The following is a 72,089-nucleotide window of genomic DNA, read 5'->3' as shown; positions in this document are numbered from 1 at the left end:
TATACCTAACCCCCTACGAGGTCCCGGTGGAGAACTCTCTCAATATCAACACCTCACACCATATATGGCTGCTTAGAGCTTAGGGAGTACGGAGATAGAATACACCAGTCGGAGAGGAAAGAGGACACTCCACTATCTCATGACTCACCCTCTCAACCCTATTCAATCTTGAGGTTCTAACCCTAATGGAGACCTCTCTTTCACCAAAGTGAACAAATCATGCAAACCAAACAACCATAAGATCAATAAGGCAAGCAAGCATTAGGCAAACAAGATTGAAACTCAACCAAACTCAAATTATATATAAACACAAAGAAAATCCACACAAGATTAGAATCCTAGGGTTCACAAGCCCAAATACCCTCTAGTGTTTAGCTCTCCATGGAGCAATATAAAAAATAAACCATTAATGAATGAAAGTATGTAAAAGCTATAGAAATAAACCACCCTATATCTGAACTGATGGCCTTCATGGAGAGCTTCTACGTCATGATGGAATCCAATCCGAAGCTAAGGCCGTCAGTGGCTTCCTTGATGCTTTGATGGAGGAGGAATCGATCAAAGTTGGTGAAGAAACATCTCCTAAGTCGCAAAGATCTCCTCTCTAAGTCCTAACCGCCTCACATCTCAAGAGTCGCACAAAAGATGCCAAAGAATAGGGCAAAACGGCTATTTGTAATAACCAGCTCGTGCCTCTCACGTGCCTTGACCCGCCCGGGTGGGCTGTACATTTCTCCACCCACCCGGGTGGAATTCTGACCCGGTTGGATGAACAGTGTTTTGTTACAATACTACTACAGTGATTTCCTACAGTACTTTGCTACAATCTCCTCATAAAGAAGGCTCTAAAACCCTTCTCTTGAGGCTACATGGATGGGCACACATCCGCGTGGTAGGCTATAAGGCTTCTCATCATCTAATCATCATTGGAAGGTTCTTGAAGTCTTCAAACAAATAGAGACATGGGAACGTGGCTGCATTTGTGCCCTTCCAACTCAGAATTTAACTTGAATTCTCTTGGAAGTTGGCACACACCCCTATGTATATGAGCTCCATTTGTGTCTTAATCCTTATGTTGCACAAAAACTCCCAAAATGTGCCTTCATAACCTATTTGTGCTTCCTTTTCTTCTCTCAAGGCCTTCACAACTCTATTTGCACAAAGAAACACCAAATACAATTTATGAGACATAAAACATGATAAAAGTGATGCTTAATGCATATAAAGCATACGAAGAAATATGTTCACTCAAACGCTTATCATTTTTTCAAATATATTCCAATTAAAGTCCATTCATGGAGCCATTGAATATCTATTGTGATCAAATGAAACAATTCTAAGTTGATGAGATGATTAGTTGATAACAACATCAACTGATGGTAGAATTAGTTGACAAACATCATTCTTTTGTTAATGCAAATGAGGTTCATCTTCACCCAGGTGAAGAGAACCACACCTACGATGTCTTGGTGGTGGAGGACTAGATGGTGGAATATCAACATCGACTGTAGGAAAGACTCAATGTGGAGCTAGAAAAGCATCACCCCTTTTGTGAGGATCTAATAGGTCATGATCTGATGATAAAAAAGTATTGGTGATATACCAGTCATAATATGACCGAGACATTGTGTTTTCCAAGCTAGAATGTTAAAATTAAGACAACGTGATACTCTCTCTCTCTCTCTCTCTCTCTCTCTCTCTCTCTCTCAATATCCAATCCATCTAGCATGAGTTACTTCTGAATCTATGTCTGCTCTACCACGAAGGTCATGATCATGAGTTGGCACAATGTCCACTGGAGCTTACGGAATACCTTGGGTGAATCCAAATTGTCTTGTTACCCTATTTGTTTGATGCCACTCAACAACTTCAAAATAAATCAGTGATGTAAATGAGGCCTACCTTGGGTGAATCCAAATTGTCTTGTTACCTTATTTGTTTGATGCCACTCAACAACTTCAAAATAAATCAGTGATGTAAATGAGGCCCACAATAGCCTGCCCCCATACATTTCAAGTGGGACCTCTCCAATTATCTCGTCCATATCATACAACCTCCATATAAATTGTTTAATTTTTTTTTAAATGTAAGGAGTGATCATCAATGCACAAAGCTATATATATGGATATACATTTATTATAATTTAATTGTTGTGTTTTCAATCGGTTGAATAGCTGTTTGTACACCCAAACGTTATGGTTATTACTACATCTGTCATCGTCCACTCGAATATGCGTCCACCTAATAAGAAGAATAAATTATAATACAATTTAGGTACTTGACTTAAAATTGAGTAATCAATAAAAATTGTTCTTACCTATGGACTAGAGGAAATGACATGTTGGATTGAGTTTTTGGAGATATATTAGAAATTCTATACCATGCACATTAATGAATTAGTATCATGAATCCGATAATGTTCTTCATATCCTTATCACATACACAACATAGAGACTTGTATAGGGTTGCCAAGCATGTTGATTCCCAACTATATCTTTCGGCTTTTATAACGTCCCACAAAAGTAGTAACCACTTCAAATGAACTGTATTTTGTGACATGTCAGGCATTGTAACATAGCCAATGAGCCTTGGTATATTAGCACGTGCAAGTTGTTGGATTGCATTATATGGCAACACACAAAATGTTTCTTGGAGCAAAGGGTTATTATTTGGCCTCTCCTTTCATCCGGGGATGGGACAACACTGAGCACCTCCACATCAATAGCAATTCCTAAGCCAAATGATTTTCTGATGACTTCATTACCATTAATGGGTAAGCCCAATAACAATGTCACATCCTCGAGTGTAATTGTTGCTTTGCCCAAAGGCAAGTGAAATGTGTGTTTCTGACTGTCATCTCTCCACAAATGCACCGATAAGGCCAGAATCAATTAAAAAATGATGAACTTGAGCCGCATACAAGAACCCAGATTCTCTTAAAATGCTCATAATTTGAGTCGGTGATTCAAGAAGAGCAACATGCTTGCACTATAGAACTCGATCAGGTTGTAAAAACTATCAAATAATTAATTTAAAAATATAAAATAAAATATAAAATATAAAATATAATGACATGAAAATTTGACATAAAATTTAATAGTCTTTAAAAATTGGAGGATAAAATAAGATGTATGAATATGCATAAGATTTGATGATATTTGTTTAAAATGAAATAATATTAGCAATGAAAATTAAGAAAGTTCATCGGCCAAACATTTTGTTGGCAACAAATTAAGAATTGAATTTACCATGTTTAGATATTTCAAAATAAAATAAGAGGCATGAAGATGTAGAAGATATAAGGTATGAAACTACCATTCCATCAAATACATTATTGGCATTCTATCAAAAAGTTTGTGGCATTATATCAAAGACTTTATTAGTATTCTATTTAACATTTTTTTAAGTCATTCCATCTAACACTTTCTCTTACGCATTCTATCAAACACTTCATTCGTATTCTATGAATAAATTTGTCTTGGGCATTCTATCATAATCTACTTTCTAATAATACACCATAATATAACAAATACTAATTTATAAATTATCAAACTAATAAACCAACATGTTCACAAGCAAGAATAATTATTCACCACCTCATCAATTTAACATAATAACATTGTATACAATATAAATTTATCTAAGATAATTACATGAAATGTTTCTTAAAAAAATTACATTCTCCAATAAAATTGAAGAGATATGATCATTTTGATTTGGTAGTAATGACATTCATAAAAGAATGATAAAATAGGAGGAAGAAAGGAAAAGAGGAAGAGATGAAGATGTTGAAAGGTTAAGTATGATGAGGGGTAAGTGTGATGAGTAGTGACATATATATATATATATATATTGTTTATATAGATTTTTCAAATCCTAATTTTAACCAAAATATGATTTTATTATGATTATGATATGAATAAAAAAAAGATAATTATGAGAAAAAGGGGATAATCTTGGAAAAAAAAATAATAAAGGATAATTCCTTAAAATAATCTACTAATATCCATTTTTTTAAATTCGCATAAATAAAAAAAATGAAACAAACCATCTTTATCCAAGGTAGAGAACTGTTCAAAAAGGAAAGATAGGATTTTTAAATTGAAAAAATGATAAATCAGAAAACAACGAGAGATTATTCCTTAAAGAAAAAATAATCTCCCCATAAAAAATCGGATTAAAAAAAACAAAAAAAGATACCCAAATCTCTTCGTTGAGGATTTGGTTGAACAAAAAAACAGAAAAAGATTGTGAAGGGAGAAGAGAAAAAGAAGAAGAAAACAGGAAAAAAGGGGGAGAGTTTAGAGGAAAAAAAATTGAGAGAGCAAACAAGAGAGACTGGAGAAGGAAAAAAAGGAGGAGGAACGAGAGAGAGAGAGGCAGAGGAAAGGGGGTAGACATAGAGGTTTGTCAGAAAAAAAAAATTGACTGGCGAGGAAAGGAGACAAAAGAGAAGACTTTGGAGAAAATATGGATTCTCTCAATCGAGAAAATTAGGATGTGCTCTCATCTCAAAATATTGGATGAATTAAATATCTTTTTATAGCATAAATCAAATCAATTAAGGCCTAAATACTCATTATGCATGAATGTTATCAGAGGGATCTCATCTTTTTTTTTATGCCATAGCTATTATCTTTAGTGGGTCCCATCTCCTTATTGATGGCTTTTTATTTCACTCCCTAAAAAGCAAAGATCGTGTGCCGCTTTTGTTTATGCATGGAGTTGTATTTGCTCTCTGCACATGCATGCACAGTCATTTTCAGAGTCTGATATCCTGATGCCCTTTGAGTTTTTGACACCTATTTTCTCCTGTTCTCATTCTCCGTTTCTCTCTCTTTTGATGTGATGCTGATGAGTTTCTCATCATCAAAAAACAGGAAAAAAATTTAACAAACATGTTTAAGTGGGGTGTTAGACTGATTTAAAAGCTATAGTTGATGGTTTAGTCTTTCCTTTCCATCTTTGTATGTGCATAGTTTCTTCTCCAATTCCAAGTACCAATAAGTGCCTGAATAGAATAGTATTGAATCTTTATCTGGTCAAAATTCTATATGATGCTTGTGATGCTTTCTCATTAGAGTTAGAATATCAAATTTCACAGTAGCTTGGGATTTGAACCAATTGTTTATGATGGAATTAGAAGAATGATGATGATGGGTTTATGCTGTATGCCATGAATTTTTAGTGTATTTGATGAACTTTAGTGTAAAATGAAATAGACTTATATATGAAATTAGACTTTAGTGTAAAATGAAATAGACTTATATATGAAATTAGTGGGGAAATATGCAAAGGAGAATTATCTAAAAAAAACATGTTGGAAAATACAAGAATGTCGGAAATTTGGGTGCAAAAATAGAGAGATGTAAAAATTTATTAGTTTGATGGATGGTTTGCAAGGATTGCAAGAAAATATAGAAATGTGAAAAATATGGATTCATTTACAAAAATATGAAAAATAAGTAAAAAAAAATATAGAGGTTTTGCTTTTTATTGTAAATTTTAAGCAAAATGTGAAAAGTGAGAATTTTAGAGCTTTTTTAGCATATATTACAAAAAAAGTAACAAAACTGAAGAAACCAGGGTGTGATGTGAAAAAATGACTTTAGAAAGGTTAAAATGCAAAAAATGATAATGAGGATTTTAGTAAAGTTGAGGGGCATTCTTGTAAATTTGTAGGCCCGCTACCATAAACTCATGTTGAGTCGAATGTAGTGGCAAAGAGCTCTCCTTTTGAGAGTTTCCTCATTACCTCTTGAGACTCTTTTGAGCAAGTGAATAACATTTTGAAGACCACCAACTCTTGTTGAGTCCAATGTCGTGGTAGAAAGGGTCTCCTTGTGAGAGTTTCCTCATTACCTCTTGAGACTCTACTAAGTTGAGTGGAAAGTATTTTGAAAACTTCCATGATCTCTTGTTGTGTCCAATGTAGTGGTAGAGAGCTCTCCTTGTGAGAGTTTCCTCATAATCTCTTGAGACTCTCTTGAGTTGAGTGGAAAGTCTCTTGAAGACCACACACTCATGTTGAAGTCCAATGTAGTGGTAGAGAACTCTCCTAGTGAGATTTTCCTTATTACCTCTTGAGACTCTCTTGAGTTGAGTCAAAAGTCTCTTCGAGACCACCCACTCATGTTGAAGTCCAATGTAATGGTAGAGAGCTCTCCTTGTAAGAGTTTCCTCATTAACTCTTGGGACTCTCTTAAGTTGACTAGAAAGTCTCTTGAAGACCACCTACTCATGTTGAAGTCCAATGTAGTAGTAGAGAGCTCTCCTTGTGAGGGTATCCTCATTACCTCTTGAGATTCTCTTGAGTTAAGTGAACAATATATTGAAGACCACTCACTCATGTTGAGGTCCAATGTAGTGGTAGAGAGCTCTTTTTGTGAGAGTTTTCTAATTACCTCTTTAGACTCTCTTGAGTTGAGTGAAAAATATATTAAAGACCACTCACTCATGCTGAGGTCCAATGTTGTGGTAGAGAGCTCTCTTTGTGATATTTTCCTCATTACCTCTTGAGACTCTCTTGAGTTGAGTGGAAAATGCCATGAAAACCACTCAGTCATGTTGAAGTCCAATGTAGTGATAGAGACCTCTCCTTGTGAGAGTTTCCTCATTAACTCTTGAGACTCTCTTCAATTAAGTGAAAAATATGTTAAAGACCACCAACTCATGTTGAGGTCCAATGTAGTGGTAGAGAATCCTCCTAGTGAGAGTTTCCTCATTACCTCTAGAGATTCTATTGAGTTGGGTAAAAACCATGCTAAAGACCATCAACTCATGTTGAGGTCCAATGTAGTGGTAGAGAACTCTCATTGTGGGAGTTTCTCCATTATCTCCTGAGTCCCTCTTGATAAAATGGAAAATAACTTATGTAAGTGGCAAACACCTTGAGATTATCTTAAGTAAATGATCTCTTAAAGACCAGTAACTCTTGTGGAGTTTAGAGCAGTGATGAACAACTCCCCTCTTGAGATCCAGATGGGTTAATAATGGTCTTTCTTGAGCGAAAAAATTATTGAATGATGTTCACATGTCACATGTCAAAAAAAAATTGAAGAAGAGAAAAAGAACAAAGTTATCTCAAATTTAAAAAAAAAAGTTCGACTAATGAAGTAAAAGAAAGTTCTTTAAATGACAACTAAAAAATTTCTCGGAGCGAAAAAAAAAAACTTTTGAGAAAAAGAACAAAAAATATTTCAAGTGAATTGATATAAAAAATACATTTTTTTGATGATGACGAAGAAAGAGGCTTCACAAGTGTGACACAGAGCCTTCAAACTCCAAAACCAAAAAAATCAAGTCTATAATTCACAATCAAATGGGGATGACTGCCAAAGTCCAAGAGGTATTCTAAAACCAAATAAGTCAAACTAGTCGAGTTAGTGGCACAACCATATGAGCGGTCATGACTCAAAGATGCACAAGCTAAGGCTCAAAAGCATAGGAGAGTAGAGGCTTGAAGAGTTCAAATGATAGGACAAATGAGTTTAGGAATCTTTATACATCAAAAGTCAAAGAGTCAAAGAGCATCACAAGTCTAAGACTGAAAGTTTCACAAGCATAAAATGTCAGTGTTTTTTAAAAAATCTAAATTAAATCAAATGGAGTTCATGATTTATAAACATAGAGAAATCACAACTTGAAATCTAATTGATATTCAACATACAAACAAAAAAAACTGAGACCAAAGTCAACAAAGTCAAATAAGATGTCCTCAACATGGTTACTAGTGAAAAAGGTGTGATAGAATGAAGTCAAAGTTGACACAAATTACCTGAGGCCAGAGGAAGATTAAGAAAATAGGATTAGGAGAACTAGAATTTCAAGTCCTTGTATTTCTTGATCAAATTTATGTATTGTTAAATTTTTTTTTGGACATTAATAAAATTAATTTCTTATATCCAATATTTCTCACTCACACTTGTTGTTAATTGGAGGTTCCCTTGCATTAGTCCAGGGTAATTAACTTTAGGGGTATGCCTCTAATGGAAGTCATGAACCCATGATCCCTTGAATTATAAAAATTAAAATTATTTGTGATCCGTTATTTATAACCGGTCGATCCTAATTAAAGGTCAGGTAAGAATAAAGGACCGAATAAAATCTAGCATGCTAGGTGGGATCTAACTTCTCCTCCCATCTTTGAAACAAAATGTGAATGAAAAAAAGTAAAAAAAAACAAATCAAATCAATTTGTGTTGTTAATGTGATATTTTTATTTTTAAGGTTTTCGTAATGGCACTAACAAACAACACCAACAATGCTGCTGCATCATGCACCATTTTCTTTAAAGAAGGTACCCAAGTGAAGCTTCCCTATGCATCTATTTGTATGGGCCCACTAGAGTAGAGATTAAATTTGGAATGGTGTCAGACTATGTCAACTTTGTACTGATTTCACCACCATCACTATTTACCGTTCATGTCTCACACTTACCGTCGAAGGGACATCGTCCGAATGTGATAATGCTTGCTAAGGACAAGAAGCCTGTTCTTGCTGTTAGAACATCCATTTTTTATAGACTTACTTTCCCAAAGAGAGTCATGAACATTAACAAAGAAGAGGATGAAGAGGAGCCTCCATTTACCATTATGGCAGAAGGAGAAAAGAGTTACATCTTCAAGAAGCCTAAGTTAACCTCAACAAAACCCTGCATAATGGGGCACCTATGGTTGACCAAGATGAAGATACCCTTGCCTCAAGAGAAAGCAAGCTTCTTTTCATTTCAAGACTTAAGGAACAATTCATCAAACTCATTCACCAACTCCTTTGAGGCATTAAAAATGGTGAAGGAGAACTCCATAACTGGCAAGCTTTGGTCCCAACCAAATAACAAGGTAAAGGGGCTAGGTCACCAAAGTCTCACTATTCCAAAGAGACTTTTACGAAGAGGATCTACAATAACTATACCTCTTACAACAAATTGAAAATAGAGAAGATGATACCGAAGGAGTTCTACTTAAGAAAGAAGAAGTTAATCTCAGAGTCATGGGCATCCGTATTTGACAGACTTGCCTTACCAAAAAAGCAAGTATAGAAGAAGCTAAAGGGGGCACAAGTAACCACACCTTCAATTTCCCGCTCAAAGTTCCAATGAAGGAGGAAAGAAGATGAAGAGATGGAAAACCCCGAGGTACATACCATGCAGGTTATAACTAAAGGGTTAGAGCATCCAATTGAGACAGAACGTCCTCTTACTAGGCTGAGAAAGAAAATGACAACTGACACAAGTAGCCTTCCAAAAGATGATCTCAATCAAATAATGCAAGAAAGAGGAAAGGTCATGTCCTAAGCAGGGTTCCAAACTATTCCGAAGAGGGACAATGACTCAAGTAATGAAGAAGATGGCAATGTTGTCTTCATGTCCAATAAAGGTCCAGTGTTTGCAAAAATTAAGAAGCAATTAGATCAACATGAGAAAGAGCACATATCCATAATGCAAACTGTTGTGTTTTTGACTAATGTAATTCTCCACCTGAGTGATCAAGTTTAAAACCTATTTCAAGAGAATTCAAGAAATTTGCATAAGCAAGCCCCATCTCCCCAAGTTGTCGAAGAAGAAGAGGGTGATAAGGATGAAGTGTTGGGACTACATGAGCAAGGTTGTCGAGTTAAAACAATCTAAAGGGGCACATTGAAGAGTGATGGTTGTAAACCATATCAGAGCTTTCATGATCAAATTGCTTACCCTAAGGGCCATAGTGTTCCTAATTTCAAGCAATTCAATGGCTTAGGGTATCCAAATCAACACTTGGCTTATCTCATAATAGTTTCTGGAGATACAAGTAACAATCCATCTCTTCTATTATGCCAATTTGCCGTTAGCCTAACCGGAGTAGCATTTGAATGGTATGTAAATATGCCATTTGAGTCCATTCAAACATGGCAAAAAATGAAAGATGTCTTCAAGGTTAGATTTGGTGGAGTGACTGATAAAATTACCATAGCAGATTTGTCCGACACAAGGCAAAATAAAGATGAGAAGGTTATTGATTAAGGATGAGATGGCGCAACTTGAGTATCAAATGTGAGCAATCGCTTGATCAATTGCAAGGGTGGGATTGTTAGTAGGAACATTGACAATTGGATGGTGCAATTTCTTAGCTCATCTGATATCCACACCTTCCAAGAGTTCATCTCTCAGGTACAGAAGCTGGAAAGAACTAGTCCAAAGGTGGTGTCTATGATGCAGCTCACCAAGGTGGATAAGGAAAAGTCAAAGGAGCCAAAAAGGTGTCAAACATGTGGCCTTTGCAACTGATAAAGTGAAAGAGCAAACATCGCCACAAAACTATAACAAACCAAAGCCACTTGGACCTGGGGGGTGGAAATGAACCAACAAAGCCTTTAAGCTCTCTTCAGGATAGGATGAGCAAAAAGTATTCTTTCATAAGGGATAAAGTGTAAAGATATTTAAAGATGCATTGAAGGTGTAGGGACTGCAGCTACCAGAGAGCAATCAGTCGGAAGAAGCAGATAAGAAAGATCACTTAAATTTCTATCCATACCATAAAATATTGAGTCATTCAATCGAGAACTGATATGTCTTCAAAGATTGGATTGAGCGGCTGTGTCATGAAGGAAAGATCACTTTATCCAAAAGTGTATTGCTCAATCAACCAGCAGAGCATACCAACTATGTGTCAGTTGCATTATTTTTATATATAGTCATGTAAGTTTAAGATATGAGGGCAAACATAAAAATAAATATTAATATTAATATTTTAAGTAATAAAACTACTAAAGATCTCTTTGGTTTACAAATGAGAATAAGAATGGGAATAAAAATAAAAATGATATTTAGTGCAAAGGATATAAACGAGAATAAAAAAAATGGGAAGAAGAAATATAGTTGGATTTACCTTTATAATCTTAACACAAATAATTAATATTAATGATGTCTGATATCTTGAGTTATGTTCAATGATAAATAAATTTCTTCAATTAGATAATATTTTGAATATCATTATTCAATTTAATTATTATATTTAAATATTTATATTAATGAGTTTTAAATTAAACAAATAACGACAAGAATGGGAAAATTTTAAATATTATTATTCATTTTAATTATTATAATCAATTGTTTAAATTATTAATTTTCAATTAAAATAAATAATAACTAAAATGTTATTATTAGGAAGAATGGAGCCCAAATGTATTAATTTATATCCAAACAAGAGTGATTCTCATTCCCATGAAATCACTCCTATAATCTAATCGCTTGCAAGTTGCAAGTAACAATCAAACAAGTTGCAAGTAACAATCAAACTTATCCTTAATTATAATTAATGTGTTAAATATTTATTTAAACATTCTAATTATGGTTACTATTTATTATACTAAAAATTTTATTTAAGTAAAAAATCAAAATTATATAAATAGGAGTTCGAGCCCTGTTGAATGTTATGATAATAATGGATCTCTAGTTGTGATACGGACTTACAGTCTAGACTTTGCATCTTGTATCGTCCGGTAAAAATGCACGGACTGGATGAACAATTACTTGCCCATGAATGCTCGTCCTATTTATTAATATATATAGATATTAATTTAATCTCAACTAATTATAGCCTTCATTCCTAAGTTTAATAAGACTTTTTCTTTCTTAGCCTATCGCTTTCTAAGTCCGTTCTTTTCAAACGCCTTTGCTTTGCTTTATATTTTCTATTATTTGGCACAAGCTTTGCACGTGCTTTACCATTTATTCTAGTTTGAATGAGTTAAAAATAAAAATTTGTTATTTACATGGTTAATGAAATTATCATATATTGATTTTTATAATTTAAAATAAGATTATAATAGTTTCGGTGGGTAGTGTACTAAAATAAGTCACTCAATAACTCACTCAAAGATTGGACACACACACACACACAATCAAGCAAGAGAAAATAGATACATAAGTTGGTAACCCAGTTCGGCACAACCTTGCCTAAATCTGGGGGGCCAAGCCTGGAGAAATAATCCACTAAAAGAGGTTATAGAATAAAGAGTAAAACACTCCCTTACTCTCTCAAGACAAAAAATACCCTCTTAAGATTGACCGATGCCCACTCTCCTCAGCCCTCACCAAGAGGTCTCTCACTCCGTGGCTTATCCTAAATCTTAAAGCATGATATCTTATATAGACACACTGACGTCCAAATAAACTTTCCTCATTTAGAATTCTCCGTGGCTTCCTAACTTGGACACCTTCCGAAGTTAGATGTTGCAATATACAGTTGAAACATTGCCCACCTTACTGAACATGACTGAGTTCTAGCCAGATGCACCCGAATCTGCAACCTTCAACCTTCCCGGTTCCTTTAGTTCGCCTCATAGTAGTTGACTTTACCTGAGCTCCTCCTGGCTGCAACTGCTTCCTTAATTACATCACTTCAGCAAGTCTCCTCTCCCGAGGAATGCGTCTACCAAGGCACACGCAACCATCTTACCAAAGATGGTCACCGAAGGTCTCCCGATCTTCTTTCCAAACTTGGTCCAAGTTTGGTCTTTCTAAATGATCTTCGTTTGACTCATGGAAATATTGTTACTAAATTTGATCTCATCTCATCCAAGTTTAGACTTCAATGTCTTCAAGCATGATCTCCAATTATCCATGCTTGGATCTTCAAATCTTCCATCATATCTCAAGTAATCTTCAATCAATCTCCATACATGATTATGCTCCTTGAATAGCTCCGCCCATAATTAGCTCTTAGATCTTCCTTTAAATTGTGTTGCTAAATATGGTTTTGATAATCTCATTGGCTTGTCCTTGCCTAACTTATTTTGTGTCTTCAAATGGCTTCACACCAAACTAAGCTTGTCCTATCTTAGATTGTGTCTTCTAATAGCTTCACACCAAATTAAGTTCCATGCAATCTTCATGATCTTGATTTCTTGCCAATGATAGAATATTCCTCTCCCTCTTTAAAATAAATTTTTCTAAAAAGGAGTTATATCAAAGATATGATTTATCATCCCAGATCTTACCAACGATAGATAAACATACTTTAAATAAAACTTACCCTTCTTGAAGAGATCCTTTGGACTTGATGCACTTTCCAAAAATAGTTGATCATCACATGATTCCATTGAGAGGAATATCTTCTAAACATAATCTTCATCTTGATCTTCTTCTAATCCTTGTATCTTCACATATCATGACATCAACATTTTGCCACATCATCATCCTAGTCATTACATCCTTTGCTGAGTCATCATTGCCGCATCACCTTCCTCTTGCCATATAATGCAATCCATGTCAATAGACCTAACAGATTAGAAAAGTTACTAATATAAATTCAAAAGATACAAAAAAACTTGCAAACAGAATTTTATAAAAATAAAATTAAATAAAAGATGGCAAATGCGTAACTAATGCACAATAGTCCTGAGCAAACATATTAAAAATTTAGAGGGGTTTTAAAAAAATGTGGTCTTTCAAAGATTTAAAAAATTGTGAATATAAGTTAAATATATAGCAAACCTATATTATTGTTAAATAGATTGAAAACTCAATATTTAAAATTATAATAAATTTAGCAATTTGTAAAAAAAATTTTGGAAATTAAAAAAAATAAATGATTAGAATAAAAAATTATCCCAAATGCCCCCAGGATGGTTTTTTTTAAAAAAAATTGCTTATATATAATTATAAACCATTCTAAATTTCTTATATCCATATTGTTTGTGATATTTATTTCACGATAGTGACTTTGGCACATTGCCTTCTTGCATAGAACCCTATTCAAAATATAAAATACTAACAAAATGATCTTTGATGACAACACTATCAATTCAAAAATAAAATTACTACTATCTTCAAGATTAGATGAGAAATAAGATTGGTAATTATATTAGCAACAAGAACATCGGCCATAGCTAATATTTGTGAAGTTATTGTGTTGAAGTGAATGCTCGGAATATCCCTATGAAGTCCATGTTGGGTGAATTATGGCTAGAGCACGCCAGGCACGTTAACAGTGCATGGAGTTATCTAATCTAGGCATAGTTATTTATCATATTTACTTGTATTTTATGAGCATTTGTGTAAGTTTGTCCTGTAATTGCTATTTATGGATCTCATATTGTATGATTTTATTTATCTAGTAAACTGAAGTAATGAAAGGGCAGTAAGCTTTTTGAGTATCAAGTTCAAGTTATTGCTGATCTTCTTCTCTGTGTGAGTGTATTGCATACATCTTTCACTCTTTCTCGATTGCTTAAGCTCTCAATCTACACGACAATGGCATCAGAGATGGCAAACCAAGGCTCCAGCTCAGGTAGCTCATCCCAAACTAATGTACTATACTTCAGTGGGGAAGATACAATTTGTGGAGTCTCAAGACAGAGACTCTTCTCCTCTCTTGGGATCTATGGAAACTTGTAGAGAAGGGCTATGATGAGGATGAACCGGATGAGCACAAGTTGAATGAGAGCATCAAAAAGAATGCCAAGGCTTTGTTCCTTATACAACAAAGCTTGGATGAGAAAATTCTTATTAGGATTTCTCAGATGAGAAATGCTGAAATGGCATGAGATATATTGAAGAAAGAATATCTAGGGTGCACAAAAAGCTCGTCTGCAAAGTTGTATGCATATCAATAGGAGTTTGAGACCATCCGAATGAAGAATGGTGAGCACATTCAAGACTATGTTAGCAGAGTGTTAACAATTGTTTGTCATATTAGAGCTCTTGGAGAGGAACTTCCGGAGCAGTCGGTGATCGGCAAGATACTTCAAAGTCGGCCTCATACCCAAGTTCAGACATGTGATCTCATCCATCATAGAAGCCAAGGATCTTGCTACACTCACAGCGGATGACTTAAGTTGCTCACTCAAGGGTCATGAGGGTAGACTTGACATGGAAACAAATCAGGTTGAAGTGAAAGCATTTCACATCAGGGGAGAAGCTTCTATAAGTAGTCCTACTGCCAATACAGGTAGAGGAAGGGGAAGTGGAGGCTTCAAGGGTTGCTCAAGGGACAGAGGAAAAGGTTGTGTCTCTAAGCAGAAGGAAGCTCAAACTGAAGGCCGACAAAACAAAGCTCACATCCAATGCTACAATTGTAAGAAGTATAGGCGCTACAAGTCCTAGTGTTGGCAAAAGGATAGTGCAGAAGAAGACACAAAAGTTACTCATTTGTTCATGGCGGGTGACTTCTCAGAAGATTAGCTGAAGACATGTAGTTGCTGGATAGTGGATGAAGCAAACACATGACAGGTATGAAATATTTTTTTTTTCACAGTTTGGATACATCCTGTCGGCAGGTTATTCGATTAGGAAACAACCGAGTTATGAAAGTAGAAGGAATGGGAACTATAAGGTGCAAGACAAGAGGAGGACAAGAAAAAGAACTTGAAAGAGTTCAGTATGTGCCTAATCTTGTCCATAATCTTCTCAGTGTTGAGCATTTACTTGGAGGAGTCTATACCCTTATCTTTGATGATTAGGAGTGTGTCATTCAACACAAGCAAACTGCAATGGAGTTGGCTCGAGTTAAGAAGTCAGAGCACATTTTGTTCCCTCTTACTGTCATTGAAGTTGGAGCAGCTCATGTAGCATCAAGCAAGCCAGATACTTCCTTTCTATGGCATGAAAGATTTGGACACACTACCTTTAACAGCTTGCAGCAGCTAGCAAGAAAGAAGCTTGTCCATGGGCTTCTAGATAACATTACAACACATCCTTGTGAGGATTGTGCCTATGGGAAGCAAATCAAGCTTCCATTTCCTGAAGAAAGTATGAGAAGAGCAACCAAGCCACTGGAATTAATCCATGGAGACCTCAGTGGCCCCATGCAAACTAAGTCTAGGGGAGGCAACTCATACTTCATGCTATTGGGTGATGATTACACCAAGTTTGCATGGGTGTATTACTTATAGGTTATGTCCCAAGCTCTAGAATAGTTCAAGGTGTTCGGAAACAACGTAGAGAAGCAATACGATCACCCTGTGAAGACCTTGAGGACTGATCATGGAGGCGAGTCCATTTCCAATGAATTCTAGACCTACTGCAAAGCTCACCTCATCAAGAGGCAGCTGATAACCCCTCACTCACCTTAGCAGAATGGGGTTATCGAATGCCAGAATAGAACCATCGTAGAGATGAGCCGCTGCATGTTAAAGGGGCTCAACCTTCCCAAGAATATATGGGGTGAAGCAATGGCAGCAGTAATCTACACTCTCAACCATTCTCCTACTAGAGCACTAAAGAACACACCTTAGGAAGTACTAATCGGAGTGAAGTCGTTTATCTAGCATCTCAGGACTTTTTGTTGCTTGGTATTTGTTCTTAGCCCTACTCAACAGCAAGACAAGTTTGAAAGTAAATCAGAGAAGCAAGTGTTTATCGGGTATAGTGGAGAGTCAAACGGATATAAAGTTTTCAATCCATTGACAAGAATAGTCCAAGTGAGTAGAGAAATGCTTTTTAATGAAGAGAAGAGTTGGAATTGGGATGCTCCGATTGGCTTGCTTCAAATCTCATCCACTTTGGATAATTAGCTAGACCAGTGTGATGAAGACACATCAACGGGAGAAATTCCAATCTCTCTTCAAGACCAACCGGTGCATCAGAACTCTCCCTCTTCACCCATTAAAGATTCACCGATAATCCAACTCCAAGGTATATAACATTGCATGAATTATATAATTCTTGTTCTTTTGCTCTTGTAGCCGGATACCCTTGCTCGTTTAAAGAAGCAAGTCAGCATGATGATTGAAAATTCATCATGGATGAAGAAATGGCCAGCATTGAGAAGAATTACACATGGACATTAACTACTTTACTGGAAGGAAGAAAGCCCATCGGCCTGAAATGGATCTTCAAATTGAAGTTCCTATCTGATGGCACTCTGCACAAGAGAAAAGCATGCCTTGTCTCAAAAGGTTATTCTCGGGAGAGTGGAGTAGACTTCGACAAGGTGTTCTACTCTGTTGCAAGGCTTGAAACCATTAGAATGTTCCTCGCTATTGCAGTTCAGAACTGTTGGCAGGTATTCTAGTTGGACGTGAAGTCCACATTCCTCAATGGTGAGCTTCACGAGGAGGTGTATGTAATGCAACCCTAGCGATACACTCAACCTGCCATTGAAGGTCTCGTGTATGAACTCAACAAAGCTCTCTACATGCTTCAATAAGCTCCACGAGCTTGGTACACGAAGATCAAGCTTCATTTTGGCAAGCTTAGATTTATGAGAAGCTAGAATGAGCCCACTGTGTATAAATAAGTTGATGAAGACTTTAACATTCTCCTTCTCTATCTGTACATTGATGATATTCTAGTCATGGGTTCATCACAGTTAATGGTGATCAACTTCAAGGAGAATATGATTCATAAGTTTGAGATGATTAATCTTGGACTCTTGCATTATTTTCTCAGCCTTGAAGTGAACCAACGACCAGGCTCAATTCTCATCTCCCAAAAAAGATATGCAAAAGCTCTGTTGAAGAATTTTGGGATGATGAACAACAAATCTCAACCAACTCCTTTAAATACTAATTGAAAACTTCAATTGGAGGACAATTCAGGGAAGGCTGACGAAAACCAGTTTCAAAGCATGTTTAGGAGCATATTATACCTCACACACACTCACCCTAATCTCATGTTTACTATAGGATTAATTTCAAAGTTTGTTCAAAACCCCACAAAGCATCACCTTGGGACAGTAAAGAGGGTTCTTCACTATGTATCAGGAACTATCAACACGGAACTCAAGTATGAGTGTGTTGAGGATTTTCGCCTCTAGGGATACATCGATAGTGATTGGAGAGGCTTCGTTGATAACTGCAAAAGCACCACTGGGTGGGTCTTCCATCTTGGTTCTGGTGCAGTAGCATGGGCTTCAAAACAGTAGGAGATATTTGCCCTTTCAAGAACGAAAACTGAATACATCGCTGCTACCTTGGTGGCTTACCAAGCAATGTGGATGTGTCGTCCACTAGCTGACATAGAAGTTCCTCAAAGGAGTACGACCATCTTGCACTATGACAATCTAGTAGTTATTGCCATTGCCAAGAATCCGGCACAACACTAGAGGACTAAGCACATCAACGTGTAGTTTCATTTTATCCGAAGTCTCATAACCAATGGCGAAGTAGACAACGTCCACTGCAACACACGCAAGCAGTTGGCCGACATTCTCTCAAAAGCTCTTTCAGTACTGAAGCATGAAAAACTGAGGGGTCAGCTAGGTGTTTTGGATTTTTAGAGCATGTAGAGCATGTTGAAGTGAAGGCTCTGAATATACCCATGAAGTCCATGTTGGGTGAACTGTGGCTAGTGCATGCAATGCAAATTAACAGTGCAAGGAGTTATCTAGTCTAGGCATAGTTATTTATCATGAGTATTTGTGTAAGTTTTTCGTGTAGTTGTTGGTTATAGATCTCATATTGTATACTTTTATTTATATAGTGACTTGAAGTAATGAAAGGGTAGTAAGCTATTTGTGTATCAAGTTCAAGCTATTGCTGATCTTCTTCCCTATGTGTGAGTGTATTGCAGACATCCTTCACTCTTTCTCATCATTTAAGCTTTCAATCTACACAGCATATTGGTCTATTGAACCTTTCTTAATTTGATGAGAAGAAGACCCAACATGAAGATTGCCACGGAAAGCTTTAAATGAAGCATTATCCAAAGGCTTGGCGAAAATGTCAAGCAAGTTGTGAAGCAAATGGTAGATTACAAGTAACCAATTTTAACCAATTGATGAGTAGCTATAGTTTCACAGACAAAGTGATATTCTAAAAAAAATTCTTAGAGGGAGAATGAAACAGAGAATTATTAGTCATGTGAAGAGCACTTAGATTATCACAAAAACTTGCGAAGGCTTAAGAAGCTAAATTCGATAGTAGAGGCCATAAATTGATATTCTCCTTCAGAGCTTGAGCCAAAAAAGGTAGACTATTTCTTTGAATTCCAAAGATTCAATTAACTCCAAGAAAGACAAAAAAAAAAAAACACAGGTGCTACAACAAGTTAAGGAATAGTCTGCCCTTCATCACCACTAAATGTATAAAGAGAAAGTGGAGTGTGAAAAAGATAATGAATTCTAAAATCATAAGTACCTTTCAAACAGCAATAAATCCATTTGAAATTTTTAAGATTTCTTAATGTGGGAGAAGAAAAATGTTGACAAACTTGATTGACAGAGTGATATCAAGGCCAGTAAATGTTAAATATTAAAGAAACTATTACCCATAATCAAAACATCATCAACTTATATATGAAGGGCAACAGTAATAGTAGAGGTATGAAAAGTAAATAAAAATGGATCTATCTTACTGCAATGAAAGCTAATGAGAAGAAGAAATTTCCAAAAATGATCCAACCAAGTACAAGGTGCTTGTTTATGTCCATAAAGTGATTTATTAAGAAAACACACATTGCTTCGTTGAATCAAAAAAACCAAGGTGTTGCTCAATATAAACATTTTCTTTTAAGATTCCATGTAAAAGGATATTTTTGACATCCAATTGTCTTAACGTCACGACATGAGAAACAACTAATGTAATAACAAACTATATAGTAGTTAGTTTTGCTATAGGACTAAAAATGTCATCAAAGTCAATCCTGGAAACCTGTGTGAAACCACAGCAACAAGTCAAGCTTTGAACTTGCTATTAGCTAGTTCTTATCTGAAACACCCATTTTAAGCAAACAACATTAGTATTTTTTGGTCAAGGTACCAACTCCTAGTTATATTATCATGAAGGGTTATAAGTTCTTTCATTGCATCAACCCATTGAGGGGTCATGAAGTACAGATTAATTTGAGAGTTTTTGTCTCCATAAGAGAAAAAGGAGAGGCACAAGCAATAGTTGTATAATCCTTTAAATACGTTGGAGGATGGCGATCACATGATGGATCTAATAAAGCAATAGGAAATGGTATTGTTTGAGTGTTAGGAGAAGAAGACCCATTAATAACTATATCAGCGAAAGATGAAGTATTAGATGTTGGTGTAGGAGAAATGTTATCCTCTGAGTTAGAGCTATTATTTAAACCAGATGAATAAAAAATATCATGGCTGGGAATATCATAAGAGTCACAACATCTTGAATGTGAATATGGGACATTATTATCTTTGACATGAACATCTTTTCTTCAAGATGAGTAGAAGGAGATTTAGAGGAGGTAAGAGAAACCATTCATCTATAATGGATACCCACAAGATCAAAAATTGACTTAGTGATTTATGGTAAGATGGGCCTGCAAGGAAACACTGCTTTATTAAAAACAACATACCAAGAGTTATAAACATGCTTTGTATGAGACTCTAATCAATGATAACCCTTATGCAAAGGGCTTTATCGAAAGAAAATTTACAATTTTTACCCATTTGACTACTAACACAATGCTTGGTTTAGAAGCCCAAAGATAAACACCAATGAATTTTCTATCCTTTAGAAGAAAAAAAAAGTATTTTCGTATGTGTAACATCCCCGAAATAAAAACCCTAGCTAAATTCATATTAACATTTACTATTGTGCATATTTACACTAAAATATAATTTTTTAGAAAAGGTATTTTAAATAATTATTAATAAATCATAGAAAGCTAAAATAGATATAAACTGAATTTTGACAGTTAATATAAAAAAAAGGTTAATATAGAATTAAAGTAAATTCTAGGGATTCATATGAATAAACACATATGTATATAAGATTCCTAACCCTAAATCTATTCTTCTCATTTTTTACTACATAGCCACTGATTTTTTTTCTTTTCTAAAACCTTCAAAATGTCTTTTTCTCTTTGCTTTATTATTTCAAGATATTTAAATCCTTTTCAATCTAAAGGAGTTATATCGAGTTCTAGAGGATTATCAGTGTTCAATATCGTACAACAAGTAGGTTAAACATACGATTCCTTTTTCACCTTCCTTCCTACAAATTTAACTCAATTCGTAGTGAGATGTATGTTTAATTGAGGATGAAAAATATGTCCATATATTATTCTATTATTAGGAAACATAAAACAAAATACCGATCTGATTAAAGGAAACTAGATATTAGAATTTATTCTAGGTATTTGTTTGGTTGGAGGTGAGAAAGATAGGGGTGAAGTAGAGGGTGCATACACTTTGATTTAGCATTGGGTGAGAGGCAACTACTTACTTATACTTGAATGTAGTTGTATGATTGTTGGTTTGAGTGATTGCTTTGTATGTGCTATTATCAATATGCAAATCTATATTTGACTGTGTGAATTATATATTATGTGTAATTGAGTTTTATTGGATTAAGTGATATCCTTATGCATTAATTTTATGAAAATATTGAGTATGATGTAGTTTTTCTTGGATTGATGGCATGCTAAAATTTTTGTTGTCATTTGAATTGTATATAATATTTTGTTTGAGGTAGAAATGTGTTTGAAAAAAATATAATGGAAATATGTGGTAGAATGGAATTAATTTGATATTGAGATGTGAGATATGAAATAATTGGAAGAGATAGACAATTAGTGCTTGCCTAGATTGGGTATGTCCTTTGGCCTAGATATTGCTATTGTGTGTTGTGATCATATTAGCACCTGTTCATATAGGCGATGATATGGTGCTAACATCTCTCCATAGAGGCAACAATAGGGTGTCAAGGTGATGTGTCCATATAGGTGACGATAGCAATATCTAAAATTAATGAGATTGAAATGTGTGCCCGTGTAGGCAACGATAATGCATGGCCGAGGAAATATATGGCCATTAGATCATTGGACATACTTTGCTAAGTTAAGCAGAGCCCAAATAAATAAAATATATTAATAGATGACATTAAAAAATAAGTAAATAATTTGATAATTCATAAGTCATGAAAGTGTCGATTTTTAGAATATTCTATTATACTGATCATATTTATTGTAAAAATATTTATTATTATGTTGTGACTTGGGTTTGGTCTAGGAATTAAAATATATTATTAATTTGTTTATATATTTATTTTATCACAAAAAAAGAGGGTGTTACAGTATGAGGATGGCTAAACCGTTGATGCCGAATAAAAGAAGTTATACTGATTTTTTTTTTATAGCACCGAGAGCTTTATGAAAAAAGCCATCTAAGGCATAGAGTTTACCTTTTCTATATCCATGGATGATGGTCCTCTTATTTCAATCCTATATAACAAAACTAGATCCAGTAAATTCAAAATTTCCCAATTAAGAAGAAATTTTTTGTTAGTTCAGGAACAACAAGAACATCATTGAGCTTTAAATTTTCAATATTTTTTTTGTAGAAGCACAAGCATAACCAATATGACAAATGGAAAGACCAGTTCCATCTTGACACAGCATAATGGAAGAAATCTCGTTATTATTTTAGGATTTTTAATTTAAATTTTTAAAGTAGTTTTTATTTAATATTTTATAATTTTCTTAGATTTATTAGTTATTTTAGTTTTATTTATTTATCTAGTGATTTGTCACTATTTACTATTTTGTCCATAGTTTAGCTATCTATAAATACTTGTTTTAGGGTTTATGAAAAGGGATAGATCAATCAAAATTTATGTTCTTGTTTAATCTATTTTGAGTGTGAGTTCTTGGATTAGAACCGCGTATCCGTTGCATCAGGTGGTATCAGAGAAAGATGTCAACTAGTGGCGAAGATGGTCTTCGTGATGGTGATCAAGAGGCTAGAGCCCCTTTTTAAGGAGACAAATTGTTGCAACGATTGGAGCAACAAATGAATCCCAGATTCCAGTGTTTTGATAAATGCTTTGAAGAAATTATAGATCGTCTATATGCTCTACAAATTGATGCACACAGGAAACAGAATGACAATAGAAGGCAAGGGTGGAGTTGGCTTATGGTGTTCCTATTGGCAGACGTTGTCATATCTCTATTTGTAGACAATTGATGAAGATTCAGAGGAAGAAGATGATTTTGAACCAAATTGGTTATGACATCACCAACCATACGAATGCTAGAGGGCTAGAAATAATTATGGACGTGTTGAAAGGGATGCTAGAGATTTCTGGTTAAGGGTGAATATCCTGTCTTTTAATGGAAGCCTGGCCATAGAAGAAATTTTGGATTGGATTACATAAATTGATAGATTCTTTGAATATATGGAGACTACACCTGAGAACCGAGTTCGATTAGTAGCTTTCTGCTTGAAGTGGGAGCATCTGCATGGTGTGAAAGGATTCAGTCCAGAAGAGAGAGTGAAGTTTAAGGTCTGTAGGAACATGGTACAAGATGAAATATTTATTGAAGAGGGAGTTTTTGCCCCCAGATTATGAGCAAATCTTATTCCAATAGTATCAACATTATCAATAGGGTAGTAGGTCTATTCGTGAATACGCTGCAGAATTCATGAGATTGGTTGAAAGAAACAACCTCCTTGAGTCAGAATGGTAGCAAGTTGCTAGGTATTTAGATGGATTACGGCCAACACTTAGAGATAGAATTGGGGTATAAGTTATCCGAACTTTATCTAAGACGAAGAACATGGCCTTAAAGGCCGAGCTAATGCAACAAGAGCGAAGCTGAAGGAACTATGAAGATAATAATGTTGAGTCTACAGAAGAGTATGAAGATTGTAGTAATAAGAACATCAACCACTACAGTAGGAATAAGGCAACAAAGACGGTTAGGAAAGATAAAGAAGTCAGGAAAACAGAAAATCCCTATCCCAAACCTATTGTAGGGAAGTGTTTTAGGTGTAACCAACCTAGAAACAAATCAAATGAATGTCCCTTGAGGAAAACCATGAACATTATAGAGAAGAATGAAGTAATTATGTGTGAGCCAGATGATGATGATGATGATGATGATGATGATGATGATGAACAATATGAAGTAGATGAGATGCAAGTTTATCTTATAAGACAGATAATGTTAGTTCCCAAACATGAAGAGCAAATTCAAAGCCATCAGTTACTTAAAAATAAGGTGTTCATTACTATTACTGATGATGGAAGATGTGAAAATAAAATTATGGAAGCTTTTAAGATTGAAGAAAAAGATGAAAAAATTGATTGGAAAAGTGTTATTGAAAGAGGGAAGACCAATGAAAAGGATTTCTTTGAGCTTTACAAAGAATCCAAGCTTAAGGTTGTGGTTGTTTTCGAAGAAGAAGAGGAAGAAAGCTACTAAATGGGAACATTTCAAGACCAAGAAATCAAAACTATGAAATGGGGATGGTTTGATGAAATATTCAATTACAAATTTAATTACCCAAATCAAACTTGAGGTTGAGTTTCTCGCGAGTAGGGGTGAATGACACAGCATGATGAAGAAATCTCGTTATTATTTTTGGATTTTTAATTTAAATCTTTAAAGTAGTTTTTATTTAATATTTTATAATTATCTTAGCTTTATTATTTATTTTAGTTTTATTTATTTATCTAGTAATTTTTCATTATGTACTATTTTTTCCTTAGTTGAGGTCTATATAAATACTTGTTTTAGGGTTTGAGAAAAAGGATAGATCAGTTGAAATCTTTGTTCTTGTTTACTCTATTTTGAGTGTGAATTATTGGATTAGAACTGCGCGCATGTTTGCTGCGTCACATCTCTCGCAAATATATATATATCTTATCATGACCCTTATATGGTGCTTTTGAAAGTAGTTTACTTTCATCATTTATCATGTGAGTTGTTGCACTAATGTCAGCATAAAAAGGATCATTATTAGCAAGATTAAGAGTAGAAAGAGCTTAAGGAAGAAGTCAACTCGCCTAGTCCCAGAACCAGGTTATTCCTTTATCCTTCCCTATCATAGCCTGACACATGTCTTTCAATCATAACATAAAAAATAACAACATACATGTTAGAATGTGATAGGAGATGATCAAGTAATACCCTGGTTCTGGAACCAGGGGAGATCACTTCCTTAAGGAATATCTTCAAATTGATATGAATAATCAAACCTATGCCAGCAATCAAGAACAAGATGGTTAGCTTTCCTACAAATTTGACATATATTTTTGTTACCACAAAATATATTTTGTTACCACAAAACTTAGCTGCATTGCTGGCATATGACTTTGGTTGATTTTTAGCTTTTAAGGCTTTTTCTCCACCATTTGATGGAGGTTTAGTAACATGAACATCATGCCACTAATTATTGTTGGTTTGAGTTATGAACTTGCGAGCAGGAATGAAATTAAACCTCGTCTTTTATAATTAAATCTTCCATAACCACTTCATCCAATATAGCATTTTCCACGACCTCTCTCTAAAGACTTGAGCTTGATCAAGAAAGTGGTTCTCTGTATTTTTCTGGATTAAAATAGTTTGTTCATGGCTTAAAGTGCAGTCATAAACTAATTAAAAGTTGGACATGTAGGTTTGGTAAGCATAGAAATTCTAAAATTCATGTAATCCCCACCAAGACTATGAGCAAATTGAAAAACTTTATCTTAATTTGAAATTGCCTTCTTAATTGCAGCAAGATTATCACAAATGGACTTAAATTCTCTAAGATATTCATCAAGAGAATGAGACTATTTGTTAAGCCTCATCAACATGCTTTTAAGATTTCTTTCTTTCTCTATTGTGTAGGGCATGTAATTTGGTTCCTCATCAATCAGCAAACAAAACTTTAGTATAAAACACAAGCTAAAACATCATATATTGAATGGGAAAAGTTAGACAAATCCAAGAGAGAGTTAGTTCATTCATCCACTCTTAACTAAAAACATAATAAACTAGAACATTATAACAAAACAATGGATGAGTCATAGCATAATGTGTCATTTGCTAAGCTAATGAACCGCTTATGCCCCTACCACAAATAAATTGCCATATAGTGATGGTATAAAAAATGTTGCTAAAAATCAACAATCCGTTGGTAAAGGTCCGAAAATCCTATACCAACGGTAAAAATACCTATTCCAATACTTTTTTTTTTACCTTGGGTAAAAGTCTTGTAGGTATAGACCTATAGCAACGGATATAGCGTTTATTGGAATAGATTTATTAGTTTTACCGACGGAATATGACTGTAACTATTGGTCATACTGTTGAGATAGCACCGTCAACTTTCTTACCCTATACCAATAATAAAAATATTTATTCCAACAATTTTTTTACAGTTAATAGAAGTCTTGTATGTATACATCTATACCAACGGTTATAGCTTCTATTGGAAAAGATTTCTCATATTTACCAACGGAATATAACTGTAACTATTGATCTAACTGTTGTTAAAGTACCTTAGATTTATTTACCCTATACCAATAGTAAAATATATATTCCATCTTTTTTTACAGTCAGTAAAAATCTCATAAACATATACTTATACCAACGGTTACACCATTTGTTGGAATAAATCCATTTGATTTATCAATGGCTACAACATTTGTTGCTATAAAATTGAAAAAGACATGTTTAGTTTTAGCAACGACTACATCGTTGGCTTAGTTTTAGCAACGACTACATCGTTGGTAAAAATCTTTATATTAATAATTAATTTCTTAATATAACCATTATTACACCTATAAATATATTACGAATAATTTAATATCTCACACAATTAAATTAATTTACAAAATTAAAATAATCAATACCATTAAAAAAATGTCATTCCACTTAAAATAAAAAAGAAAAATTATTTCAACATCACAAACATATATTTATAAGATATATGTCAAAAAATAAACTATCATTCTATCTTGACAATCAAGAGTTCTTGCTATAATTCCAAATCCAACACAAACATTCTACCAAAAATAAAAATGAAACTATTTCATCATCACAAACATATATTTATAAAATACATGTCCAAAAGTAAACTAGTATTTAATCTTGATAACCAAGATTTCTTGCCTCAATTCCAAATCTAACACAAAGATAAACTACTTTCATTTAATGTCTAACAACCAAATAAAGCTACAAGGATTTGCTCAAATAGAACCGCTGTCATCTTCTAAAAAGCATCACCTACAAAAACCATTTTAAAAAATTACAATTAATAAGATGTATGCAATAATAAAACACTAATTTAAAATTTTAAAATAATAAACTATTTAAAAGATAAAAACATAATGGGCTTACTCGATGCATTTGGATTTGCTTGATGACTTGATTCAGAAGAATGATTATTCTCACCCGGTGTTTGTTGAGCACTAGAAGGATCATGTACCTACAAATCATATAAAATATAAGTTAAAATTGTTTACACAACAAAAACTAAAAGGACTTTCAAGCTAGTAATAAACTTGTAAAGTTTAAAACAATGATAAATATCAAAGACTACTAAAAAATTATCAACAATATATCCATCAAAATCCTACAACAAACTAAAATAAAATAATTAAATATACAAGCATAAAAAATAAAAATGAACAAAGGATTGTTCATGCACTGTTAACGAGATCTAGATCTAATGATAATGTTCCCCATCCATATAAAATTTTGTACTACTCTCAAAGGACAACTGAAGGTGGTTTTCTCATATCTGATAATTCTGCTTCATTGGTATGATTTTTCAGAAAAATTATATGATTTCATCTTATTTATTTTTCATTTTTTAAAAAATGTGTGTGGATCTTAGTGAAATCCTTCAGGATCAAACATCATCAAATAGGAATGACAACTCAAATCTCTCACTAAAAGTGAAAATCACGTGGGAAACATATGGATCCTAGTTTCGTGGAATTGAGAAATAAAATCAAGTAGAATAAAAAGGGATGATAGTGAAGCCATTGTTGCTTAATTTTGGTCTTATTTTTTTAAAAAATAATTCCTAAAAGCTCTAAATTAGTGGATGGAATAATAATCCCGATTAATCAAGTATCTATATATAACTTTAAAAAAAAAAATTGTAACATTACGGTTATAGAAATATTTTCTAATTTTGTTAAAAAAAATAATAAATTCTCAACATCAAAAGGCTAAGTAAGGTGGGAGATGATGACCTCAAAACAAACCAATTTGGTCAACTAGATCTTATTGGTAAACAAACCACCTTTACAAGTTAACACCGATTGCAACGTTTCTTGCACTCCAACTACCACAAATTCAAGAGCATTAAATACAAAAAAAGATTAATAAATAAATTTATATATATACACATACATACATATTAATGGCTATAATATGTGTTTATTATAATGCAAAGTTGATTAGCATATAAGAATTTTCTGTCATAATCAAGTTAATCCATAAATTAATTATACATTTACAAACATAATTTATACATATTTTTATTTAAAAATTAAACCAAATTATTTACTATTATATCTTTTCAATAACATTTTTCTTAATGAATGTGAACAAGTCTGTCAAAGACGTACACAGGCGAAGAGTTACTATCTTAACCTACCTATGCTCTCACTCTATGTGAGCTAAGAGCAACTTTAACGGGCTCTTTACATGCGCTCAATGAGCGTATAATGAAAATTTTCAGCCATTATTATCGTTTAGTGGCACTGAGCGCTCAATGGGTGAGACCCATGATCTCTTTTTTAATAAAAAAAATATTTTTTATTTAAATTAAAGCATAGGTCCATAATAAAATGTTTAAAATTTAAACGTTGGCAACGGCTCTCTGATTAATCTTTTTATTTTTTTTAATTCTTAAATTTTTATTTTACCTCTATAAATACGCCCATATACTCAAACAAAACTTACATTCTTCTCCACTTCTCATCCTCAAATTTTCAACTATATTATGGATAAAAATACTCATCCATCTTCCCAAGCTCCGAATTTTCCAAATAATTTCCAAAATTTTCCATATTCTTTCTTCCCACCAAATATGCAAAAATTTTAAAATTATCCTCAAAATTCACAAAATTATCCTACCTCATAAAATTTTTCCCATTTTTATCCAAATGTAAAATATCAACCAAATTTTCCATTTGGTTATCTTATGTTTTCTGGACCTGGTTTCTTCAATCCAAGCATGGGTATGGCAAGTCAACAAACATGTTAAATATTGGCTTGATATCCTTGGGATGAAGCCAAATCTTGATCTCTTTTAATCCAACGGTCTAGATTGTTCTATTGTTTATATAGGGTTATGTTTGTTGGGTGTTGTGGGAATGATAAAAAGGAGAGAAAGATAGAGAGGGTGAGTTCTCTTGTATTTGGAGAGTGGAAAGAGTGAAGGTATAGAGGAGAGCTCTTGTTCTTGCTTGATCTCATTAAAGCAAGGTAAGACCCTTGTTTTTGAGGAAAAGCTAGTTCTTAGAGCTTGGTAATCCTCTTGTGACTTTATGGCTATTTCTTGTACTCTTGTACTTTTGTTATTCCCCCATGATATAGTGAAGCATTGTTCACCCGTGGATGTAGGCTTGCTTTTAGCCGAACCACGTTAAATTAGTGTCTCTTACTTTATTCTTGTGAGATTGATTGTATGTTATCCTTGCATTGCCCATTCATTGTGTGATTGCTAGATATTGTGATATTGCACACCAAGTGTTCGACGAATTGCTACACTAGTTCCGCGCTTCCTCACACGCAACAATTGGTATTAGAGCTTTGTTCTAGGGTTGTTGAGGTTGTCTAAGCTTGCAATTGATAGAATTGGGGCTTGTATCGGTGCTGATTCGATTTCATAGCAATGGATAAAGCAATGGAGTTTGAAAAGCTCAAAGAGGACAATTGGCCAATATAGAAGATAATGATGGAGGATCACCTTGTCTATAAGGAGTTGGATCTACCACTATTGGGGAATGATGTTAAACCCTCATCTATGAGTGATGAACAATGGAAAGTTCTTGATTGAAAATGCTTGTCGGTGATAAGGCCATGTATTTCACCATCCATCTTGTTTGATGTTTATCATTGTAAGACCGCTCATGAACTTTGGAGCAATCTTTTGAGCAACCATCGGGTATCAATAAGATGCATGCCATGAAGAGGTTATTTCTCTTGAAAATAAAGGATGGTGTCACAGTGCGAAAGCATGTTAATGAGTTTAACTCTATTGTGGCACAATTAAAGACTCTAAAGGTAAATCTTGATAAAGAGGTCTTATTCTTGCTACTTTTGAGCTCTTTGCCTCCAAGTTGGGATACTCTTGTTACTACCGTGGCAAATACAATGGGGAACAAGTTCAAGTTGAATGATGTTGTTTCTTCATTGAGCAGTGAAGAGACTAGAAGGGCTTCTTCACAAATGTCTAGTGACTCAAGTCAAGCACTAGCGGCCGGTGAAAGAGAAAGGTCTCAACAAAGGGATGATGTTTTGGCTAGTAAGGGCAAGTCACAAGCAAAGGAAAGATCAAAGTCACGGGGCCGGCTTGTTACTTGTTGGTATTGCAAGAAACAAGGTCATGTGAGGAATGATTGTAATCTTGTGAAGAGCAAGCGAAAAGGGAAGCAAGTATAACATCTCAAAGTGATGATGGAGTCACATTAAGCATTGCTTGTATGGTATCTTCTTCCATAGATACTTGGGTGTTGGACTTTGGTGCTTCATTTCACATATGTCCTGATCGATCATTTTTCTCCACTTATAAAATTTAGGCATTGGTGACGTCTACCTCGGCAATGATCGTGCTTGTAAAATTTAGGCATTGGTGACGTGGTTATTAAGCAAGCAAATGGGAAGGAGCATACATTGACTAATGTGAGGCATGTTCCCAAGATAACAAAGAATCTTATTTCGGCGGGGCAACTTGATGAGGCCGGTTATGTGGTTACTTTTGGCAATGGATCATGGAAAATCTCCAAGGGTTGTATGACAGTATTGAAGGGGCAAAAGGATGGAAGCTTATATACTTTTCTTGGTTCACCTCAAAGATGTATGTTGGCAAGCAGACATGATGATGTGCATGTTTGGCACAATCGGCTTGGACATCTTAGTAAGCATGGAATGAAGGTATTGCAAGATAAAAGGCTTATTCCTTTATTTGAGAATTCATCTCTTGAATTATGTGTGCATTGCATCATCGGCAAGCAACATAGAGTAAATTCTAAGAGGCATGAATCTCATGGAAAATTGAAGGCATTGGAGTTGGTTTATTCCGATGTTTGTGGTCCTATGAATGTCAAGTCTCTTGGCGGTGCTTCTTATTTTGTCACTTTCATAGATGATTATTCTATAAAGTGTTGGCTTTATCCATTAGCATACAAAGATCAAGTTTTTGAAACTTTCAAGAAGTTCAAGGCCCGTGTTGAGAAAGAAAGTGAAAGGTTTATAAAATGCTTGCAAACCGACAATGGTGGAGAGTTTTGCTCTAGTGCTTTTAATGGTTTTTGTGCAGAGAGTGGCATCAAGAGAGTGAAGACGGTCCCTTACACCGCACAACAAAATGGTGTCATTGAAAGAATGAATAGAACCATTGTGGAAAGGGTAAGAAGTATGTTGTCTCACTCCGGTCTTCCTAAGTTCTTTTGGGCGGAAGCAGCAAATACGGGGTTATACCTCATCAATAGATCACCAAGTGCTCCATTAGATGGTGATGTTCCGAAAATTCATTGGAGTGGTAAGAAAATCTCTTATAATCATTTAAGAGTTTTTGGTTGTGAAGCTTATATGCATGTGCCTTCCGAAAAGAGAAGTAAGCTTGATTTGAAATCAAGGAGATGTGCTTTCCTTGGTTATGGTGGTGATGATAGAGGCTATAAGTTATGGGATCCAATTGAAAGAAAGACAATTAGAAGTCATGATTTCATATTTCATGAGAATGTGATGTTTAAAGAAAGCCATCATGAAGAGCAAAAGGATGAGAAACTTGTTCGCATGCAAGTTGACTCATGTGTTCCTCCTCGGCAAGTAGAAGAGATTTATTCTGAAGATCATGATGATGGAGATGGCCATGGTGATGTTGGTAGCCATGATGATAGCATGGAGGTGATTAAGCAAGAATATGCTCATGTTGATGAGGAAGAACAAGAATTTGAGTCTCCACAAATTTTGAAGAGATATACAAGGACTCCTAAACCCATCCAAAGGTATTCTCCATCCTTGTATTATGCTTTATTTACTGATGCGGGTGAGCCTGAATCTTTTCATGAAGTACAAAATTGTCTTGAGAAAGCTAGGTGGCAAAAGGATATGGATGAAGAGATGGACTCTTTGCATCGGAACCAAACTTGGGACTTGGTGAAGCTTCCAAGTAGAAAGAAAGTATTAAATAATAGGGGTGTATGTGATAAAGCATGAAGCCGATGGATCAAAAAGGTACAAGGCAAGACTAGTGGTGAAAGGCTATGGTCAAAAGCATGGTATTGATTTCAATGAAATATTTGCTCTGGCGGTGAAGCATAGCTCCATAAGAGTTATTCTATCTTTGTGGCTAATCTTGATTTGAAGCTTGAACAACTTGACATCAAGACGGCTTTCTTTCATGGTAACCTTGAAGAAATTTATATGTCTCAACTGGAAGGCTTTGCTAACAAGTCTAATTCTAACTTGGTGTGCAAGTTAAAGAAGGGGTTGTACGATTTGAAACAAGCTTCTCGACAATGGTACAAGAAGTTTGACACTTTTACGCAAGATGAGGGCTATTCTAGATATGATTTTGATTATTGTGTTTACTTCAAGGGTTCCACATGTGGCATGTTTAATTGCTTGTTACTTTACTTGGATGATATGTTGATAGCTAGCAATGATTGGAAGGAAATTAAGTCCTTGAAGCTCCATATGTCAGGGAAGTTTGCTACTAAAGATCTTGGCGTTGCAAAGAAGATTTTAGGCATACTCATTCACTGAGATAGAGAGCATGGGAAATTATGGTTGAGTCAATCCGAATACATTGGCAAAGTTCTTGAAAGGTTTGGAATGGTTGATTGCAAACCGGTTTTTACACCTCTAGCGGCACATTTTAATCTATCCAATAAGAGTTCTCCAAAGGATGATAAATTTGAAAATGTTCCTTATACCTCCTCGGTTGGTAGCTTGATGTATGCTATGATATGCACAAGGCCAGATATGACTTATGCAGTGGGAGTTGTTTCAAGGTATATGTCTTGTGCCGATTGGGAGCATTGGCAAGCCGTCAAGTGGGTTCTTGGTTACTTGAAGGGTACACAAAATTTATGCTTGTGCTTTGGAAGTTCTTCATTGGTGGTTAATGGTTATGTTGATTCCGATTATGCCGGTTGTAGAAAGACAAAGAAGTCCACTACAGGTTATGTTTTCACATTTGGTGGTGGCGCGGTGAGTTTCATGTCTAAACTTCAAAACATTGTTGCCTTGTCTACTACAGAAGCGGAATATATTGCCTTGACCGAAGAAGCAAAAGAAATTATTTGGTTGAAGCATGTGCTTAATCAATTTGAAGTGGTACAAGAAAAATATGTGTTGCATTGTGATGGCCAAAGTGCGATACATCTTGCTAAGAATGCAGCTTTTCATTCTAGAACAAAGCACATTGATGTGCGGTACCATTTTATTTGGCTTGCTTTGGAGCGTAGATATTTACATGTTGAGAAAATCAACACAAATGACAACCTTGCATATTTGTTGACAAAGGTTGTGCCTACGGAGAAGACTTCTCATTGCATGAGGCTTTCCGGGTTAGTGGAGACGTAACCCGGATGTTTGGAGGGCAATGATTAATGCTTCATTGATGTTTGTTTGAAGATTTGTCTTCAAGTGGGGGATTGTTAAATATTGGCTAGATATCCTTGGGATGAAGCCAAATCTTGATCTCTTTTAATCCAACTGTCTAGATTGCTCTATTGTTTATATTTGGTTATGTTTATTGGGTGTTGTGGGAATGAGAAAAAGGAGAGAAAGATAGAGAGGGTGAGTTCTCTTGTATTTGGAGAGTGGAAAGAGTGAAGGTGTAGAGGAGAGCTCTTGTTCTTGCTTGACCTCATTAAAGTAAGGTAAGACCTTGTTTTTGAGGTAAGGCTAGTTCTTAGAGCTTGGTAATCCTCTTGTGGCTTTATGCCTATTTCTTGTTCTCTTGTACTCTTGTTATTCTCTCTTGATATAGTGAAGCATTGTTCTCCCATGGATGTAGACTTGTTTTTAGCCGAACCACGTTAAATTGGTGTCTCTTACTTTATTCTTGTGAGATTGGTTGTATGTTATCCTTACATTGCCCATTAATTGTGTGATTGCTAGATATTGTGATATTGCACACCAAGTGTTCGACGAATTGCCACACTAGTTCCGCGCTTCCTCACACGCAACAAAACCAATGTAGAAACAAGTGGCTTTCAGATCCCTTAGAAGCAACCTATTTTATAGTATAACTATTATGACCAATAGTTTAATGAGTAGGAGTTTAATGGGTTGATTGTGAGTCCTATTTTATTGTATAACTATTATGAAAGATAATTCAATGAGTAAGAATTTAATAAATTGATGAGGTAGTATGACCATCAAACTCTAGGATAGTCTAACGATTAAAAATGCCCTAAGATTCGAATGCCTACTCAATAAAAACACAAACACTTTAAGGAGGAGACCTAGAACCAATAGACATGGCTATTTTTTATAACTCCTACTCCAAGTGGATTATATATATTTTTAAAATGAAATAAATGAATAAACAAAATATATTATTTTGAAGTTAGTGTTAGAATTCTCCATGCCGATTATCCGCCCTCAGTGTTACACACCTAGGCACATTCGAAAGAAATTTTATTTTTGATTAATGTGTTTGTTATTATTATTATTATTATTTTATTTTATTTTTATGTGAGTGTGTATGTATCCCTACAAAATCAAGCTCCTTGAATATATATATATATATATATATTTGGGTAAATAACCACGTTTTATGTACTATATAATTACTTAACCAATTTATTAGTATATATAATTACATTTATATATTTGCCTTTAATTAGATCACTCAAACTTTTCATTCTCTATCTTTTCAAATGTTAAAAAAATTATATCCTAAATTGAAAAAACAAAAAAAAAAATCGTGTGGAAAAAAAATACATATATAACCTATGGAGCCAAGGTCATCTATAGGAATGTAAAGCCTATAGAAATACATAAAAAAAACCATTAACCTTTGCCGGTCAATATAATTGTCTATAGAATGTGTATAATAAATATTTAAATAAACATTTCACATATAGTTTTCCTCAAATATTAAATAATAATGTAATGAGCAGCTAAGCTGATCACTTAAAAGTCAATACGCAAATTGAATAATCAATACGCAAAAATTTTAATTTAATAAAAATAATATGCGAAAGAAGTAACAGAGGTATCGATATAATTTTAAGATTATTTTTTTTACATATATACCCCTGCAACAACTTGAAATTGCATATGCTCTAGCAAAGTTTACATATATATATATACACCCTCCAGCATTAAACATTCTGTTATTGGACGGAATCATTAAATTAAATCTAAAAGCTTTTTTCTCAGTTAAATTCCATTTTTACCTTTTCATTCTTTTCAGTATCTCTATTAATTCTGTAGATAAATAAATTTCATAAATAATTATGAATAAAAATGCAAAAAAAAAATATATAAAAAAATAAATAAATAATTCATTGTTATTTGAAAATAATAAAAATAATGATTCATGATTGCTATACAAACTTTGTTTCATTGTTCTGATCTTCATTCTTCACCAAAAAGTGAAAACAACCTCACAAAACTGACCCCACACTAATACAATTATTTATATATGAAATCATAGATATTTTAAATATATTCCATACATATTAAAAAAAGACATTCACCAAATGTTTTTAAAACTATCATTTATTTATAAATATAATATGAGAAATTTAACAAAGATTTCGTTGCAATTGGGGGGTCATGGAGACTTGGCCTCCACTTATAGAAACATGGGACGTCCTATTTATGATAATTGTATGAAGTATTTGGCTAGCACAAAATCACTTTATTTTCAATTCTAAAATGCTTCTTCTAATTTTATTAATTATTAAAATTATTCACATATTTATTTTTGTGATATCTGCAACTCCTGCAATAAAAGGGATAAAATTAAAAATTTTGATTTACATTATGAATAGTCTTAAATTTTTGGTTCAACAAACTTCATAACTCTTGGTTTTAAATATCTTATCACTTTGAAGAGTTTTTTTTTTTATTTTAATTTTTTAACTTTGAAAGTATACCTATTGTCTATCTTGTAATAATCTTTTTAAAAGTGTTAGTTATATTTTTAGCGGTAGACTGTCATATTTCTTTCTCTTTCCTCTAGTGTTATTTTTAACCGCCACTGCAAATTAATGGTTATGTCTCACTCCTTTGTTATCCCTATATTCGATCCCTCTTCTTTATGAATTGACTTGATTTATCTACTTCTGTTTATTAAAAAAATTACAAAAAGATTCCAGAAGCAATAGAAATAAATATACTTGATAAAAGAAAAAATCAGTAATTTCTCACTTTCTGACTCTCTTATCTCATCCATACTCAATTTTATCTTTTTGCACTCAATCTAGTGGTCAAGCCTTGTGTGCATAATAATCAGCTCCCGTGACAAATGATAAATGCAATCGGCGCCCTCTCTCTCACGTCCCTGCACTTATTACCACCCACCACACCGTCAAACCCATCCCTTTTTCTCTCTTCCTCCTCCACCATTTCTTTATTGTTTATTTTAGTTCTTTCATTCTTCTTCTTCTTCTTTTTTTAAATCACAGGCTCACTGATCATCTCCATCTTAAAACACTGGGCAGTGCGTTTCTCTTTATCACAATCTCATCAGCTGCCAATATTGTTTCTCTAATTATGGGGAAAAAGAGCAGTTGGTTGTCATCTGTTAAAAGAGTATTCAAATCCAACAGCACCAAAGAACCAGAACCAAAGGTATATATATATATATATATCATGAACGTAGATGAACACACTAGCCATCCATCATTGTTATTATTATTATTATTATTATTATTATTATTATTATTATTTTGGTTTTTATATGTTCGGTGATATATATAATGTGATTTATAGATAGTGCAAGTGGATGAGGAGATGCCGGAGATTGTACAAGTGGAGCATTTTCCCGGGGAGACATCGCCAGATATGACCAATGATGTGGATGTGGATGTGTATGTAGAGGGGGATGGGGAGGAGGAGGAGGAGGAGAGAGAACGGGCAAGGGTGGTGGCGGAGGCGACGGCAGCTGCTGCTCAGGCGGCGGTGGTGGCCGCTAGAGCGGCTGAGAGGGTTGTCCGGCTCGCCGGAGGTTATGGCCGTGTTTCCAGAGTGGAAGATAAGGCTGCTGTTCTTATTCAGTCCTGTTACCGTGGCTACCTGGTAATTTTCCTTTTTTTTATCTTATTTTTAAAAATTATTATTATTATTTGTTTTGTAAATTGATTAAATTTATAAATAAATAAATTTTTAAAAAAAATATATTTATATTAATAAGATGAGTTGTTTTTTAGTGTTATTTTTTCAAGATCAGTGTTATTTTTAAAATATATGAATATATTCTTTTGGGAATTTAGAAAGTAAGATTTTGGAATTTATTTTTGGGTGTAGAGTGAATTATAATATTTTTAAAAAGTCAAATAAATAATAAAAAAAATATCTTGTTTGATATTTCAATTAATTATTTAAATTATTTGAGTTGAATAATATGGATCATTTTTTGTTGTTTTGTTGTATCATGCTCATGGTTAATGTGAAGTATGGAAAGTCGTTAGAGTTACAGTAATTCAAATGTAGTTAACTTGAGGGAACACATTCATGATGAGAAAATTTGGTCAGTGGATAGAAATGTTAAACCTAATTAATGATTATTATATTATATAATATCCCACCTTACACGCTCTGGAAGGTCTCTTGTGAATGTCCTTGTCAGCTATTAAGGGTCACACACCTAAATTTGTCTTTTTTTTCTTTCTCAAATAATTATAGCCATAGTTTTTATTAATTTATAAACATCATTTTATACAAACGTAATTTGTGCTCAAGTATATTATAATTTAAACTGAAAATTTGAAATTCAAACCCACATATTATTCCTATTTTTTATTTTCATAAGGTTTGCAAGATTGCATATATAGGTATATTTACAGGTTTATTTAAATGATAAAAACTTTGTTATTTAAGTAAATAATTTCAAATTCAAATTTTTTTTATATATAAAAAACAACAGTTTCAAATTTAAATTTTTATATATATAAAAAAGAACAGTTAAACACAGGGCTTTCCACATTTCAATCTGGGAAACTCTGATGGGTTAAAAACAAAAAAGAAGTAAAAAATAAAAAGTGCATGAGCATGAGTTGCTTAGATGATAATGTTGGGTGGACCCAACCTTTATTTGTAGATTTGGATGTTTAAGTTATATGTCAAAAGAGGAAGATGGTCTTGCCAATTTAATAATATGCGGTTGTTTTGACTGGTGTCAAGTCTCTTTTCTTCATCTTAAAATTTTATATAATTTTAATTTGTTCACATGATTTCTGCCATATAAAATTCATTGCTGTTTTTAGAACTAATACCACTTTATTTCCTCAAAATCATAATAATTTTTTAAAGTCATTATTTTCATCATAATTTGTGCTCAAGCATATTATATTTGATCTTATATTTATTGCTTGACATGTAGAGTTCTTAATTAATAAATCATTATATAATAAATAAATAAATAAATTATTTATTTTACTTAAAAATTTTAGATTAATTAATATTTTTCTAATATATATATTTAGATTTTAATCTACCAAAAAAGCACCGGTACTAAACTATATCCAAGATATACTCAAATCCCTATAAAAAAATAGAGTTTTTTTTTTAACAAATATTATTTTACATACATAAAAATTTAAATTTAAAACTGTTTAGTTAAACTATTTAAAATTATGTCCTATGGACCATCGCATTAATTTTTAATTTATGAGTCACCAATCGAACAGTGATATTTTAAAATTTATTATTATTATTATTACTATTATTATTAAAAAAAACTACAGGCCCGTCGTGCCCTGCGTGCGCTGCGAGGTCTAGTGAGATTGCAAGCGCTGGTGCGCGGGCACAACGTGCGGAAACAAGCGCAGATGACGATGCGGAGCATGCAAGCGCTGGTGCGAGTGCAGGCCCGTGTACGCGCGCGCAGACTTCAGCGCTTGCGCGACAAGGACCCGCAACATCTCTTTCACAACGCCAGAACCAGCATGCACCAACATGAGGTCGACAAAGAATCAGATCAAGAGGAGAAGATGATCAATAGTAGTGAAGATGGAAACATAATGATGATGAAGGACATGGGAATGAGTTGGGATGGAAGAAAGCAAAGCTTAGAGACTATCAAAGCTCATTCTATGAGGAAACATGATGCTCTTATTAAAAGGGAAAGAGCACTTGCCTATGCTTTTGCTTGCCAGGTATATATTACATTATTGATTACTTCTTAATCACTCCATTTCTGTTTTGATATCAGAAATATTTTTAAGATGATTTTTTTTAAAGAAATAGAGTATAGTACTCTTGTATTACAAATACAACAATCAATGAAATTAATACCTTTTCACTACTATTCTCTTCTTCGCTTATATGACTTAATTTATCTAATTGCTTTCAGAGGCCGGAGATGGAGAAACCACAGTGGGGATGGAACTGGTTGGAGCGTTGGATGGCAACACAGCAATGGCAATGCCGAAACTCTGCACCAGAACAGCACCCTGAAACTTCATTTACTACCATGACAAGCACTGATGATCTTTCTGAAAAAACAGTGGAGATGGACACAGGACGCACATCCTTTCCTAACAATTCATCCAGTTATAATAATAATAATAATAATTATAATGACGACAATATTATTAGTAATAATAATAATGGACGGAGAAATGTTCCAAGTTACATGGCAGCCACAAAGTCAGCAAGAGCCAAGGTGAGAACAAGCAACGAATTACATCATCAAGGTGGCCAAATGAGGAACAGAGGGCATTATGGTAATTGGCCCCGTGTGCATGCACGACGCCAGCAAACTGGTTATAGTCCGGACTCAAGCTGCGGTGGGGGAGGCGGCGGTCTCGACGGCGATGATCTAACGCCACCGCGTGGCCGGAGAAGTTTGTATGTTTGATTATGGTGTGGAGACCTTAAGTTGGATGTGAGAACATATATATATAATAAGTTATCAGTTATGTATGTATTTGCATGGTTGAACATGTTGATTTATGAAATGTCTGTGTGGTTTTGGATGGGAGTTAATAAGATACGTGTATGTATGTATGTATGGTAGGAGGGATGTAGTAGTTTATTATGGTGGTGTATGAAAGACATGCATCTTTGAATTTATTTCATTCCCTTTCTTTCTTTTTCTTTTTCTTTTTCTTTTTCTTTTTCCCCTATAAACGAGCTAATTAATTAATTATCTGTAGCTCCTTTTAATTATGTTTTTTTTTTCTATTTACTTTTTATCTTTATTTTAGGCTATTTATTTTTAAATCCAATTCCAGATCTGATCGGCTCACTAGTATCCATTTTGAGAATTTTTTATGGACTAACATGTATTTATATTTCAATGATTAAATTCAAAAATTATCTTTTACTATTTCTATTTTTGGTGCTGTTTAATTTGTGGCCCTTAACTTTCAGCATATGCTTATAAATATGTAATTATTGACAATCATTTGAATTTTGTATTTTTAAAAATTTATTAATTATTGGCATAAATTTAGAGAAAAAATAAAAAAAATAAAGATTGGTGTAAATTTTACAAATTTTTTAAGTTGATTGTCCAACCCCAAAGGGCATATAAAAAGATAAAAATGTTAATAAGCAACTATAATTTTAATAAAAGTATATTCCTAATTACCCATTTTCATATTTTGAGTTGATGGATTTATGAAAATGTATATATACAAAAATTAGGATATATGTGGTAAATATATGTATATAGATAATGCTTTTTAATTTCATAAAAAATATGTTGGGGTTATGTTAAAAAATGTTCTTAAAAAAATTTTGATTCATTGAAGATACCAACATTTTGAAATGGAACAGAAGCGTTAATTACGTTACAGCTACAGCACATGCACAAAATTAAAGTTGGAATTTCATTAAATTAATTATTAAATCACCTAAATATTTTTAGTGTATTTGTGTTTATATACCCCTAGAAAATAGATCATTGTTTATATATTTTTATATAAAAAAAATTATTTATATAACTCTACAAGACTACAAATCAGGAGGGGTTGTAACATAACAATTAGCAAGAAAAGAGAAATCCTTGACCCCTATGAGAATTCGATCTGACAGGCGAAGATTCTCTGATTTTATCATGGCCGGATGGGAAAGGGGATTAATTTTTAAATAATAATATTAACAATATATATATAAACATATTTTCAATATATATTATTGATGGTATACAAAAAAATTTTCTAACACGTTATTCATATTCTTCACACTAAAAAAAATAAGAGGGTGAAAATCATTATGAAATCTATCCCATCCAAAATAATACTCCATTAAATTCATATATATATATATATATCAAATATAAAATTTAAATAATATTATTAGATAATGCAGAGGTTATACTTAGCTAGTATCAATAATAAACTAATATACTTATAATATTATAATATGAATTTATGAAATGTATAGTCATGATCCTGGGTTCATCATTTTCATCTTGATTGGAGGGAAGGTGCATTAGCATTTGGGAATCTAAATTTTTATTAAGAATTATGGAAAAAGTATATTATAAGTTGATTTGTAATTATAAAATATATAAGTAAATAAAAACGTTGTATAGAGGTATATATATATATACCTCTATAAGCAAATAAGATTTTTATTAAGAATTATGGAAAAAGTATTGTATGAAAGGTATGCAAGCCTCTTCTTGTTCTGTAATCCACCAATGCATTATCATTCAGTAAAAGTATTGTATGAATGATAATTTCCCGAACTTTCTTATACCTCTCTTTCTTGTACATCCACCAATGCATTATCATTCATTCAGTAAGCAAGACTCTTCTTGTTCTGTAATCCACTCATTATCAGAATCCATATCTGATAAGCAAATCGGATCATAGGTTTCACCCTTTTCTTGCCTTTTCTTGCCTCTTGATTTGCCTCATTTGAAGTTAAATGTTGTACTTTACACAGACTAGAGAATTTAACTTTTGTTGCTCTAATCGATTTCTTTTCTTGGAATGTTCATACTCAAAAATGCTCCAATTTCTTTCATACCCCGTTGCGCTACATGTTTGGCTCAATACACGAATTGCCAATTTTTGAAGTTCTTTGCATTGTTCACCATAGCTCTCCCACCACATAGCTACAAAAATTTATATGTTGTAGAATATATATAGGTTTCATCACTAAAAGAAACATTTAAATGAATAATTTCATAAAATTACCAGGTTGTTTTTTTTTATCTCTTGTTGCTATTGCCATGCTCATTCCAAACATGCCTTCAGCCTTTTTGAAGTTCTCAAGTTGAGCATCAATCTTCACTCTTGTCTCCACATCTGGATACATCCTCTCAGTGGTTTTATATAAACCCAATTTTACTTCCTCATCTGAATTAAAATTTGCATCAAAATGGAACCTATAAAAAAATTAGCATTAGCTTAACTTCAATTAAAGCTATAAAATCTATTCATAAACTCATAGGCTGATAGGCTCCTAATAAAATTAAAAAACTTACTTGGGATTCAAGTAGTAGGCTGCTGAATGTAATGGTCTATGAAGTTGCAAATTCCATCTAGTGTCAATAATTTCCCAAACTTTCTTATACTTATGCAAGGCATAGTTGAAGTTTTGAGCTATTTGTTCTTTAGCCGTATCCATAGCTTCATAAATATAACCCATGGCGGGTTTTCCATCTCTATCAACCAACTTCAATACTTTCACGAGAGGAGTTACTGTAAAGAGACAAAATTTCACAGTATTCCAAAATCTTTAATCATGTAATACAATTTCCTCTACAACTTTTGCATCATCCCTTTGTGAAATTGTATTTTTCAGCCAATCTCTTGATGTAAACATTGATTGGAGGGCGACTTTCTTACTTAACAATGATTATAAAGTAATGAAAGCCGTTGCAAATCTAGTTATAGCTAGTCTCGCTAACTCTCCACCTTCTGAATATTTCCTGAATATGTTAAGAAACAAAGAATGACGATATATAAAGACAGTGATCTTTTTTGCTTTAGCTATTGTATCACGAAATACAATGATTTTACCAATTTCAGAGAGGATTAAGTCCAAGAAATGTGCAGCACAAGGAGACCAAAACAAGCATTTTCTCTTATCCTCCAACATACGTCTAGCCGCAGCATACGCCGAAGCACTATCGGTTACCACCTGAACCACATTATTTTCTCCTATATCCTCAATCATTGAATCTAACAATTCAAATAATTTCTGCGCATCCTTTGTAACTGTTAGGGAATACAGCTGTGTATATAGCTGTATATCTATATTTGTATAGCTACCATATTTATATACCTGTGTACCTTTATATATATCTTGTATATTGTAGGTTTTATGTATGAAAAACTGGTGATCTTTTCCACCTAACATGGTATCAGAGAGGTTCTCCTAAACCTAATTTTTTTTCCCCGCCGCCCTCGACCACAGCGTGCCTGCGGATCTGCGCGCCGCCAGCCCACCCTCGGTCCCCCACACGCCAGCCGCCCAGCGCGTCCGCCCTCAACACCCGCGCGCCTGCTCTCGGTCCTTGTGCGCCAGCCCTCGGCACCCGCACGCCAGCCGCCCCACGCGCCCGCCCTCATCCCCCGCGCGCCCGCCCTCGGTCCTTGCACGCTAGCCTCCCCGCGCGCCAACCACCCCACGCACCCACCCTCGGCCCCCTCGTGCCTGCCTTCGCGCCCCGCGCCCCCTCACGCGCCCGTCCTCGGCCTCCAGCGCCCGGCCGCCCAGCAGCGTCGGCCGCCCTCGACCCCCGCGTGAGCCCGTGTGCCCGTCGCCCTTGGTCTCTGCGCATGCCCACGCGCCCGTGCCCTCGGCTCCCGCGCGCGACCGCCGTCCTCGGTCCCCGTGCACCGGCCGCCCATGCACGCTCACCGCCGCCCTCGGCTCCTGCGAAACCTCGGCCCCCGCGGTGTGCTCCATGGCTTCTACCCAGGTCTCTTATCTACAAAAGGCGGTCGTCATGCTTAATGGCAAGAATTATAAAACATGGTCTTCCACTTTACGTGTGCTCATTCACGGACTTAATCTTTGGGGTCATGTTGATGGTACCCGTCCGCCTCTGATTTCTTCTATTGCCGCCTCTCCTAGCTCCTCTTCATCTGCAGCTACCAGCGCGTCCTCTTCCCCGTCTGCTGACTTGCTCAAGTGGACTGAGGATGATGCTCGTACCATTGTTATCATCTGTCAGTCATGTGAGCTTCCTATTCGTTTGGCTGTTTGTGATCTCTCTACATCCAAGGCGATTTGGGATCATCTGTGCGCACTCTATTTTCCTTCTAGTCAGGCGTTGCGCTACTCCTTGGTACAGACTCTCACCTCCACCTATCAGCGTGAGACCTCTGTCTCGGATTTCTTTGCCGTGCTTAGTGATTTATGGTGTCAGTGTGATGAGATGACTCCTTCTCCTTCTCCGACCTGTGCCCAGTGTCTTACCATTGCTCAGGATCGCGATTATCTTTGCACGTATGAGTTTTTCATGCGTCTTCGGCTTGAGTTCGAGGCTGTTCGTGCTCATCTACTGCACTGGGTTACAGCTCCTTCTGCTAGTGATACTCTAGCTTATGTCCTTGCTGAGGAGACTCATCTTCGGTCTTTAGATGTGGTTCAACCACCTGTTGCTCCTCACTCTGTTTTTGCTGCTCCCCAGCAAAACCCAGTGCCGACTATTACTTCTTTGATGCCGTCTCCTGGTCTTAGCGCTCCTGTTCATCCTCTTTCTCAGTCTCAGGGACCGGTTTCTAGTGCACCCTATCGATGGTCAGTTCGGTGTCATTACTGCCATGCTCTTGGCCATGTTCGTATTGAGTGTCGCAAGCTACAGCGGGCTCAGCTGACAGCACAGTAGCGCACAGTTCCCATCCCACCCTCACCTACTCAGGGTGGTCCGTTGTCTGTTGAGCAGTTTCAGCAACTTATTCAGCAGTTTTCCAGGGGTCAGATTTCTCCCTCTTCTGCTCCAATACTTACTCAAGATGCCTCAGACGTCTCCACTCACCCATCAGTTGCCTCTGCCCCTATAAGTATTTTTTCATCCTCTTGGTTGCTTGACTTTGGAGCTTCTTTTCATATGACCTATGATGCTACCCACCTTCACTCTCTTAACCCCTTTTCTTCCGATCTTCATGTCATTATCGCTAATGGCACGACCCTCCCTGTCCCTAGTTGTGGCCTCTTACACACCACTCATTTTCATATTCCTAATGTTGCCTTTGTACCCCAGCTCTCCATGAACCTTATTTCTGCTAGCCAGCTCGCTTATCTTGGCTATCTTGTTATTTTTTATGAGTTTGGTTGTCGTGTGCAGGATCGTCTTACAGGGACCCTCATTGGAGCTGGCCATCACCATAGTCTGGTGTATGTGCTCGATCATCTTCGTCTTCCGTCCTCTTCTACGTTACCAACGGCCTCTGTTTATTATTTTTCTACTATTCATTTCCATTAGTGACATCATCGGCTTGACCATCCTAGTGGTTCTCATATGACTTCTCTTATTCATCAGGACGTTTTAGGTCGTGTTTCAATTGATGGTTCTCATTCTTGTTCGAGTTGTAAGCTTGGCAAACAGCTCCAACTTCTGTATCCTTCGAGTGTGTCTAGGTCTTGTTCTCCGTTTGCATTAGTTCATTCAGATGTTTGGGGCCCTGCCCCTTTTGTTTCCAAAGGTGGACATCGTTATTATGTTATTTTTGTTGATGATTTCTCCCGTTACATTTGGATTTATTTTATGTGTTCTCGTTCCAAGTTTTTAAAGGTTATATTGATTTCTCTAATATGGTGCACACCCATTTTTCAGCCACCATTCGTACTTTCTGTTTTGATTCAGGGGGGAGTATCTTTCTCATGAGTTTCGTGAGATTCTTGCCTCCTATGGCCCTCTTCCTCAGCCCTCTTGTCATGTTGCCCATGCTCAGAATGGCACTGCAGAAAGTAAACATCGTCATATTCTTGAGACCGCTTATACTCTTCTCATTACCTCCCATGTTCCCCCTCACTTCTGGGCTGAGGCTGTCTCTACTGCTGTTTACCTCATCAATCTTCAACCCTCTTGCTTTCTTCAGGGTCATAGTCCAAGGGAGTGTCTTTTCTCCAGTCCACCCTATTATTCTCATCTTCGTGTGTTTGGTTGTTTGTGTTATGTCCTTCTTTTGCCTCGAGAGCGTACTAAATTTTCTGCTCAGTCTGTTCCTTGTGTCTTCCTTGGTTATAGTCCTAAGCACAAAGGTTATCGGTGTTATGATCCTATTGCACGTCACCTCCGTATCTCGCGTGATGTCTCCTTTGTTGAGGATCGTCCTTTTTTTGTCCCTTCCCCTTCCTCTTCTTCTCACTCCTCTACTACATCGACTGATGTTCAGTTTCTCATTGTGTCCTCAGCACCTCCTCTATCCCAATCTCCACCTGTATCTCGTCCGCCCTCTCCTCTATTTGATTCACAATTGAATGCTGACCCTCCTGTCCAGTTTTCTATTCCCGCTCCTCCTCCTCCTAAGCAGTCATCCCCGATGCCAAAGGCTTCCTCTAATGTGTCCCCTGTGGATGATCCCCCTGCACGTTGCTATCCTCTTCGAGATCGTCATCCCCCTGATCGTCTTTATCTTGTCTCTCAGCTTCTTGACCTACCTATTTCTCCGTCCAATGGCCCTCTAGAGCCATCTTCTTACCGAGAGGCTGTCCAAATACCTGAGTGGCAAGCTGTTATGTCTGCTGAGTTGGAGAAGCTCGAGCGCACCTCTACATGGGATTTGGTTCCCCTTCTTCCTGGTGCTGTTCCCATTACCTACAAGTGGGTCTATAAAGTCAAGACTTGCTCTGACAATTTTGTAGAACGGTACAAGGCTTGTCTTGTGGCTCGTGGATTTCAGCAAGAGCAGGGACGTGATTATGATGAGACTTTTGCTCTCGTAGCTCATATGACTACCATTCGAGCTCTTATTGCTGTAGCTGCTGCTCGACGATGGTCCCTCTTTCAGCTTGATATGAAGAATACTTTTCTTCATGGGGATCTTCAGCAGAAGGTTTACATGCTTCCTCCCCCTGGTTTTTCTTTTTCTTCTGGTTTGGTCTATCACCTACGGAAGGCTCTCTTTGGTCTCAAACAGGCTCCTCGGGCCTGGTTTGAGCGTTTCAGTTCTGCTATGGTTGCTGCTGGTTTTCAGCCTAGTCTGCATGATCCAGCTTTATTTGTGCACTCTACCTCTCATGGTTGTTGCTTTATGTAGATGATATGATCATCACTGGTGATGATCCTGCTCATGTGGATTTTGTAAAGCATCACCTTCAGAAACATTTCCAGATGACTGATCTTGGTCGGTTGAGCTATTTTTTGGGCATTGAGGTCACTTCTACTTCTACTGGTTTTCAGTTATCCCAGCAGCATTACACATCTAATATCCTCACACGTGAAGGTCTCTCTGACTCTTGTGTTGTGACCAATCCTATGGAGCTACATCTTCAGTTACGTGCTAATGAGGGGACTCCCTTATCTGATCCAACACGCTATCGTCACTTGGTTGGGAGCTTGGTCTATCTTACTCTCACTCGTCCAGACATTGCTTATGCTGTGCATGTTTTGAGTCAGTTTGTTAGTGCAGCTACTTCTGTTCACTATGCCCATCTTTTGAGGCTTTTGCACTATCTTCGGACGACTCCGTCTCGAGGCCTTCTTTTCTCTCAACATAGTTCTCTGGAGCTTCGTTCCTATTCTGATGCTACTTGGGCTAGTGATATGTCTGATCGTCATTTTGTTACTGGATTCTGTTTGTTCTTGGGCTCTTCTCTCATTGCCTAGAAGTCCAAGAAGCAAACAGGTGTTTCTCGGTCTAGCACTGAAGCGGAGCTTCGCGCTATGGCTACTACTGCTGAGGAGATTGTTTGGTTACGTTGGTTTTTGCATGATCTTGGTGTTGTCTGACATGCTCCTACTCCTCTACATTGTGACAATACTGGTGCCATTCAGATCACTTTGAATCCTGTCAAACATTCTCTCTCCAAGCATATTGGTGTTGATGCTTTCTTCTTGCGTGATAAGTACAGCAAAGGCATCTTGGCTCCCTAGTTTGTTCCTTCTGAGGGTTAGCTTGCGGATTTGTTTACTAAATCTCAAACACGGGCACACCATGATTTTCTCTTGTCCAAACTCTCAATGTCTGATCCCCCGTGAGTTTGTGGGGGTGGTGTTAGGGAATACAGCTGTGTATACAGCTGTATATCTATATTTGTATAGCTACCATATTTATATACCTGTGTACCTTTATATATATCTTGTATATTGTAGATTTTATGTATGAAAAACTGGTGATCTTTTCCACCTAACAGTAACATCTGAAGTGTCAATTGATTTTGAGAAAACAGTACCACTTGGCCTATAAACAAGAAAATTAGTTAGTGTTCGGATTCTACCATTTGTCCATCCATCAGACATTAATGTGCAACCTGTTCTCTTCCACTCATCTCTAAACTTCTTCAGATTGGCTTCAACAGTTGCAATTTTTTTTAAGTAAGAAACTTGAGCCTCATGATAACTAGGTGGTTTCAACTCTTTCACATACTCACCAACCGAATTCAACATTTGAATGAACAATGGGCTCTTTACTAAATTAAATGGTAAAGCATTATCATACAAAAATCTACATATATCTTGTATGACTGGTTCCCTTGGCTTGACCATTTCATTCATGGTTCGTTGTTGTGTCTTCCGATTTTTAAAGAGAAAAGGCTCCATCTTGATCTTCTTTGGTTTGTCACTTGAACTTCCCATCTCCATAATACAATCATTTCTATAATTCTCTTTTCTTTTATTTTCATCTAAAATCTTTTGGAACAACTCTCTAATTGTGATAGGAACATCATTACAAGAAGCAAACTTCACCTTGTATTTCGGCAAGATGATGTTTCATTCTAATCACACCTCCCAATACTTATTTCGGGAATACTTGCATTCCAATCTCATTCTACTTTCATCAATCTTGTAACAATGTTCCCATGTAACATCAACATTTTTATCTTTAGCTTTAGGAACCATGCCAAAGTGGGGGAGAGGAGGATAACTTACTAGCAAGTGCGCTTGTTGCCGCTAGCAGATAAAAGAATCAGGTCAACCACCACTAGAGAAGGAGGAATTGGGATAGAAGAAGCCGGTGTTGCCTTTCTATCTTGACGTCTGATTAAGGGAAGGAGAAACATTGACATTTTTAGGGTTTTTTTAATATAACTTGAGTTATGGGCTTGGGCTTTTAACTTATAAATTAGATAAGATTTTAACTTTTTAAAAATTTGATAAGCACAACACAAAAATAACCCAAATTTAATGTATTTTTGGAACCGGTGTGAATCGTGAATCATGAATCGGACGATTCGAATCGAATCGTCCATGAATCGAATGATTCATACCAATTCAAAGTATAGCCGATTCAGACCACCGATAAGTATCGTAGAGGGGTTGAATCGAACCGAATCACCGATACGAATCGGGAATCAACCGATTCTAACAACTATGATCACATTAATAAACATATCGATTGTAGATTTTTAAACAATTATCATAAATTTCTACAATGTTAACTTATTTAAATTATCAAATGACACACAAATTAGTTTTTAATTATCACATATGAAAAATAGTTAAATTGGACTTAAACTAATTTATATTGTAAAGTGATATATAATGCATAAATATTTATAAAATAATATTATATATATTTAGAAGTTTACCAATAAACAAATTAAGATATTTTGTGTTTTTTGATGAATTTTATTATAAATATTTAAAAATTTAAAGTAATTTATAATTTTTTTAAAACAATTTTAAATTCAAATTATTGTTTTAACAAAATTAAGTCAATTATTCATTATTATTATTATTTATTTATTTATTTATTTATTTATTTATTATTATTATTATTATTATTATTATTATTAATTTAGAAATTAGAAATGCAATGAAAATCCATTCCTAAATTATAAACATAATATTAATCCCTTCCTAATTTAGAAACACAATACAATTTTGTTTCCAATTTAGAAACCAATTAAAGTTCTGTTTTAAATTTAGAAACAAAAGTAGGTTTTGTTGCTAATTTAAATATAGATTTTAATTATGTTTCTAATCATTTTTCAATTGGAAACAAAAAAAATTCCCTTTTTGAAATTTCAGATTTTTATGAAGATATTTTACCAATTATCCATTTTTACGAAGGCATACAACCAATTTTTATGGACAATTATAAGACATGTTGATAAAAAATTACCTACCATAATAATAATAATAATAATAATAATAATAATAATAATAATAATAATAATAATAGAGGTGGATCATCTAAGTATTTTCGTAGATTTAAAATCTACAAACATTGTTATCAACAATCCAATGAGTATTCGCTGTTCAGTCAATAGTATTATTGTGCTTATAAATAATAGCACAGTGAAAAGTGGGGTGTATAGTATTTTGATCTGAACCGTTCAATCAATTTATGCACAGTATCTTAAGAAATTTGAACCGTCAAACCTTATTTCTACTAAAAACAAAACCTAAAATAATCAACTCAACTAACCTCTAATTATGTCTAACTGTATCACCCTATTTCTACGAATGCCAGCAGTTGATGTAAAATCAAAATAATAATAATAAAATAAATAAATATTTGATGATTTCGGAGTTCAGTCAAAATAACAAAATGACCACTTAAGTAGGTGATTTTGAGACTTTGAGTCTTATCTTTATGTAGATAAAAAATCATTTGATAGAAGAACAACAAAAAAAAAAATACTCAAAAGTTTTAAAAAACCTTATCTTCAAAAAATATAGCAAAACACAAAAATCTTTTTTTTCTTTAATTTTCTTGATCTCTTGTTTAGGAAAATATTGTTAAAAATTAAATACCTCTACTTTAATATTGTTGGATATTAACGATCCTTGCTATGTGTGATATTGGTAAATAGAAAATTACAAGTAAAATAAAACTTTATATTAAAAGTGAGAGAATCTGAAATTGAAGACGAGGAGAGGCAAAACCAAGGCCTGTGTATCACACAATTTCTTTAAAGCAGTTTCGCCACCTTCCGGTGCTTGGGTTTAAACTGGTGTTTGCTTCCCAGGATACAATGGTCTTCAGTTGCAAGGCGGTACCACTTTATAACTCCTGTGAATTGAATTATATATATGTGAGCTCTATCATACGGAACTCAGCCTTTCTACGAGAGAGCAGGTGAAAAGAAGGAAGTAAAGTGTATGTATTTGTCCTCTAGAATTGTCTTGTTATTGTATTGTATTTTTTGTATCTTGTATTTTGTATACTGCATCTATAAAGTTGAAGATTGAAACCCTTTATATAGCCTTAGAGACTTGTTAGTTCCTCCGATGTGGTTTGTGGGTATTAAGTAACACTTAAGCACTCATAGAAGTCTCACACAAACCAATAAAGAAAGAGCACACAAACAAACACAAGGAGACACACAACGTTGGTAACCCAGTTCGGCGTCCACTCGCCTACGCTTGGGGGGCCAAGCCCGGAGATAAACGATCCACTAAAAAAGGTAAAAATAGATGAGTACAAACACTTGTCACTCACACTCTCAACAATAAAGATCACTACCCTCTCTAGATTGTCTGGTGCTCACATACTCTCCTCAAAGAGTCACCCAAGAGTCACACCTACAATCTACGAGCAAGGTATCTTATATAGACGCCTCAACGTCCCAAATATAGCACATACCTCTTTTAGAATCTCCGCGGCTACTAATTTAAAAACCTTCCGAAATTAGCTGTTGCAACTCCTGTTGTAACATAAGTTGCAACATGGCCCCTGATCTGCGACTTGATCGAGTTCGGTTACGTTGTGGGACGACCTCAAGACCCATCAACCTCCCGGTCATGCTTAGTCCGAGTCGATGCAGCCAAATCTCCCGATCCCGACTGCCGGCAACTAGCCTACCTCCTCAGTTCCTCATCACGCAGTCCCCTCGCAAGGGGCGCACGTCCTTGTGCGTCTTCACGAAACTTGCCAAACTTAGTCTTCAATCCACCTAAATTTGGTCTTCAAAGATTCTCCAAACTTGATCTTCAATTCACCCAAGTTTGGTCCTCAAATCTTGCCTTCAATAGATCTTCAATCAATTCAATCATCAAGGATTCTTCAAATCATATCTCCTTCATTCATACCATGAATAAATAATTTCTTCAAATAAGCTCCACCATATTTAGTCTTCAATCATATCTCTCTAAGTATGGTCTTGATACGATCTTGTCTTCAAGTTGAACAAGTTACCAAGAATAATACCACAAAGATCTTCAAGATATTTGGCCCCATGTTGTAGACATACTAAAAATAGCTCCACCAAGATCTTCAAGATGTTTGCCTTGTACTCCAAGTCTCCTTGCCATGTCACAATGCTTGCCACATCATCAATTATGCTTTGTCACCTTAGTTGCCACGTCACTTGGTCTAGGTGTCAAATCATGCCAATAAATAGTGCGGTTGCACTAACAAGACTAACCCTTGGAATTCCAAACTTAATTGTAGAATATAAAAGGTTTGAGACCTTTTAAATTCTATGAAGTTGAAAAACTCTTCAAATTCTAACTTAATTCTAGAATTATAAAAGTTTAAAACTTTTTAAATTCTATGAAGTTGAAAATCTCTTCAAATTCCAAAACTATTGGAATTCTTTAACCTTTCAAATTCCATTCAAAATTAATTTCCCAACAATCCCCCACATGAATGGAAATTGACAAAACAATAAAGGAATAACAAAAAGTTTTGATCTAGTGATAGAGCATCATGGTCGAAACCTGCTAAGGATAGGTAGGTGTTAACCTTTGAACCTTACCTTGAGAAAGTATACCTAATTTACCGACTGCCCAGTAGACGTAGTTGTCCTTGAACTGTTCTGTCTTTATTATAAATAACAATACACTTCTCAAAGGAATCTTCCGAACATAATTCAGTTCTCATTGTCATGTTTTTGGCCTTGAACATCTTCCTGGTTCTGTGAGAGTTTCTAAGGAATTAAAGCCCAACATAATTCTCCTTTGAAGTGGCCCCACTTTTTTCTCACATAGGTGATTCTTTTAGGAGTAACCCGTATTACTCCTATCGGAATACCAATGCATAAAAATCATTAAAAGCATAGCTTTAACCTTTACCTTACGGGCATCACTATTTCATTATAGGAATGAACAAGGGTAGCCCCCACAGTGATATGCACTAGTCTTTACAATTAAGTTGCTCCATTGAACCTTGATCTTGGGATCTCCAGTCAACAAGGTTGGGTTGCCACCGTATTAACTTGTTCTTTCACGGGCTTTAGTCCTATTCCCCTCGATGACACATTAACTAAATCTCAATTTAACCCTTTAGTTAGCAGATCCACTAAGTTATTCTTTGATTTTAAATAGTCAACAGAGATAACTACTGTAGAGATTAGTTGTCTAATGGAATTATGTCTCCGAGATATATGCCTAGACTTTCCATTATACATATTGCTCAGTGTCCTTCCAATTGCTGATTGGCTATCACAATGAATACAGATAGCTGGCACACACTTCGGCCGCTCTAGAATATCCTCTAAGAAATTTTGTAACCATTCAGCCTCTTCACTACATTTATAAAGAGCTATAAACTCTGATTACATTGTAGAATAAGCTATAACTAAAGGAGGGCAAGGGCCGAAATTTGGCCCGGCCCGGCCAAACCCGCCCGGTCAGCTAACCAAGAGGGCCGATCAACCAACCCACAACTGTCCTGCCCAGTAGGGGGCCAGGTTACGGGTTGGTCTTTTCCCAATCCGTGACTCGTTGGGTTACCCCGACGGGTTAGGTTTCTTTTTTTTAAAAAAAAAAGTTTATAAAAAAAAAAACAATTATGCATTGTTAAGGAAGTCTAACCAATTAATTTATAAATAATTGGTGCTTAGTTAGCCTACCTAATATTATTATCTTTTACTTTTACAATGCATTATTTTTTACAAAATATTATTCATCTTAATTATTAATATAATTGAAAATGAATGAAATATTTATACCAAATTATTCATGTAGAAAATTATTGTTATACAAAACAACACAATTTAATTTCAATGATGTGTATTTGTATAAATACATCATTAATTTAAAACCATAATCCTTCTTACAATAAATTTTATGTTTTTTTTATGTAATCTCTGAAACTATTGAACCAATGTCGAAAAGATTGAAAAAGTTACTCATATCTATAGCTCTAACTCGATTATATTTTTTAACAGTTTTGGACTTAAAATCATAATAATATTTAAGATCATAATTAATAAATAATTACCTTAATTTTTTGTTAAATTAATAATAAAGATTTCACATAATTTACAAAAAATTCTTTTAATTATGAATTTGTAGCCATTTTAACCTTAACAATATATTTCATCGAAAGAAATTTAAATTAGGATAAATACATTCACTATGAGATAATGTTAACAACTTTCTCGTTTAAAAAGAACCATTATTAATTATTAATTTGTAGATTTTTTATTTCTATATTTGAATATATTTTTTTATAAAAGAATAAATTTTTTATTTAATAAGATCTCTTCAATTACTAATGACCCATTTTAATCAAATTATTTTTAAATAGATTTACATTTAACTTTTTGTCAACTAATATCCAGTTTTGAAATATTATTAAAAATATTCCATAATAAGTATTTAAAAAAATGAATTGATAACTATAAAAGTTTTTAATTATGGCATTTTATATGAAATTATCTTAAAATATTTTTGAATTTCAAAAAAAAATTATATTGGAGTTTTGGGGAAAAAATTAGCCATAGTTTAAAAAATTAGCCATGTTCTGAGGTAACCCAAAACTTATTGGCATTGCATTCATCATTTCTTTCAAAGTTTGATTCTTCTTCTCAGCAACTCCATTTGACTGAGGTGAATAAGGTGGAGTGACCTCATATACAATTTCATGTTGAGCACAAAATTCACCGAATGGTCCTACATACTCACTACCTCAGTCACTCCTTATAACCTTAATCTTCTTATTGAGTTGATTCTCAACTTCCATTTTATAGAGAGCAAATTTCTTTATTGCTTCACATTTACTTTTGAGCAAATACACAACAATATCTTGTGCTAACATCTATAAAGGTAATGAAATATTTATTGCCTCCTCTTGTTTGCACAAATTTTAAGTCACATATATCTCTATGTATTAAATCAAGAGGTTATGTGTCTCTTTCAGTTGTTTGGAAGAATGATCTTGTTTGTTTTGCTTCAACACAAGTTTCACACTTATGTTTAGGATAAATATGAAAAGAGGGTATGTGATCTATGTTAATTTATCTACGCAAGATATTATAATTAACATGTCCTAGACTACCATGCCATAATCCGGAAGACTCAAGCAAGTAAGCAGAAGAACCATCATTATTGTTCTTCTTCGGCTAATAGCCGTCACATTGAGCTTAAAAAACCCATAAGTTACATGACCCCTCCCAATATACATTCCATTTTTACTAATGACAACTTTGTCTGACTCAAACACTAAGCGAAAATCGATGCTTGATTAGTAGTGAACCTGACACCAAGTTCTTACAGATTTCCGGCACATACAACACATTATTAAGAGTCAATTGTTTCCCAGAAGTCATTATCAAGATCACCTTACCTTGGCCTTGAACCTCAGATGTGGTAGAGTTCTCCATGAACAACTTCTCCCCGTCCTCTAATGGTCAAAAGTGGTAAACATACTTTTATTTGAGCATGTGTGCCTAGTTGCTCCAGTGTCAATCTACCATTATTTTGGATCATGTTTACTTTTGAAATAATAGCTACAAGGCTCATATCAGATAAATCTTGAACGATGTCATCAACAATGTTAGCCTGATTTTTATTTCTCTTTAGCAACCTAGACTTAGATGCCTTTTGACCCATCCTGTCACAATTGAAACATTTCCCTTAGAATTTTTGTCTCTTTATAACTCCACCTTTTGGTCCAAGCATAGAATTTTTCCTTGGTTTGTTTTGCTTTTTATTCTTCAATCTTTGACCATGTTCTACAACATTTGCCTTAGCCATAGGTAGAATGACACTCTTCTTGTTACCACTTCGATTATCTTCCTCAATCTGAAGTCTAAGAAGAAGATACTCAACATTCATCTCCTTCTGCTTGTGTTTTAAGTAATTTTTGAAGTCTTTCCAACCAAGGTGTAACTTCTCAATGATAGTAGATACTTTGAAAGCTTCACTCAAGACCATCCCCTCAGCATGAATTTCATGCAGGATTACTTGGAATTCCTCCACTTAACTGCTCACAGTCTTGGAATCCACCATCTTGTAATCAAGGAATCGGCCAACCACAAACTTTTTTGGTTGTAGCATCCTTAGATTTGTATTTGTGGTCGAAAGCATTCTTTTGCTGTTTTCTTGAAAGTGTATACATTGTATAATGCATATGACAAACAATTCATGATATAGTTTCTACATAGGTAGTCAGATTTCTTCCAAGCTTCCACTGAGGTTATTAGTTGAGCATCTTGCTCTCCTTCCTCCAGCTCAGGTGTTTTCTCAGTCAAGAACCTTGCAAGGTTTAAGGTGGTCAAATAGAACAACATCTTTTGTTGCCACATCTTGAAATGCAACCCAATAAATTTTTTTAGCCTTTCAGCATGGTTCACAGGAACCAGCATAGCCACCATGGGTGCTTGCTATTAAGACACAATTGTATTTATAATGGGATCCTAGCAGGTATATATCCTTGAGACACATTAGAAACATTGTTTCTTTCAGATGCCATTCTATCTTCTTTAAGATTATTAGAAATTAAGTACCTCTACTTTAAGATTGTTGGATATGAACGATTCTTGCTGATGACGGGCGCATAGACGACGTGGCATGTGCGTACATGGAGAAGTACGACGCAAGGGCATTTCGGTAATTTGGCGGGCGATGAAATTTTATGGTTGTACCGGGTCTATTTGATGGGAAACGGGTCAAGGAACAAAACACAAACTCGTGAGTCATACCAAAATTTGGCCAAATTCCAACGTTTGGGACTCGAAAAACCGTAATTTTGCTATTTTTAGTAATAATTGATTTTGTTATATCTTAGGTTAGAAATCTCTGATTTGTGAGCCGTTTGTGGCAATAGTCTTTATTTTGATAGATCTTTTATTTCTTGCTGATATTTGAGAATTTACTATTTTTGGTAAATTTTTGAATTATCTCCTTTCTTAGTGTTATTTTCGCCTATTTAATGTAAGTCTATGGGCAAGAGGAAATCAGTTTTGTTATCACTATTTTCTTGAGTAATAAAATTTTAGTCTTCCTAAATTCCTGGCTATCTTTGATCAACAGGGTTTGGACAACTTGTTACCAGGCATTCGAAGGCGAATCAACGGGGTTCAAGTATACCGCTGCATCACTTGCTATGTGGGATATTGGTAAACAGAAAATTACAAGTAAAACAAAACTTTATATTAAAAGTGAGAGACAGAACTGAGGCCTGTGTATTACACAGTTTCCTTAAAACAGATTCACCATCCTCTGATGCTTGGGTTTGAACTGGCGTTTGTTTCCCAAGATACAATGGTTTTCAGTTCCAAGGCAGCACCACTTTACAATTCCAGCGAACTGAATTATGTGAGCTCTATCATACGGAACTTAGGCTTACTACGAGGGAGTAGGTGAAAAGAAGGAAGTGAAGTGTGTGTCTTTCTCCTCTAGAATTGGCTTGTTATTGTATTGTACTTTTTATATCTTGTATTTTGTATATTGCATCTATAAAGTTGAAGATTGAAACTCTTTATATAGCCTTGGAGACTAACACTTGGAATTCCAAACTTAATTCTGGAATTCCAAAAATTTGAAACCTTTTAAATTCTATAAAGTTGAAAAACTCTTCAAATTCTAACTTAATTCTGGAATTTCAAAAATTTAAAACCTTTTAAATTCTATGAAGTTGAAAAACTCTGCAAATTCCAAAACCAATGAAATTAAATTTTTCAAACTTTCAAATTCCATTCAAAATTAATTTTCCAACATATTTATATCTATTTTTATTATATAATAGTTGAAGAGTTGTACTTGATTTCCCTTCCAACTCAAAAGACTGTTGGTTTGAATCTTGTTCGTGATTTATTCAATTTTTATTTTTATTTTTTATTTTTTATTTTCCATTGTAAAGAATGGGTTAGAAACGAGCCATCATAACCAGAACAGATTATATAAAAAAGTTTTCGTCAAAACTATGACAAACCCAAAATCAGATTCATTTAATTATATATCTCAATCTATGAAAACGATATAAACCAACAGAAGTCAGAAGATCACATGTCCAGATATCATAGGTTGAATCACATGGATCTCACATCTGCTCCAATATCACAACTTTAATAATAAATAAGCATATATATTTTTTAATTAATTAATTTTCAAATATTATTTTAATCATGAACGACCAGTTTGGCTTCTGCTCATTTGTTATTAAAAAAAAAATTATTATTATTAAACCATAACGCGGTCAGAGTGACCAAATGAAGTGGAAGTCCCGGTTCTTGAATTGAGAAATTAAACCATATAAATATTTCAATTTTATTTTAATAAATTAAAAATAATTTTATAAAAATTTAATAATAGTGGGAATTTTTTTCTCATTTTTTATTTTATATCTTTACTACCATATTTTATGATAAAATAAAAATAAAATTTTACTAACGAGTGTTGATCAACATGATAGAAGTTTGGGTATCTTAAACGAATAATATTTTAGTAAAAATTTTGAGGTTTTTTAAATAAGATAAACTAACGGATTTTGAAAAATAACACTCTACATAATAAATTTTTTCCCATCTTTTCATTTTTTTTAATAGAATTTTTAATATTTTATTTTAAAAAAAGCAGTGGGAGGAGAAAAATTATAGAATTTATTTCATATAGAAATTAGGAATTTTTTTTGCTTTTTAATATCTCAAAAAATAAACAATTATAAATAAAAACCCGATTTCATTTTTTTTTAAGTTAAAAACTATTCTGTATATAGATTTTTTTTCGCAGTTTTGGTTTATTGTGAAAAATAAATATAAAACATATAAAAAATTTTGAGTTCAAATTTTATTGAACATAATGATAGTAACAGATCTTCAATTGTGATGGTACATCACTACATCCTATATATATATATATATATATATAACAACTTGTTATTTTTAAAAATAAAAAAAAAACTTGCTACAATCATAAATATATTTTATATATTTAAAACTATATTATTATTTAATATTGAAAAATAATTAAAAAAATTGTGAGTAAGTAAAATAACATGAGTGCATTTCTATTTTTGTTCTAATAGATTTTCAATAAAATCTTCCAATATTAAACATAAAAAATATTATTTTTTTATATATTTAATCAAAATTTTCAATACAAATTAAATAAAAAAAAATTGATATCTTTTCAGTAATTACTTCCTGTCAATTACTTTCTCATCAAAATATTAGCAGGGTAAATAGCCAAACACTTCCTAAATGACAGAGAACTTGCATGGGACCCCACACCTCTGAAAAATATCTCATGTTCACTCATGTACTACTTTACTTAAATATATAAACCGTCCATTCCATTCTGTTTTGTTTTGCACCGCCCTCCCTTCTGCTTCTTTCCTTGATATACTGCTTCCTTCTCGGGACTCACAAAAGCTCATTTCTCTCTAACTTTTTCCCCCCATTGGTTTCTCTTGCCGAGCTCATTCATGGCGGTTCTTCGCGCGGGTCTCACTGCCAGATACTGTGGCAGGTGCCAGTCGTCGGATCTGGGGCCTATCAAGCCGCGGTTTGGATCTATTCCTGTATTTTCTCAGCCATGGTGGAGACGGAGCTCTGGATTTATGATGGTGCGGAGATGCCTGTTGGAGCACAGCAAATGGGACAATCCGCTTCCTCTCTCTCTCGAACGAACTGCTGAGCATTTGGATTTGGAGAAGGAGAAGGACAACACGCTGCCCACTGGTATTTCTCTTCTCCTCTTCTCTTTCTATTTTATTTTATTTATCTATGAATTTTGATTTTAAATGGTTATGTGATTCAGTGATTGATTTATATATATATGTGTATATATATTGTTTAAAATGGTGTGTTGGTGTAGATATCTGATGGACTTGTACTTGTTTAGTGTTGTCATCTGCATTGAATTTGTCTCAAGTAACCATGAGATTTATATGGTTGCTCATTGAGAAATATCAGCTGTTAAAGACAGAATAACAACTCATCTTTGGGGGTAACAGACAATGAAAGGTTGATAATCTGTGTTTTAGAAGAGTATGGTTGGACAAAAAAAGGAAATTTTGTTCAAGTTCAGATGTTAAAGCTAGCTTAGTGTGATTGCATGAATATTTGTCATTCCAAGGAAAAGAAAATATTGAGCATGTTACTTTATATATAAAGCACTTCGGTATTTGTTCATTTAAATTGATCAAGTAGTTTTGCCTGTGAAAGTTAAGTAAAATTTAATGGTTCAATTGCCAATTGGTGCAAATATGTTATATTTTGAATTTGTCATCTTTAATATATATAGAAGTTCTCACACTAGTCAAATATGTTATATATTGAATTTGTCTAAGCATTGTGATGCAAGCCAAATGGTATTTGCTTTTTTATTAATATTAGGAGCATGCAAACAAACCAGCCAAATCAAAAACTGGGGCAAAAGTCATCTGTTCTGTTTTTACCATGTTCACGTTTTGATTCGATTTAAAATTTGCTAATCAAACAACAGTTTTTTGTGGTTTTGGTCAGATATTGAGAAAGCCATAAATAATTCCATTGAACTAAACCAGTTGATGATTTTTTGGATTTTTTTTTTTAATTTTAATAAATCACCATAATTCATACACCTAAGAATCAGTAAATGTGTCACCTCCCCTTATGTGGTGATTTTCTATTAGTGGTGTTTATTCTTGCTGTCAATATATCACTTTCCTTTACTGGTGAATTTAGATGATGATAATAAACTGTTCTGTTGGTATTCAATTTTTTATTTGTTTAAGACCTTCAGAACATGCCTTAATTTGTGGAAGTACATTGTAATTTATCTTAACAAATCTCATGGTTACACTTTTTGTGATACAACTGCTACTTTTCTGTATATTAATTATTTGACTTGTCATATAGGTACGAGAGACTTGGTGTCTTTGCGTGATGTTGACATTAGAGAGGAAGAAGCTAAAGGCATTGCTAATACTGAGCAAACTCAAACTGAAGTTCCGTATATTAAGAAAGAAGTAGAGTATGTAGACAAAGAGGCCACTGCTCTAACTAAAGTACTATATGAGAAGAAAGAAACAAAGGTTGTTGATAAAGAGGAGCATGCTCAAACTTTAGTATCATTTACCAAGGAAGAAGCAGTGGAAGTTGATGAAGGGGAACAAACTCGAATTAAAGTAACATATAATATTGTTTTTATCACTGCTGAAGCTGCACCATATTCCAAGACTGGAGGATTAGGAGATGTCTGTGGTTCTTTACCTATAGCACTTGCTGGCCGTGGACATCGCGTGATGGTTTTGTCCCCTAGATACTTAAATGGAACTCTAAATAGTCACTATGCTTCTGCAAAAGATCTTGAGAAGCACATAAATGTATCATGCTTCGGAGGTGATCAAGAAGTTGCATTTTTCCACGAGTATAGAGCAGGCGTTGATTGGGTACTTTTCTGATATTAAACACTTCTTTAATTGTGCCATATATGTTATATAGTTCAAGTGATATTGTGTGACTTTGTTAATTATTTTTTATATGAGTGGTGGCAAATTAACAGTTAGTTGTGTTTGCATTGAGTATAAATAGAGGAAAGGAAAATGAAACTATTTTCTTGTGTTTGATTGGGTTTTTGTAGAACTTTAGGTGATTAACTTTTAAAATTAGTAATTGATCTACTTCTGGATGTGAACTTGGCTCAAAGAACGTGAACTAAAAACTTTGTCCTTGGTGGAACACAGGGGTTCCTATTAGGTGTTTGTACGGAGTAAAATGCAGTGCACTAGAATTAGTTACAATTTGTTGTATTTAGGGGTTTTAGTGTACCTGCTTTTGCAGGTAATTTTACTTTTGATGCTTCTAGAGCAAATTTGTATTTGCAATCCCTTATATAAAACCAAGAAAGCTGTTGGTTAATCTTTACTGGGTCATTAACTAAAATAGTCATAATTGTTTTTTTCTCCGTTCTTTGTTTTGCATCTTCTAGTTACATATTACAACACCTTTTTCTTTTATATTTATATCTTCAGGTTTTTGTCGATCATCCTTGTTATCACAGACCTGGAAGTTTGTATGGTGATGAACATGGTACTTTTGGTGACAATCAGGTACTTATAGCATTAATTCTGAAGCTGGAACTATGTTGCACATGCTGGGGATATTGTGTTAATTGCTTGTTTCATTTTGCAGTTTAGGTTTGCATTACTTTGCCATGCAGCATGTGAGGCTCCTTTAGTTCTTCCACTAGGGGGTTATACCTATGGCGAGAATTGTTTATTTCTTGTCAATGATTGGCATGCAAGTCTTGTGCCAGTGTATGCTCTTAAACTTTCAATTTCAATTTTTTAATTTCATTTCTTCAATTTCTCATCAAATCCTCTTAATCTGATTTTATACTTGCTGTGGTAATCTAACGGCGCACAAATTATTCAACTCCCAAGGATATTGATCTTCAGTAACCTACATTATATTTCTACTTTGCATGTGTAAATGTTCACGATTTACCTGAAAGCCTAAGAAATGTGACCCAAATTGATCAGAGAAAAGAATGCTAAAAGGAATGTTTAGAAGATTACTTTTTTAAATGTTTACTTGGTAAGGTACAACATAGAAAACTGATGGGTTTGCTATTTAGATGCGTAGAAGATCGCTTTTTTTCAAGAATAGATCTAAAAGTGATTATGCAGAATTCTAGGATTTAAGAACCAAGCTTGAATAAATTTTCTTTTTATGTATGACTTTCTGACTTACATTTAATTAGGATATATCTAAATCTGGAGGCGTTATCCGATGCTGTATAATAAACATATGAAGGCCTTTTCCTTTCGCTCTTTTTTCTAAAGCTCAAATTCAAAACCAAATTATATATATTTATTTTACAAATTTCAAGAAGTCTTATTAAGTAGTAACGAATGAACAGGCCAAAATGGTAATCTTGGACAAATTGTGATTTTTCTTGTGTGTATATTTTCGTTCTGTATCCGTTACCGCATCTTGTTTAGTAAATGGCAATGATAGCCTGATTTACAGAAGTACTCTATTAACTCCTTTTTTTTTAAGCTATTGTTTTTTCAAATGCATGGCTTGCCATTTAGACTTTTGGGTGCAAAATATCGTCCACATGGTGTTTACAAAGATGCTCGCAGCATTCTAATTATTCATAACCTGGCACATCAGGTATAAGGGTGTTTGAGAAGTTCCTTTCTTTCTGTTGTGTTCACTAATGCAGAAATATGCTGCATGTTAATCTCAATTTTATTTCCATTTGTTTCTATATATGGAAGGGTGTGGAACCAGCAATAACATATGAGAACTTGGGATTGCCAGCTCAATGGTATGGGGCATTAGAATGGATCTTCCCTACTTGGGCAAGGAAACATGCTCTTGACACTGGTGCAACTGTCAACATCTTGAAGGGTGCAATTGTCACAGCTGATCGTATACTAACTGTTAGCCAGGTCATAATTCTGCCATTTTGGTTTTTATTTCCTTAAAACCTTATAAGGGAGGAAAGATGGGAAACTCTGCAAATCTATTTGGAAATCCATTTTAGCTATACATGACAGGGTTATGCTTGGGAAATAACTACTGCCGAAGGTGGACAAGGACTCGATGAATTATTAAGCAGTCGTGAGAGTGTATTGAATGGTGCTTACAAAAATCACTAAATCTTTATCTTTGTTCTTTTTTTAATAGATTGTTTTTGATATAGAGGAGATGTGAATTTAGAAGGTTTTTTGCATTGGCAGGAATAACAAATGGCATCGATGTTGATATATGGAATCCGGCAATTGATAAACACATCCCATTTAATTATTCGGTTGATGATCTCTCCGGGAAGGTAATTTTGGATCCTTTCATCTAACAGCTGAATTGACTAATATTGTTGGTTTTTTATGTTTCACTGATTAGACATTGTCTTTTAAAATTCAGAACCTTTGCAAAGCAGCACTGCAGAAGGCACTAGGGCTTGCTGTCAGGCCAGATTGCCCATTGGTTAGAAATAACTTTGTACTTTCTCCTGTACAATTTCTCCTGCATTTGTATCAAATTCACTTGGAAATTTGTAATGGATTGCAGATAGGATTCATTGGAAGATTAGATTATCAAAAGGGCACTGATGTAATTTTGTCAACTATGCCAGAGCTATTGCAGGATGATGTCCAATTTGTAAGATGATCATTCCTTTTAAACTACTTTAAGTAACAATTTATTATTGACCTCAATGTACTTTGTGATACTGAAATTAGCTTTATGGTCATTGTCACTCGATTAAGAGGTCATTTGACACTTGTTCTCTCTGAAACTCTCATCGTTTAAGGCTTATTTAATATGTGTGTGATCTATGTGCAGAGGTAGCAGTTCATCTTGTTGTCGATAAAGTGTCTAGGAGCTGTCTTTTTTTTTTATCTTTTATTGAATTTCCATTCATCTCTTTTTGTTGTACTTAATCTGTTCCCTATAACCTTGAGCAAGGAATGATGCCACCATCCTTGTAAGTTTGCATGTGAAAAAAAAGAAACAACCAATATATGCAATCTATTTTTGAACATCGTTAGATGCTCAATATTAGGAAATAAAAAGGTCATTAGTTATTATTCTATCTTACGAGCTTTATGTTTTGTTAGTCGTCCAATTTTCCACTTTGCAAAGGATATCTGAATTTGTTAATGGTAAGAGAGTTAAATATTTCAAAGCTCTATGGCATAATATGTGCACTTTATTGGGAGTTTCTTATGCAGAGTATGAAGTTGTTCCATTTTACTAATTGTCTTTTATTGTATGATTTTATATTGTTAAATTAGCCTGGAAGTTCAATATATAAAACATGGGAGCACTGTCTTTGAATATGAAGGAGTTCTCTTGTTTTTATTATTTAACTTTTGTCACTGCTTTGCATGGTTATATGTCAATTAATTACTTGTAGACTCATATGAAGTTGATTAGCATCTAAATTTTCCATCTCTTGGCATTATATATGTCATGAGTGATACTTCCTCTTCATTGTAGATTATGCTTGGATCAGGAGATCCAGATACTGAGCAGTGGATGAGATGGGCTGAGTCCTCCTACAAAGAAAAGTTCCGTGGTTGGGTTGGATTTAATGAACCTTTTTCCCACCATATAACTGCAGGGTAAAATGGAACTATTTTTGGTTGCATTATATATATATATATATATATATACTTAATGCTAAGTAAAGATTATTGAACTTGTAAGATCAACAGGTGTGACATATTGTTGATGCCCTCGAGATTTGAACCTTGTGGTTTAAACCAACTGTATGCTATGAGATACGGAAGCGTTCCAGTTGTTCATTGCACTGGTGGCCTCAGAGTAAGATTTTCTTTCACATGAACTGCTCCCCACAATAAATGAATTCTTTAATTTGTCATCTTGAGGATGCTTGTGAACTTGATTTTTTTTTTGTAATATTGATAACAGGATACTGTTGAAATTTTTGATCCCTTTGCTGATGAAGATGGACGTGGTACCGGGTAACTTCTATTCCCCATTTTTGCATGCTTGCTTGCACATGCTAGATAATTTAAGCTTTATGTATCAGTGAAAGATTAGATTAGTTATGATTTTATTGAGTATATATATATATATATATTATATAGTTTAATGAGATCTCTTTAACAATTGCTAGATTAAAGTTAACTAATAATCGCTGATTGAAAATTATGACAGGTGGGCGTTTTCACCACTTTCAGGGGAGAGTATGTTGGCGGTAAGCTTATAATCAAATCTCATTAATTTCTTTTTTCAATTTATTGATTTTCATTAAGCAACTAAGTACTGGCTTTTTTGCCTGTTGGTATTCAAATCTTTGTTGTTGCAGCAAATTGTCCCTGCAATTTCCTATAATCATAACTTGCTGAATAAGTGAAAAATTCGTGAATAATTCATGAAAGGAAATTAAATTGAACTATTGTAGGATTTGATTTGTCATTTGTGAATTGTTGGCAAATGTTATTTCTATAAAATCTTATGGGTTCTATGTTGAAAAATTTCACAGGCATTGCGGACAGCTATAAAAACATATAGAGAACACAAGTCTTCGTGGGAAGGACTGATGAAGCGAGGAATGCTGAAAGATTTTTCATGGGACAGTGCTGCTGCAAAGTATGAACTGATCATGGAGTGGGCCTTGATGGATCCACCGTATGTCAGATGAGATGCTCGTCTCTAATCTCCTGCATTGCTCTTGATCACCCCTCGATCTGTGTCTCATTCCTCTGTTTTTTTATTTATTTATTTCATTTATTGGCTGATAGATCTTTCCTCCATAGGGCACTTGAAGTCAATAGGTTCTGTTGACACATTGTTTTCTATCTTTTCCTTTCTTCTTACTGTATACGAGTAATGGTGAACCCGGCATTTAGGTTGAACTAAGCCAGACACTTCCAACTTCTCACTGAGTGTCTCAGTTGATTGAAGAATCAACAAACTATCCACCCATAAATTTAGATTAGATACATAAATTATTCTTCATGTTATTGTGAGTTGTATTTTCTATTAGCATCATTGCTAAATACATGTCTGGATTAGATAAGTATGCAGATTTCTCAGAGGGGGATGAAATGGTTGGGATGCTCCACTACTGAGCAAAGATTTTCACTGAAATATTGTGTGAAATCAGGTATTCAGTTAAAGATTAGATTTGATCAATGCTTTCGTGTATGGAATGTGAGTAAACGAATTTACAGTTTGATGTTTATTGAGTGTTCACTAGTCAAATCACAAGATGTTAAATATCGATAGTTAATGTCAGTTACAAGTAGTATTATTAGTACCATTTGATTCAAAATTTCCAACCTAGGCATGATGATTCTCATCAAAGGGATCACATAACAAGCAAGTTGTTTTTTGTAAAAGAGCTACTAAGTAGCTAAGAGCTTTTATTTAAGAAGATTCTGAAAATGTATACAATGACAGAAACGCAACAGCAAAAGAAAAAAGACAACTGACTGCAACAAAATTCAGAAACTGAAACCAAAATTAACAAAAGCTTTCATCAACAAACGGGGGAGATCTAATCCCTTATGAAATAAAGATATAGCAACTTTGAGTTCCTAGTTCAGCAGCCTGCAGCTCAACGTCCAAAGTGGACCCAACCTCAAGCCTTTTGCAGCAAGCAAGAATGACATTTCTGATAGTATTCACAATGACAAAGCCAACTCCTCCAACCTGATACTATGATTTCACCACGCATCTGTGAATAGAAAGTAGTTAGACTTAGAGGAGGAGGAATTGAAATAATTTATGTAAAACTTCTCCATCTGGTAGCTGAGAGGTTAAGAAAAATCTTTCACATGATCTATAGAAATGGGTGCTAGCCATTGTCTATCCAGTTGCACTTTTTTGAAAATAAAATTACATTTAGCTTTCCAAATATTCCAAACAGTAGCAATTATGATAGAAGCTCTCCACTTAGTTCTCGGGTTGAAAATATTAGTGAGCCATGAGCCATCAATCAAGTTGTGGTCAAGATTAAATTGTATCTATGTCATCTCTTCAACTTTCCTCCAAATCAGTTGGATTTTTGAATACACAGTGAAGAAATGTTCTATATTATCCCTTTCTAAACCGCACGAAGCACAGTGGGAATTAACAGAAATGTTTAAAGAATGCAAAAATTTAAAGTTTTGATTTTCCTGTGCAAAAACAACCACAGAATTTTTTTTTTTGCACAGGGGCCAATTGAAAGCTTCAAAAGATTGTTCCAAACTTGCCACCTATAGTCTCCCATATTTCTACTATTTAGGAAACAATAAATATCATAAACAAGAGAAAATCTGGTAGAACCTAATAATCAGATCCAAGAATTATGACTACTTGAGTCAATTTGCCCAAGGTTCAAATTGGAGGAGTCTATGATGATTTAAAAAAAATTTCTAATACAATCCAAAAGGTCCATGTTTAAAAAAGGTTGTTCAGAGCTCAAAGGAATTTCAACCAACCAAGCATCATTTAGAACAAAAGTAGTATTAAGGTTGAAAGAATTAAGCCAAAGGTTAGGCTTACAATAGTATCAACAATTTTATAAAGATTTCTTAAGAACCAAGAGCATTTAGGCAGAGTATTAAATTTCAAGGATGAATGGCATTATACTTGGTTTCAAGAATATCAACCCAAAAGACAGAATCACAATTCAGATATTTTAAAACATTTTTAGTTATGAAAGTTGTTCTCAAAAGTCTAAGATAGAACCCCCTCTCTCTCTCTCTCTCTCTCTCTCTAATTCATCAAATGTAGCTTTATTCCAACTTACCAATGCGAGGCTACTTCAATCACTATCCTTATACTAATGGAAATTCTTAGGCAATTTAGTAAGACAATCTAGAATATAATCCGTAATAGGATAAACAGCTAGGTTGTAAACGGGAAGAGCCATAAGAACACTATTGATAAGAATGACTTTATTAGCTGAAATTTGCTGATGCTTCTAGTGATTAGTAAGATTTTGGGGCTTATAAATTATGTGATGGAAATGACTAAGAGGAAGTTTAGTAGGAGAGATAGAAAACCCAAGGTAAGGTGAAATAAAAGGTGGTAATCTTGAAGTTAAGAGCTTTGCTAACACTCTTAGCACTCCTTTTATAAAATCATTTAGGGAAATAAACAACTGACTTGGCATTACTAGGCTTGTGACTTGTAAGAGTAAATAGAAAGGCAAAATTTAATATTCCTAGCTACAAGTCTAGAAGCCTTAGAAATGAGAACAAAATCATCATAGTTAAAATTTTAGGAAAATTTGGAATCAAAACAAGGAATCATACCTAAAATGTGGGCATGATTAACGATGGCAGTGAGGTTTTGAGAAACTATAATGAAAAGGTAGGGGGAAAGAAGGTCACTCTGTCTAACATCCCTTGAGGCTTTAATATATTGGAGCGTCGACCATGAATAAATAGGGAAAAACTAGGAGAGGAAATACAAGGTTGAATCCAAAATAGCCAAATTGTGAGGAAATTCATTTTAGCTAAGGTAGAGAGAATATCTTTCCAACCGAGGGTATCATAAGCCTTTTCTATATCAACTTTAACTATCATCCTAAGAGGTTGCTAAGATATTAGTCTAAGGAGTGAGTAGCTTCCAAAATTGTAATGATGTTATCAGCTGTAGACCTGCCCTAAATGAAGCCTTTTTGCTAAACTCCAATTAGATTTGGGTGAATAGTCTTCAATAGACAAAATTTTTGCAATGAGTTTGTAACAAACATTACATAAGGAAATCAGCTGATAATAAGAAACTAGTTTGGGGTTGCTTTTCTTGGGAATTAAAGCAATATAAGTAAGACCCTAAGATCTAGGTATGTGAGCATTATTAAAGAAGTTGTAAACAACATCAAACAAATTGTCCTAGATATCATGCCAAAAAAGTTTGTAAAATTCGTATTTAAAACCATATGGTCCCTAGCTCTTACCTTAAGGGAAAGACATAAGAGTTTTGTAGACCTCTTACTTAGTGACTTTCCTGACTAGGTAATTTCTGTCACTATTAGAGATAGCAGGAAAGTGTTAAGGTAAAGCTTGGACTAGCTCAATGAAGGAGCAATGGTGGTGATCACTCCAAAGGTTAGAAAAATTATCCGCAAAGATTGTTTAAATGTTGTCTCCATCTACAAAGGTGTTTCCATTCTAGTCCATAACTTGAAATATATTTCATCTACTCTTATTGATGTGGGCAGTGGTAGGAAAAAAATGAGAATTAATATTTGTTAGATGTATGTTAGATATATGTATGTATGTATGTATATATGTACAGTTGTTGTTGGGTATACTTATACCATTATCTTCTATATGTACCCAATGTCACACTTGTTTACACACACATTTGAATGAGAATCTATGCTTCCCTATCTTCTATCTTCTAACATGGTATCAAACTAGGTTAGATTTCTCCGGCCATTCTCTTTGGTCCTCTCTCCGGTCATCCTTATCAGTCCTCCTCCTCTACAGGCCATCCTCTTTGGGCCTCTCTCCAGTCATCCTCTTCATCTACTTTCTTCTTCCTTCTTCATTCATTTATATATATAAAAAAAAAAAATCACCACAGCCAGCATCATCCCATCATCATCACCACTACCATCATCCCATCATTAACACTATAGCCACAACCAGCATCATCATTATCCTATTATCGCCATCCACACAACTATCATCCCATTATCACCATCCACACCACCACCACCACCATCATCATCATCATCATCATTCCATCATCACCATCAACATATTCTCATCAATGCCAGCATCATCACGCCATCAACATATCCTCATCACGGCTGCCATCCTCATCAACGCCACCATCATCACGCCATTATTCTTGCAGCCATCATCATCAATGTCTCCATTATCATCACAGCCGCCACCTTCCTCACCACCACCGGCCGTCACCTCCACCAATTCATTCTCACAAGACCCAATGCATTTTCACAAGATCCAATGTATTTTCACATGTGAATTTTTGTCTGGCCAACACCAAGACATGAGTGGTGTTACTGTTACCTTGTGAACTTTTGTTTGGTAACAGAAAAGCATTGATAAAAAAAAAATGGAATATGGGCTCAGTGGTCCCCGGAATCTCCACCATTCTGACGTGATGCTTGATGGCACTAATTACATTCCTTGGCGACTTACTGTCAAGCGGATTCTCTATGGCGCTCGTGTTCTTTGCCATGTTGATGGTACTGGTACTGGCCCTACTGCACCTTCCTTACCTAACACCATCGTCTCTTTCAGAGGCTACTGTTCTTCTCACGGCATTTGAGCAACAGCTTGACAAGTGGGCTGCTGAGGAATCTACAACCAAGATGATGATTTGTCAGACGGTCACTCTTGAGATTCGTACCCAGATTGCCGATCTTCCCACTGCTCGTGAGATGTGGGAATATCTTGAGCGTCGCTACTGTGGTTCCAGTCAGGCGCAACTTTATACCCTATACCAGGCCCTCACTAGTCTCCAGGAGGGCGAGGATACAGTTGATCAGTTCTGCACTCGGTATTGTGCCCTATGGCGTCAGATTGATGCCCTCACACCTCCATATTGTGTTGTTCATGCTGCCCAGATTCTCACCTGTTCTGAGTCTCTTGCTCTCGTCGCCGTAGCCATGATAAGACACGGCGTATGTATGAGTTTATTATGCGCCTTCGCTCCGAGTTTGAGCCAACTCGGGCTCAGTTACTTCATGCTCCGTCAGCTTATTCTTTGGATGAGGCCTTCACTCTTGTTCGTGCTGAGGAAACCCGCCTCCGAGCTTCTTTTCCAGGGGGGTAATGTTCTTGCTGTCTCTCGCCTTCCTTCTGGCTCCTCGACTTCCTTATCTACTCGACCTCCTGCTCCCTCTACTGTCTCCTCCCGGTCTTTTTCACGACCGAAACGGACTATGGCTTGTCACTACTGTGGCATGCTTGGTCATCTCAAGCATGATTGCCTAAAGAAGCAACGTGGGCTTCCGCGTACTACTTCCTATGGTTCTTCACCAGCTCCACCTCTACTTCCACTGCCTTATTCTCCCCAGGCACATTCTGTGCAGACATATCCTACTCCACCGTCTCCTACTCCGTCATCTCCTGCTCCGCTGTCTGCTGTTGATCAGCAGTTATTGGCGATGTTCCGACAGTTCCAGCAGTCCCACTTAGCAGACTCTACTGGACATGCACGGTCGGCTCAGGTTCCTCCCTCCGCTCCAGGTAGTTCCTGTCCTCTTTGGCTTCTTGATTTTGGTGCTTCTCTTTACATGACTCCTGATCCCACTTATCATCATCATTCCCGCCCACCACTGTATATTACTCGGGTTTGCACTGCTGATGGCACACTACTTCCTATTTCATGCACTGGTCATCTTTCCTCCAATGCCTTCTCTGTCCCTTTTGTCTCC

The 72,089-nt window shown here is 34.9% G+C and overlaps 2 protein-coding genes across 2 annotated transcripts; both read left to right on the top strand.

Moving 5' to 3' along the window:
- The first annotated feature begins 36,256 nt into the window (after positions 1–36,256).
- LOC120280201 (protein IQ-DOMAIN 1-like) lies at positions 36,257–40,103 on the top strand. Its single transcript, XM_039286971.1, has 4 exons — positions 36,257–36,655; positions 36,797–37,102; positions 38,770–39,180; positions 39,378–40,103. Exons 1-4 carry the CDS (start codon positions 36,578–36,580, stop codon positions 39,882–39,884), a joined length of 1,302 nt encoding a protein of 433 aa, XP_039142905.1. The 5' UTR covers positions 36,257–36,577; the 3' UTR covers positions 39,885–40,103.
- Positions 40,104–59,589: 19,486 nt separating this feature from the next.
- Positions 59,590–66,829, top strand: LOC120280570 (soluble starch synthase 1, chloroplastic/amyloplastic-like). Its single transcript, XM_039287439.1, has 15 exons — positions 59,590–59,953; positions 61,115–61,647; positions 62,230–62,307; positions 62,390–62,514; positions 63,295–63,376; positions 63,484–63,657; positions 63,766–63,847; positions 63,949–64,040; positions 64,133–64,195; positions 64,280–64,369; positions 65,210–65,334; positions 65,428–65,536; positions 65,645–65,697; positions 65,894–65,933; positions 66,222–66,829. Exons 1-15 carry the CDS (start codon positions 59,698–59,700, stop codon positions 66,378–66,380), a joined length of 2,061 nt encoding a protein of 686 aa, XP_039143373.1. The 5' UTR covers positions 59,590–59,697; the 3' UTR covers positions 66,381–66,829.
- The last annotated feature ends 5,260 nt before the right edge of the window (positions 66,830–72,089 follow it).

This window comes from Dioscorea cayenensis, chromosome 17, assembly GCF_009730915.1.
Source record: "Dioscorea cayenensis subsp. rotundata cultivar TDr96_F1 chromosome 17, TDr96_F1_v2_PseudoChromosome.rev07_lg8_w22 25.fasta, whole genome shotgun sequence".
Lineage (NCBI taxonomy): Eukaryota > Viridiplantae > Streptophyta > Magnoliopsida > Dioscoreales > Dioscoreaceae > Dioscorea > Dioscorea cayenensis.
This window is presented reverse-complemented; position numbering and strand designations above follow the sequence as displayed.

Excerpts from the sequence above, each read along its gene's own strand:
- LOC120280201 (XM_039286971.1), top strand. The coding sequence starts at position 36,578 with ATGGGGAAAAAGAGCAGTTGGTTGTCATCTGTTAAAAGAGTATTCAAA. Across the intron at positions 36,656-36,796 it reads CCAAAGAACCAGAACCAAAG|ATAGTGCAAGTGGATGAGGA; the intron begins GTATATATATAT and ends TGTGATTTATAG. Across the intron at positions 37,103-38,769 it reads CCTGTTACCGTGGCTACCTG|GCCCGTCGTGCCCTGCGTGC; the intron begins GTAATTTTCCTT and ends AAAAAACTACAG.
- LOC120280570 (XM_039287439.1), top strand. The coding sequence starts at position 59,698 with ATGGCGGTTCTTCGCGCGGGTCTCACTGCCAGATACTGTGGCAGGTGC. Across the intron at positions 62,515-63,294 it reads CATGCAAGTCTTGTGCCAGT|ACTTTTGGGTGCAAAATATC; the intron begins GTATGCTCTTAA and ends CTTGCCATTTAG. Across the intron at positions 65,335-65,427 it reads TCCCACCATATAACTGCAGG|GTGTGACATATTGTTGATGC; the intron begins GTAAAATGGAAC and ends TAAGATCAACAG.